Here is a 70543-nt window from a genome sequence, read left to right on the forward strand (position 1 = left end):
AACTAAGGAAATGAGAACAAATATAATTATGCAGTCATATGTGCACTGGAGCCCAAGAACACTGTCTACGTGACCGTTTTTCTCTACCACATTAAGTTATTTTCTCCATAAAATTGCACTATATCCTCTGCACATTTTCCTTTTCTGGAATTACCTAGTAGTTATTAAAGCATGTTTTTTGCTTAAGTTACAGTCAAAAGAAAGAAGTCAAATTCAAATGGCAGCCTGTGGAGAAAAGGGCACTTCCTATGAAGGCTTTTAAGCAAATTAAGTTATACGAAACCAGAATATTGCATATATAAAGCACAGTTAAGGCTGTGTAGCACTCTTTACTGACATAAATATGAATTACATTGAGTTGATACTTTTTGGTAGAATCCCAATATGGAGATTTTCACCTAGCTATGTGAGGTGTACAGATGACTTAATTATTTAGCGCATCCATTTCAAAAGGTTCTCCGAATTCCATTACTCTTGCCAGATACAGCATGCAGCTGGTAGAGACTTGAGCTTATCAAGCAATACAGCGTGTTCTGTGCAACATTATACTTATCAAGTATCAAGGAAAGTTAGTTTACGGATGAATCGCTAGTACTGTATATGTGTCTGTGCCTTAAACAGGTCTGTGCAAGCTTCTGAATGGGACAATAAACAAAAGAGAACAACAGAGCTGAATGGATAACTAAGATGCAAAAGCAAATTTGCATCTATATGGACCCAAAAAGCGTTTTCAAAGAATGTGCCATCTTACAAAAAAGAAAATCAAGTTTCTTAAAAATATATATATATATATATATTACTTCATAGGCATATACTTTCTGGACATTTTTGCTGAATGAAGATTCAGGAAAAGTTTTAGAAATGCAGAAGAATGTGCATTCACTAGCAAAGTTTTAAGTATCAGCAGTGCTGAGGGGAGGTTAGTTGTGGTTGTTTTGTGTTTTTTCTTTGTTTTTTAAATATTATTCTTAGCTTTATGCAAACACAACTCATGGTGTGAGAATGAGGTGTTACTGTCTATAACGCTGCTTGGTCACTTTGTTATTTTAGTATTACAATTTTGGGAAAGAGAGGACAGACTGAGCCTTATGTCTACTGCGTTTACTTTAGCAAAATTCTTTCAGTTTAAAAGGTTTCACACCCAGACCTAATCTTCTCCATTGCATTTCCTTCCCAAATTGATTATTTTCATCTTATAACTGCAATAAAACTCTGTTAAGCATTCTTCTTTACTAACACTTAAACAGGAATCCAAAACATTTCTTATAAATCCTGCCTCACCCTTCACAATTTCTGCTCTCAGCTCTTACCCCACTTGAGTTGGACAGTCATTCCAACTCAGCATTATATTTTTTAATCTGCTGAAATCAGAAGGCAACAGGTCTTACTGTGACTATAATTTCCTTTATAAACATTACAGTGCACATAATATTCACCCTGAAATGGGAAAAGGAATTTAATCCTTGCACATCATGGAAAAAAAATCCTCAAGCAGCAAAGCTGAAACTGAGGCCTGACAAAGCTTTTTTTCTGAGGTTGGCAAGGCTTTCCAAACGTTTGGGCCGAACTCAAAATACTCCAGTTAGCTTTCCCGGTTTCAACTAATTAAACTATCAAAAATATTCATTTGGACATCAATCTAAATTGCACTGTACAGGTTTACAATTGCCATATTTTACTACCATTAAACCAGAGAAGGCCAAAGATAGCAGCATCACCTGACTGAAGCAGAGCAAGCACGGTGAGACTGGGTACATTCAATGGATATATCCATACTGTTAACATTTTAGAAAGGAAACCACTTCACGCTTTCTGCACCCTTAGCGTCTGCAAGCTGTTCTTACAATCAGAGCAATAAGTGCTAGACATGGCAAGTTCCTACTTTGCTCAGTCACTCTGCAGTTCCTATATTAACCTGGTAGGACTGGACGCAAACCAAAAGGGCCTTTTGTCGGGGAGATGCCACGGACAATACAGTCGAACAGAAAGCTGATCTGCTCTCCTTCAGCACAAGAAAGGAAGAAAACACCAGCCCCTGCAAGAAAGAACATAAACGTGTTTTTCACCTTGATACATTAGAAATGTATTTAGTTGAAGCTAATTATACTGCAGCAATCAAAAGAATATAAAGTGCAAGCCATGAAAAGAAATCAATGAAACATATTCAGGAAAAAATAAAAATTAAGTCAGCATATATACTGAGTTAGAAAAATGCACAAATTCAATAGATAACTAATAATTTATGCTAATTTTCTGCAACTCTGGCAGTTAGAGCAATGCCAAAATACAAGCCATATGCTTAACAGCTGTCTGTGTCTTTTATTCTCATTCACCCCTAGAATTTTGTAGATTCAATCTTAGCTATGCAACTGCCACGGTTACTGAAAATGTCTTAAAATGAATCAGGTCAATTCTGCTTTTACCAAACTTTGTCAAAGAACAGCCTTTTATATTCCCCTTGGTTATATTGTTTGATTATAATTTTCCCACTTATTTAAACAGCCTAGACTAAGTCCTATGTAGCTATTACTAAACAGAATGTAACATGACTCCACAGGCTGTCATCAGATCTTTACCCTTAGCTCTATTCTGATATTTTGCTTTCCATTCATTAAGAATAGCCCCAAGCAAAATTAGAATGAGAATCACTAAATAAACAAACAAGTTCTGAGCCACATGATATACAGCTATGTGGACAACACATAAGACTGAAAATGTTCCACGTAACATTTTATTTGAGAATTTTAAGTCCAAGTTCTACTCGCAACAGAAAAGAAGCATAGTTGGCCTTTCTAATGAACTGAACGCATCAGGTACAGTACCTTCCATCCCAAGTAATCAGTGAAATTAGTATACAGACCTCTTAAGAAATACCGTCATTCCACCATTGCAAAGTACACTACACAACCAGAAGACCACATGAATAGTTTTACCTATAGCTCTCCTTAGAGCCCTTAATCTGGGCATAAATTTGAGTTCTGCACATTTCTCTAGCTTTTTCTGAGTTAGATGGCTACTTGTGTCAATTTTACTTAAAGGAGCACCACTGGTATTGACCAGAATGCTTGCATCCCTATCACTTCCCACACATGCACATCTTATCCAACAGGTTTTCCACATTTCACTTGAGTAATGGATCTGCTTGGCAAAAGACTATTGGATTCAAACAAAGGGGAAAAAAAAATGGAGACCTAACATTAAATTAATTATTTTAGAAAAGTTAGATACAGCTGGCAAGTGGTAAACTGATCACTTCAGGAGAAAGCATATCCTTCTGTCATTCTCACTTCATGTCAAATCTAAGTCCCTGCCTGCTTTGTTTAAATCTGTTCCAGACTACGCTGTTTGAATCATCTTCTAATTTGATTCGCCACACCATCACTTTTGTTCCTCTTCAGATCTCACTGATCATCCATATCCCACATTTTCTCACAGCAAATACACATGCAATGGCTTCAATATCAAAAACCATCTAGGAGAGTACAACAGTAAAAGTTTCAGGTAGTGACTCATATAACAGCCACAAAAACGAAGAAAACGAGCTGCTTACCTTTAGAAGGCCTCAGACAGGTAAGGATCTCCAGCAAGAGATACCTTTTGCCTTCACTACCAACCCTTAAATGATATCTGGAAAAGTGTGGCTCTTGGCTCCAACCCTTCTGGTTACTCAGGTATATTGCATGCACCTGAGCTCCCCTGGGTTGGTGCTCAATCACTGTTTCAGGCCATGACTTAGCATTTTCTCTACCCCAAGTAATTTTGAAGCCCTGATAAGGGTGAAGTAAAAGTGCTACTTTACAACCAGCAATCCATATTGTCTGTAGAATATTCATTCTAAAGCTGCTGGAAGGTTTTCTGTGATCTTGAGGTTGAGATATTCTAGCAGGTCAGCAGAGAAGGAGTGAAGTAACACACTTTTATTTCATATATCTGTATTTGGGATGGTGCCATTTCTGCATTCTCCCATTGCAACTACAGGAGTTATTTGTTAGGCAGGTGAAGGAGGATGTGAGCACTCTTTGCTCAGGCAAGTAGCTTTGTTGACATGACTGGGAAAGTTTTGCTTAATTTTATGGAAAATTATTTACTTGATTGAGATCAGCATTTTCTGTTTGATGTGCATGGAGAGCACAGCAGATGTGACCACAGTTATGTGAGCATTGCTAGCTGTGTGTACCACAAAAGAGCAGTGCTGACTGCGGTGGAGACAGGGATTATGGCAGATTACCCTTTTCAGCAGCTGGAGACAGTACAATTGTGACCTTCCAGAGAGAGGTTAAGCAGCTGTTCCTAGGAGCAATCATTTTTATCTGAAGAGTGCCATCAGTCACTGCTATCACTTACACAACCAGACGGAGAGGATGACTTCAAAATAACCTTCCTAATAACCTTTTAACTCTTGATTTGGTGGAATGAAATGAAATATCTCTGTATTAACTGTTATAACAGTTAGGAAGCTCTGTTTTTTTGTTTTTTGTTTTTTGTTTTTTTGTTTGTTTGTTTGTTTGTTTGTTTTCTGTCACCTGTACACCTGTTTGGCAGAATTCACACAGAAAGCAGTTCCTGCCTCTGAAAAATTCAAGAGGTATAAGACGTTATTCTGGTAGAAGAAGGATCTTTCACCTCTTCTTCATTTAAGGGGCATTTTTACTTTTCTAGTGATTGTTTAATCATAGGAGATTAAACATATGGTAACTGCAGATGTAGTGCTGCTACTGTATTTCAATGGCAGTAGACTGATTAAATTCTCTCAGGTTTCATCTGTGTCATGGCTAAAGGTTTCATCTGTGTCATGATGTGCCATGTCTTGAGATGCTAAACTTGACCCTGAAATAGCATCCATCACTCCTTTTTTGTCTTCTTGTGGTTCTTGGGATTGTTATCAAAATTAACAACAGCCAACCTACCACAATTCTAAAACATGAACATGATGGGAGTCTAAAATACTACACTTCTCTGCAACTTGCACATCAAATATCAAATGAGAAGATTGTTTGTTTATTTAGGATTCACTGCTTGGAACCATTTTCTGGGGCATAGCACTGCTGGTATTTTCTTTAAAAGAATTGACAAACAAAAGAAAAGATCCCACTCCACTAAAAAAAAAAGGAACCCCAAAACAAATGAAACAAAACAAAAAACACTGGGAAGCAAAAACTTCACTGCTCCCTCATCTTTTCTTAGATTTTAACATCAAGAATCTATAGGTCTCAGCTGTTTGCTGGCCTTCTTGATACAACGCAACACCTCATTATCTCACCTGTCTGGAGAATGACATGAGCTGTAGGTTGTAGTTACACATGCTGAATAGTCTTCAGTGTTACACTATCAAGAAAGTGTGTTGCTAGTGGTGCTTCGTTTCCCTTTTTAAACACTCTTAGAAAAAACATTTGCCTGGACGGCACTTAACACCTCCTGCTGTAAGCACCCTCAGTCATGAATGGAACTTGTGATTTCATCAATTCCAAATTTCAAGTTGTCTGAATGTCTGAATCACATCAACTGTACACAGCAGGAATTTGTCATATGCACTATTTTTGACCATGAGTAACAGCCATTCATGTCAGCTAACAAATACAACATAAAGCACTTGCATTATGTTCCTGTTTTTACGCTGTCACCCTCTTGCCAGCTTTCCTGAGGTACTGTGATACCATTTTTAGCATTTTACAGGGTTTTACATAACACTTTCCATTTCTGTGTTTGCATCTGAAGCTGGCCAACACTTTTCACTTCTGGCATTCCTTTGAATTCTCAAAGCCTCTTTGGTCCTCCTTATGTGTAGAATCCCAATAGGTTTTTAACTTAAAAATGTTTGATTGATTGTTTTGGTAAACATTCCTCAGGACAGTAATTTTTTAATCCCCATAACAAACAACCATTCTCCACTGACAGCTTCACTTTCCAGAAATGGTGAGGCTACATTTCTTTTTAACCATGTGATGAGATCATCCCTAAAAGAAATAATGCATTAGCCTGTTCAAAATGGCCCTCGTTTCTACAGCTATTTCCTATTTTGAATTCAGGAGGTCATCTAGGGGAATTATGCTCTTTCTTTATATGCATCTCTGGGGAGCAGGAACAATGAGGACAGTCTGTCTGAAAACCATGTTTTTCTAATGCTGCATAACAAAAATCACACCAGTGTGCCACATCAAAGCCAGTGTCTGTGATCTGGCAGCTGAACACAGGCTGTTACCTGCCTTTGGACCCAAGGTATTTGTCCAGTCTTTTGTTAGACCAATTAATCTGTATTTTTTCTTTTCAATTAGCAATTTGTGAAATCAAGCAGTATATCAAATTATAGCCAGTGTGTCTTTTTCATTTTATGTCTTCTTAATCTCATAATCCCTAGGTAACCTAATCTAGTGCATTCAGTGTTTTGCAACCTTGCCTGTGTCAGAGGTGTTGGAATAGCTGATCTTTAAGGTCCCTTGCAACCTAAATCATTGTAGGATTTTATGATTTTATGATTTTTGGTTTTCTTTTTGTTTTCATTTTGTCCAGAACCTTTAATTATTTTAATACAGTGGCCATCAAGCTGGTCAATTCTGATAAATTTGGAATTGAACTTTCACACATGGCAAGAAAGCATTCGATGTCTAAGGTACTTTTTATTTGAAAACCTTTCTTTCATTTTGTTAGAGGTACATTCTTTATATCTGAACAATGTCTCAAGTAAATGACCAGATTTTCAAAAGACATCACATTTTGTTAGCTGAAAATTCATTCCACTGTGCACTCTTCAAAATCCCCTCTAGGCTTTATAAACATTCCCCTTAGTAAATCCCGAACTAACCTCTTGTCCACGTGTGAAGTACCACTATTTGCTCTCCTCCTGCCATCCCTGACCTTCTGTTCTTTCAAACATACTAGGTACAGTGACTCCTCTACAGAGGCAATACTTCTCCTAAAGCACCAAAAAAGTGGTTTGGAATTTTGCTTTTACTCTTCGCAGGGCAAAAGACAAGGGATGCTCACACTCAGTTATTTTCTTTCAACGAAGAGGGGAGAACTGCTATTCTATAAACCAAGTCTGTTTTATAGAACTGAATTTATCTTCTTTATCAGAAACACTTTGACTTTATATCAGTTAATCAAATACTATTTTATCTAGAGAGAGGACATCAGCACAAGATTAACACAACAGCATGACTGTGTGGTGGACTGGGAATTTTTTGAGAGGCTGGAGCTAGAGGTGGGTCTTTCCTGTGGGGTTGCTGCAGACATGACTTTGGATGTTGGCCCTGCAGCCAGGTGTGCAAGAGGCTGGGTTCACTCCCACAAGGAAGGGTCTGGATGGACTGGATGTCTCCACACTTATGGTTTGTCCAGAGATGACAGACAGGTTTGTGGGCTGGTGGTGTGCAGTCAGAGGTGTGATTTGAGCTGTTGCAAAAGTGTACTGGGGGGATGAGATTCCGTCGCCTTCCCTGCTCCAGGCTGAGTTTCCCTGATGAGCACTGAATGTATGTTGGAGTGTCTGTGAATGACTGGTTGCTTTTGGTTCAGAGGGGTGGCCAGGAACCAGACTGGGGTGTTGCAGTCCTGGCACACCTGCTGTGGTTTTTGGATTTGGCTTTTTTTGGAAGAACTTTTTTTATTTTATATTTCATTTTATTTTATATTATTTTATAGTAATTTTTATGATTATTTTTTTATTAATTTTTGTCTGTGTTGCTGTGCTCTCCGGGACTGTTGTACAAAGGAAGCTACCAGGCTGTGTGGTGTGTGGTCTGGCAATAGAAGTCGTTGTATCAAGCACCATGTGTCATGTCTACGGAATTTAGCTTGGAACTAAAGGATATGCATTTTGACTGGGCATAGGGGAGTTGCCGTTGCTCCGACAAGTCTGGGAACTATACGGTGCTGGTGCTGCCTGACGTAAAGAAACTGCACCAACATGGTGTGGCAAAAGTTCCGCTTTTATTGTCCCGTACATCTCCTTCTATCTTCTTCCATGGCTACGCCTCTTAGGGTCTGTCCCTAACTTTTCTACCAACCCCGTATCGACACATGTTCTTCTTCTACCTCCTACTATTGGCTATGCTTAGTCAAGCCTAACCATTAGTTACTGTGTAAGCTTGGTCATTAGTTACTGTGGTTACTGTGCTCATGCCCTAATGCTTTTTCAGCTACTACAGGGAGTTTGGTGGCCTTTGTCTGGTTTTCATGGGTGATCATCATGATTTCAGGCTTTTGTGTCTGGCTGTGTGCCCCGGAAATTTAGGCAAAGCTGGGAAAGCCAGTTGTACTTGCTTGTGCTAGACCTGGGCTTTGGGAGTGTCAGGAGTGTTGGGTGATGTGCGGGAGAGAATGGGCATTTGTATTGCTGTGGTAGGAGTGATCACTGCAGCGGTTGTGGGACTGTTTGCTGACATCTTCCTCCCTCCCTCCCTCCTTCCTTCTCTCTCTCTGTGTAGTCATGCTTAGGCTCCTGTACAGGAGCCATTTGGACAGGGAAGGTAAAGCAGCAAGAAGGCCCCAGACGGCGGCAGTCAGGGTTCCTGAGCAAACCTGCTGCAGGGTCTTCCTCACTGTGACATGGCTGGGTGTCACTGTTGAACAAGTCAGGCCACTGGGGGAGTGCCTCCTCCCCCTGGGGTGACAGGCAATTGCTGTCCCTTGGCCTCACTCTCTCTACATTGCTGCCTAACACCTGCAAGTCACATTACAGAACAATATAGTGCCGCAGAGGTTTTATTGAACTGCTAGACACAACAGCAAATAATTTGGGAAATGAGACACCCCCCCATGCCAATATGGGACAGAAGTTTCTGCATTCACTCGACAGTGAAAGCAGAAGTGGCATGGGGAAGATGCATTCTGTTGCCTATGGCTTCTCTTCATTGTCTTGGTCTTCTTCTAGAGGGTGAGGCCACAGGCTGGCTTTGGGGGACAGACTTGCCACGGTGCTTGGGCCCACTTCCCAGAAGGCACTTGAATACACCGCTCTTCTTCACAGACATCTTCAAGTGAGATGGAGAGATGAGCAGTTGGTAGTGCTTCTTGGAAATCTTAGCAGCCATGTCCATGGTCTTGCATGTCACCCACTGCAGCACAGCAGCCAGGTAGACAGGGGCACTGGCTCCAAAGCGTCTCGCAAACATGCCTCTGCGAAGCTGCCTGTCTATGCGGCTCACAGGGAAGAGCAGCCCAGCCCGGGAGGAGCGGGACAAGCGACTCCTTTTGGCCTTCACTTCCTGGGCCATGGAGGGCTCCTCAGAGCACACTGCTTCAGGCTCCCTCTCCTGCTCAAGCATACTGCAGACCTCATCTGTTCTAAGCATGCTGCTTGCTTCCATAGGAATCTCCATGCTTCACAGGCTGATCTTTCTGTGCCCCTTCCTGCCTTTTCTGCCTGCTCTTGATGTATTTGCTGGCCCTTGCTGGTGTTTTCTGTCTGCTCTGCCCCTACCAGCTCGATCCAGAGGTGTCTGTGGTTGGGCAGCCCCACATGCTCAGGCAAGGACCTCTCCACCCCAGCTGAGCTTCTCTGAAGAATGGCTACAGCTCAGGCCTTCTCCGCAGACTGAGATCTTTTGGTCAGCAGCCCAGTGGGAACCAGCTTAATCCTTGTATGACGGGACCAATAGGAAAGGACTTCCTCTGTGACCTCACCTCCCTGCTTGTGACATCAGTCCAGCACTTGCAATGAGCTCAGGGCTGGCCTCTGCATCCAACGCCTCCCATTTTCTCATTGCAGAGGCTTTTCCAGCATATGACTCCACAGAGTTGAAGCTATGAAGCACAGGTCTCTCACCTCCAGCACCTACTCACACTGATTACTGTATACAGCTGCATTAGTGTAACCCAGCCACACCAAGAAGGAAAGTCGTATCAGCCTGATAATTTCTATCACAGAAAGCCAATTGTACAGTTAATGCAGTTGGGCTGCATCAAAAGAGGTGCAAAATAATAGAATCGTTATGATTGGAAAAGGTCACTACAATCATCTAGACCAACCAGATAGAATCACCAAGGTTGTAAAAGGCCTCTAAGATTATCCAGTCCAACCATCCACTTATCACAAGTATTTCCCACTAAACTATGTCCCTCAGCACAACATATAAATATTTCTTGAATTCCTCCTGGGACAGTGACTCCACCACCTCCCTGTGCAGCCCATCATCACCATACCCACTAAACCAAATTCCTCAATGTCACGTCTATGCTTTTCTTCAACACTTCCATGGATAGTGACTCTACCACCTCTCTGGGTGGCTTGTTCTTATACCTCACCTGGAGCTCACAGTTTGAGGGAGGTGGGTCTCTCTCTTTGCCCTACACTCATGAGATGCCCACCTTCAGTACTGGGTTTAGCTCTGAGGCCTACAACATAAGAAGGTCATCAACCTGGTGGAAAAAGTCCAGAGGAAGCCAAGAGGACAGAGCACCTCTCTTATAAAGAGGGACAGAGAGCTGGACTTGTTCAGCTTGGAGAACAGAACATTCCAAAACACCTCCTTGCTGCCCTTCAGTACCTAAAGGGAGCCTACAGAGAAGATAAGGCGGGATGCTTCATCAGGGAGTATAGTGATTGAAAAAGAGTTTTAAGCTAAAAGAAGGTAGATTTAGATTAGATATCAGGAAGAAATTCTCAGTACGATACTTGTAGAGGTTGCTAGAGAGTCTGTGGATGCCCCATCCCTGGGAGCGTTAAAGGCAAAATTGGATTGGGTCCTATGCAACCTGGTCTAGCAGAAGTTGTCCCTTCCATAGTAGTGGGGTTAAAACTTGTTGAACTTGAGAACTGTTCCAATCCAAACCATTCAATGCTGGACTGCAGAATTTACATGATCGCTCTGACTCCATACTTTGAGCCAAAATCCGCCACATGGCATTCATAAGTCCCAAGAATTCTGAGCTATGTAATCAACTCCCCTCAAATTGTCAAGATGGCATCAGATACAGAATCCCATTATGACAGAGGTAGCACTTTTGAATTCAGAATTAGCTTCCAAAAGTCAAATTCCCTCATATTTTCTGTTTTAAGTGTCAGCATAGAGAACGCAGGCTGAAGTTCCCCGTGACAGATTTTTGCAGTTTGTTGATAAATATTTTTAGAGCCCAACAGCTTGTCCCCAAGTTTTGGTGCATGGTGCTACGTCCTGTTAGGATATTGGTTTGTAAAGATTAATGAGACATTTGCTTCTGAACTGGCAGTAATTCAAACAAACAATATTTTTGACATAGAATACCATTTTACTTTCCATTTAGTCCTAAGCAGGTAATAAGTTGAGATTTTAATATTCTAGTCAGGCAGATCTCCTCACCAGGCTTTATCCTTTCCCAGAAGTTCGAATTTATGTTCATAAGGACATTCCGATTCCTTTTATTGTACAGGTCACTAGCATTGGTGTGTAGAAAATTAGCACATTTCTCTCCTCTGGTCCCTAGCTGCCTAGATTAATTTTGTTCTTGACATCTTGATTTTATGCTACCTTAGTTCTTGTTTATTCTTCTATTAATTGAATACCTTCCTAATTATCTTTCCTGTCTGCCCCCATTGAGCAGTGTGCTCAGGTGGAGTCACAGCGGGCAGCGCAGGGGCAGGGGGCGGCCGCTGCTCAGCCCCCTCAGCCCCTCCCCGTACGAGATCCTCCCCCTGGCAAAAGTCACGCAAGGAAGGATACAGCGACAGGCCCGCATTCCCGAGAAGCGGGCCGCATGAGACTTCCGCATGCCGTCGTCCCGGCGTATGTGATAAGGAGCAAACTTCTTTGTTCTTATCTGGTGGTTCCCAGGGAGGGGCACAGGGCTCCGGCGCCATCTTGGAGTCTGCAGGAACAGAACAACCTCCCCTGCCCGACCCCCCTGTACATCCCACTGTACACCCCCCTGTACTCTCATCTGAGTCTCCGAATCCTAACAAAACGCGCGCAGCCAGAGCGATCTGTCTCTCATCTCGAGCCGCTTTAAGGGCTCTTCCCCCAAAATCAACCCCCATGTTTTAAGATCAGCTGCCTTCTGCGTAGTCATGGTATGCCGAGACAAAGTTGTTGTTACAAGATCCCATTTGTCGGGTTCATAGATCTCCATTAAGGAGGTCAGTAACCCTTCTTTCTGAAGCAGCGTTAAAACAGCTGCAATCTCCTTCTTTGAAGGCACATATTTATCACGGAACTTTTTACAAAGTTGAAGCAATACCTTAATCACGGATTCTTTCCATCGCGGCACCTGGGACATTCCGCTCCCCCGCCGCCTTCCCCGGTCCCTCGCACCCACGAGAACTGGAGGCTCACTGTCGGATCCTAAGCCCCAGAGGGTGGCCAGCCCCCGCCAGGCTCCTCCACCGCTTCACCACGGAGGGCTCCTGCGTCCGTGTCGCAGCCTGTCAGCAAGCAGCCAGCACCGACACTCGTGCCTGAACCTCACACGGGGCACCATTTGTCGGCGCTCCGACAAGTCTGGGAACTATACGGTGCTGGTGCTGCCTGACGTAAAGAAACTGCACCAACATGGTGTGGCAAAAGTTCCGCTTTTATTGTCCCGTACATCTCCTTCTATCTTCTTCCATGGCTACGCCTCTTAGGGTCTGTCCCTAACTTTTCTACCAACCCCGTATCGCCACATGTTCTTCTTCTACCTCCTACTATTGGCTATGCTTAGTCAAGCCTAACCATTAGTTACTGTGTAAGCTTGGTCATTAGTTACTGTGGTTACTGTGCTCATGCCCTAATGCTTTTTCAGCTACTACAGGGAGTTTGGTGGCCTTTGTCTGGTTTTCATGGGTGATCATCATGATTTCAGGCTTTTGTGTCTGGCTGTGTGCCCCGGTAATTTAGGCAAAGCTGGGAAAGCCAGTTGTACTTGGTTGTGCTAGACCTGGGCTTTGGGAGTGTCAGGAGTGTTGGGTGATGTGCGGGAGAGAATGGGCATTTGTATTGCTGTGGTAGGAGTGATCACTGCAGTGGTTGTGGGACTGTTTGCTGACATCTTCCTCCCTCCCTCCCTCCTTCCTTCTCTCTCTCTGTGTAGTCATGCTTAGGCTCCTGTACAGGAGCCATTTGGACAGGGAAGGTAAAGCAGCAAGAAGGCCCCAGACGGCGGCAGTCAGGGTTCCTGAGCAAACCTGCTGCAGGGTCTTCCTCACTGTGACATGGCTGGGTGTCACTGTTGAACAAGTCAGGCCACTGGGGGAGTGCCTCCTCCCCCTGGGGTGACAGGCAATTGCTGTCCCTTGGCCTCACTCTCCCTACATTGCTGCCTAACACCTGCAAGTCACATTACAGAACAATATAGTGCCGCAGAGGTTTTTATTGAACTGCTAGACACAACAGCAAATAATTTGGGAAATGAGACACCCCCCCATGCCAATATGGGACAGAAGTTTCTGCATTCACTCGACAGTGAAAGCAGAAGTGGCATGGGGAAGATGCATTCTGTTGCCTGTGACTTCTCTTCATTGTCTTGGTCTTCTTTTAGAGGGTGAGGCCTCAGGCTGGCTTTCGGGGACAGACTTGCCACGGTGCTTGGGCCCACTTCCCAGAAGGCGCTTGAATACACCGCTCTTCTTCACAGACATCTTCAAGTGAGATGGAGAGATGAGCAGTTGGTAGTGCTTCTTGGAAATCTTAGCAGCCATGTCCATGGTCTTGCATGTCACCCACTGCAGCACAGCAGCCAGGTAGACAGGGGCACTGGCTCCAAAGCGTCTCGCAAACATGCCTCTGCGAAGCTGCCTGTCTATGCGGCTCACAGGGAAGAGCAGCCCAGCCCGGGAGGAGCGGGACAAGCGACTCTTTTTGGCCTTCACTTCCTGGGCCATGGAGGGCTCCTCAGAGCACACTGCTTCAGGCTCCCTCTCCTGCTCAAGCATACTGCAGACCTCATCTGTTCTAAGCATGCTGCTTGCTTCCATAGGAATCTCCATGCTTCACAGGCTGATCTTTCTGTGCCCCTTCCTGCCTTTTCTGCCTGCTCTTGATGTATTTGCTGGCCCTTGCTGGTGTTTTCTGTCTGCTCTGCCCCTACCAGCTCGATCCAGAGGTGTCTGTGGTTGGGCAGCCCCACATGCTCAGGCAAGGACCTCTCCACCCCAGCTGAGCTTCTCTGAAGAATGGCTACAGCTCAGGCCTTCTCCGCAGACTGAGATCTTTTGGTCAGCAGCCCAGTGGGAACCAGCTTAATCCTTGTATGACGGGACCAATAGGAAAGGACTTCCTCTGTGACCTCACCTCCCTGCTTGTGACATCAGTCCAGCACTTGCAATGAGCTCAGGGCTGGCCTCTGCATCCAACGCCTCCCATTTTCTCATTGCAGAGGCTTTTCCAGCATATGACTCCACAGAGTTGAAGCTATGAAGCACAGGTCTCTCACCTCCAGCACCTACTCACACTGATTACTGTATACAGCTGCATTAGTGTAACCCAGCCACACCAAGAAGGAAAGTCGTATCAGCCTGATAATTTCTATCACAGAAAGCCAATTGTACAGTTAATGCAGTTGGGCTGCATCAAAAGAGGTGCAAAATAATAGAATCGTTATGATTGGAAAAGGTCACTACAATCATCTAGACCAACCAGATAGAATCACCAAGGTTGTAAAAGGCCTCTAAGATTATCCAGTCCAACCATCCACTTATCACAAGTATTTCCCACTAAACTATGTCCCTCAGCACAACATATAAATATTTCTTGAATTCCTCCTGGGACAGTGACTCCACCACCTCCCTGTGCAGCCCATCATCACCATACCCACTAAACCAAATTCCTCAATGTCACGTCTATGCTTTTCTTCAACACTTCCATGGATAGTGACTCTACCACCTCTCTGGGTGGCTTGTTCTTATACCTCACCTGGAGCTCACAGTTTGAGGGAGGTGGGTCTCTCTCTTTGCCCTACACTCATGAGATGCCCACCTTCAGTACTGGGTTTAGCTCTGAGGCCTACAACATAAGAAGGTCATCAACCTGGTGGAAAAAGTCCAGAGGAAGCCAAGAGGACAGAGCACCTCTCTTATAAAGAGGGACAGAGAGCTGGACTTGTTCAGCTTGGAGAACAGAACATTCCAAAACACCTCCTTGCTGCCCTTCAGTACCTAAAGGGAGCCTACAGAGAAGATAAGGCGGGATGCTTCATCAGGGAGTATAGTGATTGAAAAAGAGTTTTAAGCTAAAAGAAGGTAGATTTAGATTAGATATCAGGAAGAAATTCTCAGTACGATACTTGTAGAGGTTGCTAGAGAGTCTGTGGATGCCCCATCCCTGGGAGCGTTAAAGGCAAAATTGGATTGGGTCCTATGCAACCTGGTCTAGCAGAAGTTGTCCCTTCCATAGTAGTGGGGTTAAAACTTGTTGAACTTGAGAACTGTTCCAATCCAAACCATTCAATGCTGGACTGCAGAATTTACATGATCGCTCTGACTCCATACTTTGAGCCAAAATCCGCCACATGGCATTCATAAGTCCCAAGAATTCTGAGCTATGTAATCAACTCCCCTCAAATTGTCAAGATGGCATCAGATACAGAATCCCATTATGACAGAGGTAGCACTTTTGAATTCAGAATTAGCTTCCAAAAGTCAAATTCCCTCATATTTTCTGTTTTAAGTGTCAGCATAGAGAACGCAGGCTGAAGTTCCCCGTGACAGATTTTTGCAGTTTGTTGATAAATATTTTTAGAGCCCAACAGCTTGTCCCCAAGTTTTGGTGCATGGTGCTACGTCCTGTTAGGATATTGGTTTGTAAAGATTAATGAGACATTTGCTTCTGAACTGGCAGTAATTCAAACAAACAATATTTTTGACATAGAATACCATTTTACTTTCCATTTAGTCCTAAGCAGGTAATAAGTTGAGATTTTAATATTCTAGTCAGGCAGATCTCCTCACCAGGCTTTATCCTTTCCCAGAAGTTCGAATTTATGTTCATAAGGACATTCCGATTCCTTTTATTGTACAGGTCACTAGCATTGGTGTGTAGAAAATTAGCACATTTCTCTCCTCTGGTCCCTAGCTGCCTAGATTAATTTTGTTCTTGACATCTTGATTTTATGCTACCTTAGTTCTTGTTTATTCTTCTATTAATTGAATACCTTCCTAATTATCTTTCCTGTCTGCCCCCATTGAGCAGTGTGCTCAGGTGGAGTCACAGCGGGCAGCGCAGGGGCAGGGGGCGGCCGCTGCTCAGCCCCCTCAGCCCCTCCCCGTACGAGATCCTCCCCCTGGCAAAAGTCACGCAAGGAAGGATACAGCGACAGGCCCGCATTCCCGAGAAGCGGGCCGCATGAGACTTCCGCATGCCGTCGTCCCGGCGTATGTGATAAGGAGCAAACTTCTTTGTTCTTATCTGGTGGTTCCCAGGGAGGGGCACAGGGCTCCGGCGCCATCTTGGAGTCTGCAGGAACAGAACAACCTCCCCTGCCCGACCCCCCTGTACATCCCACTGTACACCCCCCTGTACTCTCATCTGAGTCTCCGAATCCTAACAAAACGCGCGCAGCCAGAGCGATCTGTCTCTCATCTCGAGCTGCTTTAAGGGCTCTTCCCCCAAAATCAACCCCCATGTTTTAAGATCAGCTGCCTTCTGCGTAGTCATGGTATGCCGAGACAAAGTTGTTGTTACAAGATCCCATTTGTCGGGTTCATAGATCTCCATTAAGGAGGTCAGTAACCCTTCTTTCTGAAGCAGCGTTAAAACAGCTGCAATCTCCTTCTTTGAAGGCGCATATTTATCACGGAACTTTTTACAAAGTTGAAGCAATACCTTAATCACGGATTCCATCGCGGCACCTGGGACATTCCGCTCCCCCGCCGCCTTCCCCGGTCCCTCGCACCCACGAGAACTGGAGGCTCACTGTCGGATCCTAAGCCCCAGAGGGTGGCCAGCCCCCGCCAGGCTCCTCCACCGCTTCACCACGGAGGGCTCCTGCGTCCGTGTCGCAGCCTGTCAGCAAGCAGCCAGCACCGACACTCGTGCCTGAACCTCACACGGGGCACCATTTGTCGGCGCTCCGACAAGTCTGGGAACTATACGGTGCTGGTGCTGCCTGACGTAAAGAAACTGCACCAACATGGTGTGGCAAAAGTTCCGCTTTTATTGTCCCGTACATCTCCTTCTATCTTCTTCCATGGCTACGCCTCTTAGGGTCTGTCCCTAACTTTTCTACCAACCCCGTATCGCCACATGTTCTTCTTCTACCTCCTACTATTGGCTATGCTTAGTCAAGCCTAACCATTAGTTACTGTGTAAGCTTGGTCATTAGTTACTGTGGTTACTGTGCTCATGCCCTAATGCTTTTTCAGCTACTACAGGGAGTTTGGTGGCCTTTGTCTGGTTTTCATGGGTGATCATCATGATTTCAGGCTTTTGTGTCTGGCTGTGTGCCCCGGTAATTTAGGCAAAGCTGGGAAAGCCAGTTGTACTTGGTTGTGCTAGACCTGGGCTTTGGGAGTGTCAGGAGTGTTGGGTGATGTGCGGGAGAGAATGGGCATTTGTATTGCTGTGGTAGGAGTGATCACTGCAGTGGTTGTGGGACTGTTTGCTGACGTCTTCCTCCCTCCCTCCCTCCTTCCTTCTCTCTCTCTGTGTAGTCATGCTTAGGCTCCTGTACAGGAGCCATTTGGACAGGGAAGGTAAAGCAGCAAGAAGGCCCCAGACGGCGGCAGTCAGGGTTCCTGAGCAAACCTGCTGCAGGGTCTTCCTCACTGTGACATGGCTGGGTGTCACTGTTGAACAAGTCAGGCCACTGGGGGAGTGCCTCCTCCCCCTGGGGTGACAGGCAATTGCTGTCCCTTGGCCTCACTCTCCCTACATTGCTGCCTAACACCTGCAAGTCACATTACAGAACAATATAGTGCCGCAGAGGTTTTTATTGAACTGCTAGACACAACAGCAAATAATTTGGGAAATGAGACACCCCCCCATGCCAATATGGGACAGAAGTTTCTGCATTCACTCGACAGTGAAAGCAGAAGTGGCATGGGGAAGATGCATTCTGTTGCCTGTGACTTCTCTTCATTGTCTTGGTCTTCTTTTAGAGGGTGAGGCCTCAGGCTGGCTTTCGGGGACAGACTTGCCACGGTGCTTGGGCCCACTTCCCAGAAGGCGCTTGAATACACCGCTCTTCTTCACAGACATCTTCAAGTGAGATGGAGAGATGAGCAGTTGGTAGTGCTTCTTGGAAATCTTAGCAGCCATGTCCATGGTCTTGCATGTCACCCACTGCAGCACAGCAGCCAGGTAGACAGGGGCACTGGCTCCAAAGCGTCTCGCAAACATGCCTCTGCGAAGCTGCCTGTCTATGCGGCTCACAGGGAAGAGCAGCCCAGCCCGGGAGGAGCGGGACAAGCGACTCTTTTTGGCCTTCACTTCCTGGGCCATGGAGGGCTCCTCAGAGCACACTGCTTCAGGCTCCCTCTCCTGCTCAAGCATACTGCAGACCTCATCTGTTCTAAGCATGCTGCTTGCTTCCATAGGAATCTCCATGCTTCACAGGCTGATCTTTCTGTGCCCCTTCCTGCCTTTTCTGCCTGCTCTTGATGTATTTGCTGGCCCTTGCTGGTGTTTTCTGTCTGCTCTGCCCCTACCAGCTCGATCCAGAGGTGTCTGTGGTTGGGCAGCCCCACATGCTCAGGCAAGGACCTCTCCACCCCAGCTGAGCTTCTCTGAAGAATGGCTACAGCTCAGGCCTTCTCCGCAGACTGAGATCTTTTGGTCACCAGCCCAGTGGGTACCAGCTTAATCCTTGTATGACGGGACCAATAGGAAAGGACTTCCTCTGTGACCTCACCTCCCTGCTTGTGACATCAGTCCAGCACTTGCAATGAGCTCAGGGCTGGCCTCTGCATCCAACGCCTCCCATTTTCTCATTGCAGAGGCTTTTCCAGCATATGACTCCACAGAGTTGAAGCTATGAAGCACAGGTCTCTCACCTCCAGCACCTACTCACACTGATTACTGTATACAGCTGCATTAGTGTAACCCAGCCACACCAAGAAGGAAAGTCGTATCAGCCTGATAATTTCTATCACAGAAAGCCAATTGTACAGTTAATGCAGTTGGGCTGCATCAAAAGAGGTGCAAAATAATAGAATCGTTATGATTGGAAAAGGTCACTACAATCATCTAGACCAACCAGATAGAATCACCAAGGTTGTAAAAGGCCTCTAAGATTATCCAGTCCAACCATCCACTTATCACAAGTATTTCCCACTAAACTATGTCTCTCAGCACAACATATAAATATTTCTTGAATTCCTCCTGGGACAGTGACTCCACCACCTCCCTGTGCAGCCCATCATCACCATACCCACTAAACCAAATTCCTCAATGTCACGTCTATGCTTTTCTTCAACACTTCCATGGATAGTGACTCTACCACCTCTCTGGGTGGCTTGTTCTTATACCTCACCTGGAGCTCACAGTTTGAGGGAGGTGGGTCTCTCTCTTTGCCCTACACTCATGAGATGCCCACCTTCAGTACTGGGTTTAGCTCTGAGGCCTACAACATAAGAAGGTCATCAACCTGGTGGAAAAAGTCCAGAGGAAGCCAAGAGGACAGAGCACCTCTCTTATAAAGAGGGACAGAGAGCTGGACTTGTTCAGCTTGGAGAACAGAACATTCCAAAACACCTCCTTGCTGCCCTTCAGTACCTAAAGGGAGCCTACAGAGAAGATAAGGCGGGATGCTTCATCAGGGAGTATAGTGATTGAAAAAGAGTTTTAAGCTAAAAGAAGGTAGATTTAGATTAGATATCAGGAAGAAATTCTCAGTACGATACTTGTAGAGGTTGCTAGAGAGTCTGTGGATGCCCCATCCCTGGGAGCGTTAAAGGCAAAATTGGATTGGGTCCTATGCAACCTGGTCTAGCAGAAGTTGTCCCTTCCATAGTAGTGGGGTTAAAACTTGTTGAACTTGAGAACTGTTCCAATCCAAACCATTCAATGCTGGACTGCAGAATTTACATGATCGCTCTGACCCCATACTTTGAGCCAAAATCCGCCACATGGCATTCATAAGTCCCAAGAATTCTGAGCTATGTAATCAACTCCCCTCAAATTGTCAAGATGGCATCAGATACAGAATCCCATTATGACAGAGGTAGCACTTTTGAATTCAGAATTAGCTTCCAAAAGTCAAATTCCCTCATATTTTCTATGTTTTAAGTGTCAGCATAGAGAACGCAGGCTGAAGTTCCCCGTGACAGATTTTTGCAGTTTGTTGATAAATATTTTTAGAGCCCAACAGCTTGTCCCCAAGTTTTGGTGCATGGTGCTATGTCCTGTTAGGATATTGGTTTGTAAAGATTAATGAGACATTTGCTTCTGAACTGGCAGTAATTCAAACAAACAATATTTTTGACATAGAATACCATTTTACTTTCCATTTAGTCCTAAGCAGGTAATAAGTTGAGATTTTAATATTCTAGTCAGGCAGATCTCCTCACCAGGCTTTATCCTTTCCCAGAAGTTCGAATTTATGTTCATAAGGACATTCCGATTCCTTTTATTGTACAGGTCACTAGCATTGGTGTGTAGAAAATTAGCACACTTCTCTCCTCTGGTCCCTAGCTGCCTAGATTAATTTTGTTCTTGACATCTTGATTTTATGCTACCTTAGTTCTTGTTTATTCTTCTATTAATTGAATACCTTCCTAATTATCTTTCCTGTCTGCCCCCATTGAGCAATGTGCTCAGGTGGAGTCACAGCGGGCAGCGCAGGGGCAGGGGGCGGCCGCTGCTCAGCCCCCTCAGCCCCTCCCCGTACGAGATCCTCCCCCTGGCAAAAGTCACGCAAGGAAGGATACAGCGACAGGCCCGCATTCCCGAGAAGCGGGCCGCATGAGACTTCCGCATGCCGTCGTCCCGGCGTATGTGATAAGGAGCAAACTTCTTTGTTCTTATCTGGTGGTTCCCAGGGAGGGGCACAGGGCTCCGGCGCCATCTTGGAGTCTGCAGGAACAGAACAACCTCCCCTGCCCGACCCCCCTGTACATCCCACTGTACACCCCCCTGTACTCTCATCTGAGTCTCCGAATCCTAACAAAACGCGCGCAGCCAGAGCGATCTGTCTCTCATCTCGAGCCGCTTTAAGGGCTCTTCCCCCAAAATCAACCCCCATGTTTTAAGATCAGCTGCCTTCTGCGTAGTCATGGTATGCCGAGACAAAGTTGTTGTTACAAGATCCCATTTGTCGGGTTCATAGATCTCCATTAAGGAGGTCAGTAACCCTTCTTTCTGAAGCAGCGTTAAAACAGCTGCAATCTCCTTCTTTGAAGGCGCATATTTATCACGGAACTTTTTACAAAGTTGAAGCAATACCTTAATCACGGATTCCATCGCGGCACCTGGGACATTCCGCTCCCCCGCCGCCTTCCCCGGTCCCTCGCACCCACGAGAACTGGAGGCTCACTGTCGGATCCTAAGCCCCAGAGGGTGGCCAGCCCCCGCCAGGCTCCTCCACCGCTTCACCACGGAGGGCTCCTGCGTCCGTGTCGCAGCCTGTCAGCAAGCAGCCAGCACCGACACTCGTGCCTGAACCTCACACGGGGCACCATTTGTCGGCGCTCCGACAAGTCTGGGAACTATACGGTGCTGGTGCTGCCTGACGTAAAGAAACTGCACCAACATGGTGTGGCAAAAGTTCCGCTTTTATTGTCCCGTACATCTCCTTCTATCTTCTTCCATGGCTACGCCTCTTAGGGTCTGTCCCTAACTTTTCTACCAACCCCGTATCGCCACATGTTCTTCTTCTACCTCCTACTATTGGCTATGCTTAGTCAAGCCTAACCATTAGTTACTGTGTAAGCTTGGTCATTAGTTACTGTGGTTACTGTGCTCATGCCCTAATGCTTTTTCAGCTACTACAGGGAGTTTGGTGGCCTTTGTCTGGTTTTCATGGGTGATCATCATGATTTCAGGCTTTTGTGTTTGGCTGTGTGCCCCGGTAATTTAGGCAAAGCTGGGAAAGCCAGTTGTACTTGGTTGTGCTAGACCTGGGCTTTGGGAGTGTCAGGAGTGTTGGGTGATGTGCGGGAGAGAATGGGCATTTGTATTGCTGTGGTAGGAGTGATCACTGCAGCGGTTGTGGGACTGTTTGCTGACGTCTTCCTCCCTCCCTCTCTCTCTCCCTTCCCCCTTCCTTCTCTCTCTCTCTGTAGTCATGCTTAGGCTCCTGTACAGGAGCCATTTGGACAGGAAAGGTAAAGCAGCAAGAAGGCCCCAGACGGCGGCAGTCAGGGTTCCTGAGCAAACCTGCTGCAGGGTCTTCCTCACTGTGACATGGCTGGGTGTCACTGTTGAACAAGTCAGGCCACTGAGGGAGTGCCTCCTCCCCCTGGGGTGACAGGCAATTGCTGTCCCTTGGCCTCACTCTCCCTACATTGCTGCCTAACACCTGCAAGTCACATTACAGAACAATATAGTGCCGCAGAGGTTTTTATTGAACTGCTAGACACAACAGCAAATAATTTGGGAAATGAGACACCCCCCCATGCCAATATGGGACAGAAGTTTCTGCATTCACTCGACAGTGAAAGCAGAAGTGGCATGGGGAAGATGCATTCTGTTGCCTGTGGCTTCTCTTCATTGTCTTGGTCTTCTTTTAGAGGGTGAGGCCTCAGGCTGGCTTTCGGGGACAGACTTGCCACGGTGCTTGGGCCCACTTCTAACAAGGCGCTTGAATACACCGCTCTTCTTCACAGACATCTTCAAGTGAGATGGAGAGATGAGCAGTTGGTTGTGCTTCTTGGAAATCTTAGCAGCCATGTCCATGGTCTTGCATGTCACCCACTGCAGCACAGCAGCCAGGTAGACAGGGGCACTGGCTCCAAAGCGTCTCGCAAACATGCCTCTGCGAAGCTGCCTGTCTATGCGGCTCACAGGGAAGAGCAGCCCAGCCCGGGAGGAGCGGGACAAGCGACTCCTTTTGGCCTTCACTTCCTGGGCCATGGAGGGCTCCTCAGAGCACACTGCTTCAGGCTCCCTCTCCTGCTCAAGCACACTGCAGACCTCATCTGTTCTAAGCATGCTGCTTGCTTCCATAGGAATCTCCATGCTTCACAGGCTGATCTTTCTGTGCCCCTTCCTGCCTTTTCTGCCTGCTCTTGATGTATTTGCTGGCCCTTGCTGGTGTTTTCTGTCTGCTCTGCCCCTACCAGCTCGATCCAGAGGTGTCTGTGGTTGGGCAGCCCCACATGCTCAGGCAAGGACCTCTCCACCCCAGCTGAGCTTCTCTGAAGAATGGCTACAGCTCAGGCCTTCTCCGCAGACTGAGATCTTTTGGTCACCAGCCCAGTGGGAACCAGCTTAATCCTTGTATGACGGGACCAATAGGAAAGGACTTCCTCTGTGACCTCACCTCCCTGCTTGTGACATCAGTCCAGCACTTGCAATGAGCTCAGGGCTGGCCTCTGCATCCAACGCCTCCCATTTTCTCATTGCAGAGGCTTTTCCAGCATATGACTCCACAGAGTTGAAGCTATGAAGCACAGGTCTCTCACCTCCAGCACCTACTCACACTGATTACTGTATACAGCTGCATTAGTGTAACCCAGCCACACCAAGAAGGAAAGTCGTATCAGCCTGATAATTTCTATCACAGAAAGCCAATTGTACAGTTAATGCAGTTGGGCTGCATCAAAAGAGGTGCAAAATAATAGAATCGTTATGATTGGAAAAGGTCACTACAATCATCTAGACCAACCAGATAGAATCACCAAGGTTGTAAAAGGCCTCTAAGATTATCCAGTCCAACCATCCACTTATCACAAGTATTTCCCACTAAACTATGTCCCTCAGCACAACGTATAAATATTTCTTGAATTCCTCCTGGGACAGTGACTCCACCACCTCCCTGTGCAGCCCATCATCACCATACCCACTTCCAGTGTCTCGGGCACGGACTCAGATGCAAACGATCCAAATCATTTATTACAGATTTTAACATCCCTTATATACTTTCACAAGTTCTCTCTTGTAACTTTCCCACCCACCTTTACATATCAACAATGTAACTTCCCAAAACAGTCCTTAACGGTGGATACAGGCGATGATCCAATCAGGGCTGTGAATCTTCCCAAGCCATGCACTCTTCCTCCAATTAGGGCCTGCCATCACACAGCTGACTTGAACTTGTTTTCCTCTTCTTCTGGAAGTGTCCTTGATTCTCAGCCCTCCTTTCTCATGCTGTTTATCCTGTTCCACAGCTGCAGCTCTAAATATACTTTTTGTATTCCCACAATTCCCCCTTTTTTATTTATTAGCAAACTATTAACATACTACAAATGAATAACACTCTGTAACAGTATTTCTGAATGCATTTAGGCTATCACAATTTAATCAAGGCTTCAATTAATAAGACGCTGATTGTAAGGAAAGAGACAAGGTTATCATATCGTAAGGACAAGAAATATTCTTAAACGTAATAAGAAGTGAACAAACACACCTTTCTCCCATGGCTTTAGGTTCCTGCAACCTGGAAAAGAATCCCTGAGGGACCCATTCTTTGTGTACCAGTAACTGATTGGAAGATATAAAGTTGCATGTCAAATGGAATCAACATCAGTGGGTAGGCCTGCTAGAGTATCACTAGGGGTATTGCTTTCCTTTGCCAGCTAACATCCTAACTTGGTGATTGTGGCTGAAGCTTGAGTGGTGCTGTTTCAGGGTATCCTGGATCTGAGAGACAAGACATCTCAAGAGCAGAAGCAAGCAAATTGTGTATTCAGAGCAACAGATGGTTAGGGTTTTAGCCAACATACACACACTTACACACATGCAGACATTCATTTTAGATAAGCAAGAAGCAGAAACTCCCTAAGCAAACACATTATTAGCTATTGACCCTTGAGAAATGGCAAACCACCAGAAAGAAGAGAGAAAAGGAACATGCCAGCGGTGAACGCGATAGGCAGTGCCAGCAGGGCGTCCCCTGCTTCAAGGTGCACTTTTCCTCTCCCATCCACCACAGAATCTCCCCTGCTCCTACTCTCCTCAGGGTCTGCAGAGTTTTTTCCATTTGTACACCGAATCCACGTGGGCAGTGCATGATGCGGAGCCCAAGTGGAACACCTGCTTGCAAAACAGAATAAACTATCAAGGTTATCTCTCTTAGCATATGCCTTTGTCTCAAATGATGCATGGTTATAAAAAACTATTTTGATTAGCGAATTGAAAAAGAGTTGATCATTCTAAAACACAAAATCATCCCTTTGCCTAGGATTCTTTTCCAGATTTTTGTCTTTGCAAATTAGAAAAAAGGCTAATTGATGGGCTAATAACATCATAACCGCACATTAAAAGTGCTATTTCCATAAACTCCAGCGTTGGCAACATCAAATCCTGTCTTATTCACACTTGATCTACTACTAAAACAGAAAAAGCACACAACAACCTAGACAATGCCTAATAATTCTTCACACTCGATCTACCACTAAAATAGAAGAAGCACATAATCCCAGTAATCAGAAAGGCTGGATGCTATTTTCTGCCTTGAGATGAGGCCTAACATATCGTGCTGGAACCCATGTAGGACCAGTCCCTGTGGAAACACAAGCATATCCACGACCCCAAGTTATCAGTGGTAAGGGACCTTCCCAATGCCCTGTGGCCATATTCCAAACGTTAACCATTGGCCGTTCCTTGAGCATTGGGGAGGCCCCAAAATGATGGTCCACACGAGTTCTATCTGTGTGATCACGATTCAAAAAATTCAGCACAAGCAAAGCTTTACATAATCTTTCTTATGGTGTATCTCCCGTATTCCCCCTTTTTTGTTTATTAAGAATGGATTTCAGTGTTTGATGAGCACGCTCAATGATAGCTTGTCCGGTGGGAGAATGAGGAATGCCTGTAATATGTTTAATGCCCCATTCTTGGAGGAAAGTTCGAGTGGCCTTAGAAGTGTACGCAGGCCCATTATCTGTTTTTATAGTATGTGGGATTCCCATAGCAGCATAGGCAGATAACCAGTGTTTACAGGCATCGCGACTGCGTTCATCTGTATGTGCTGTGGCAAATATGTATGAAGAATGAGTATCTATTGTTACATGGACAAATTTTAGACGGCCAAATTCGGGAACATGAGTAACATCTGTCTGCCACAGTTGAAGAGGCGCTGTGCCACGGGGATTTGTCCCAATTTGAGGCAAAGGGGCAATTGCCTGGCAGTCTGGGCATGTTAGAATAACATTACGGGCCTGATCTGCTGTTAGTTGAAATTGTTTTTGTAAAGCTCTCCTATTCTGATGAAAAAATTGATGAGGGAGTCGCGCTTGCTGGAACAATTGAGGTGTAGCAAAGGCGACAGTGGCTTGATCAGCCTTACGGTTGCCCTCAGCTATAGGACCAGGCAATGTAGTGTGTGATCAAATATGCATAATAAAATAAAGGAGCGTACGGTGAGAGACATAATGTAAAACTCGCTTGAGCTGCGCAAACAAAGCAGGGTTGTTAACTTCCTTAAGAAAAGATCCTTCAATCTGCTGAATGATACCTGTAACGTACAAAGAATCAGTTATTATATTAAGCTTTTGATTTGAAAAAAGTTGAAAAGCTCGGGCTACGGCAGCGAGTTCTACAACTTGAGGTGATCCATTAACAATATGTACATCTGACTGCCACTGTGTAGCAGTCGCGCGCCAGAGAACCACTGCTCGATGTGTCTTGCCGGAGCCATCTGTAAATACAGTAACAGCATTAGGTATTGGAACATGTGAAAGTAAAATATTAGGACAAAGGGACAGATCACTCAAATTATGCAGTAACTGATGTTTGGGGGGATGGGTGGAGATCTGTCCTCTATAGCCTGCCATAGCAGTTTGTAAAGTGAGTGACTGTGCAAGCAACCAATCTAAATCTTTTTTAGTAGCAGGTATGTAGATGCAATCAGGGTCAAGAGCTCGTAAAATTTGTAAACGATGACGACCTCGCTGTATTAGCATTGCAAACATCTCTACCCGTGATGTAATGGTTTTTGAAAAGGTATGTGGTAAGAATATCCATTCCAGGATAATGAGAGGATCTTTTCTTGAGGTATCCCACTGACATAACAGGCTATATGGCTGATACGTATTTGATATTATTACAAGAGATACTGGTAGTGATAAACAAACACGATGGCAATATCGATGTTGCAGTGATGTTATTACAGAGTCTAAGCACTGTAACGCTTGTGATGTTAACTGTCTTTTAGAGGTTAAATCCGGGTCTCCTTTGAGTAGCTGGAACAGAGGGTGCAACTCTTGAGTAGTAATACCCAAAAGCGGTCGTAACCAGTTGATGGTTCCTAACAACTTTTGCAGATCATTCAATGTCTGTACGTGAGGTATTATTTTGAGGATTTGTGGCTGAATGGTGTGAGATGTAATTTTCCATCCTAAATATATCCATGGAGAACTCAGTTGCACCTTTTCTTCTGCTATTTGTAAGCCAACAGATTGAACTGCCTGCCTTACAAGCACTAAAGTGTCCTTTAGACTCTCTTCTCGTTCTGCTGCTATTAATATATCGTCCATGTAATGATAAATAAGGACGTGGGGTCTAGCTTTTCGTACTGGTTGTAATGCATTTGCTACAGTCAGTTGACATATCGTTGGACTATTAAGCATTCCTTGTGGTAACACAGTCCAGTGATAGCGCTGAGCAGGGCTTTGTTGGTTGATGGAGGGCACTGAGAAAGCAAATCGTGGTGCGTCTTTTGGATGAAGCGAAATGGTAAAAAAACAGTCTTTTAAGTCAATGACTGCTATAGGCCAATTCGATGGTAACATTGAAGGTGAAGGGAGACCAGGCTGCAATGCCCCCATGGGCTCAATTACCGCATTGACAGCACGCAGGTCCTGTAGAAGCCCCCATTTTCCACTCTTCTTGAGGATAACAGACACTGGAGTATTCCAAGGGCTGGTGGTAGGCACTATGTGACCAGCAGCCAGTTGTTCTTGAACTAGCTCATGTAAATGCAGCAACTTTTCCTTTGTTAAGGGCCATTGATCTACCCAGATTGGTTGTTCTGTTTTCCAAACTAGGGGTATAGGTTGCTGCCAATCAATGGCCCTTATTGAAAATTTGTTTGCAAAATCATGCTCCATTGACTTAAAAGATCACGACCCCACAGAGTATAGGGAACTGGCAAGATGTAAGGAGCAGTGTGAGCAATGCGACCATCAGGCCCTTCAAAAGATAAAATTCGGGCACTTTGTTTGGGCTGCTGTAAGCCCCCAACTCCTACAATAGCAGAACTAAGGTATTTTAGCGGCCATTCAGAGGGACAGTCACTTGACTTAATGATGGTAACATCAGCTCCGGTATCCACTAGGCCTAATAACTGCCTGCCATTTACTAGACATGATAATAATGGTTTGTTTTCTGATACTTGTGTAGTCCATAGCACAGCAGGCTTGTCCGTGCTTCCAAATCCCCCAATTCGATCCCCAATACCAGGTTTAGTCATAGAATGAAAAGGGATTAATTGTGCTATTTTTTGGCCTTTGGGGATAAAGCATGGGGGGGAGGGTGTCCATGCCATTATCTTAATTTCCCCAGTGTGATCAGCATCTATAACTCCTGGTAAAACAAAAAGTCCCATCCGTGTAACAGAAGAACGTCCTATCAGAAGGGCACTGCGCCCGTCCCCAAGGGGGTAAGGGGCCCCCTTGGGGACGGGCGCAAATCCACTCCTGCGCTGCCAGCAGTGGCTGGTCTGAGTGCACTGGCCAGGCAGCGGCCGGCCAATTTGGGACCGTATTTACTGTCATAGCGCGCGGTCTCGTGCTCTTCTTCCCGTTTCCCGGGAGATAGCAGGGCCGTGCAGCAACAGGGGGCTTAGATCGGCAGTCTCTCGCCCAGTGTAGCCCCTTCCCGCACCGGGGACAGGGTCGAGTAGGAAGAGCAGAAGCATTTTTATCTGCTTTTTTAGGCTTTTTACAGTCCCTTTGTACATGACCAGGTTCCCCACAGTTGTAGCACTTTATTTTTTGAGCTGTCCCTGCACTAAGTCAGGCTGCCAGGGTGTCTGCTAGCGATGCCATTTTATAGCTTTCTGTCCCTACATCTTGACAGGCCTTATTCATGTCAGTAATGGATGGATCTGCATTCTTTAAGGATTGTAGGACCTTTCTACAGTCTGCATTTGCATTTTCTATTGCTAATTGCTTAAGCAAAGCCTCCTGGGCAGCTTGATTTTCTACTTGTCTCTCTAGCGTATTTTGTAAACGGTCAAGAAATTTTATGTAGGGCTCGGCAGCCTCCTGCCTAATTGATGTAAATGATGTGTTAGATGAATTAGTGTCAGGTATCTGACGGATAGCACGCAACACCAAAGTCTTAACTTGTTCAAAGCATTGCCTGTCCATCTGTGCCTGAGCCTGAGGTATTGCCCAGACACCCTCCCCCATGAGTTCCTCTATGCCAATGTGATTAAGGTTATTCAGATTATTCATAGTCTGGATGGTAGCCAGTTCCCGATACTCTGTCATAAACACGGTGTATTGCATGGGAGACAGAATTGTTCGTAACAAAATTTTCCAGTCGTGAGGGGTCATAACGTAACTGTCACCAATTGCAGTCAAAAGATGATATGTAAAGGGAGACTGAATTCCATAATCTCTCACTGACTTCCTTAGTTCCTTCACTGCCTCGTAAGGCAGGGAGTCCCACTGGGGGGGCTGATTTGCATGATACAACACAGGAAAGGCTTGCAACGTATCAGCATCACCCCGTAATATTGCTTCTTTTCTGCACTGCTCTAAAGCACCATAGTATGCTGTAGAAAAATGTTTGTTTCCCACTCCCTTCAAATTATCATCAGGGGGGAAAATGTTCGATTTGTCGTCTGTATCTACTGAACCAGGATCTGAAAGATCCTCTGGTTCTGGTTCGTCCTCATTTTTTACCAAGTTACAGGCAGGCTGCGGAGCAGCAGCAGTAAACGACGTAACCGGAGCTGAAGGCGGCAGAGTAGCGGCGACCATCGGGGGCGGAGCGGAGGGCTGGAGCGGCGCGACGAGCGACGAGGGCGGAACATAGGGCGGGAGCGCGGCGAGCGTCGGAGGCGGAGCGGAGGGCGGAGCGGAGATGAACGACGGACGCGTGGGGGAGGGCGGGAGCGCGGGGGGAGATTGCGATTTCTCTTCTACCCGGTCGCGGGGGGGGGTCGGAGCCGCGGATCGGGTCCGGGCAGGGGCTGCTTCCCGAATCGGAAGGCAGAGGCGGGGGTGGGAAGGAGGGCGACAGAGAATAGCCGGAAGAACTTCTTCCTTGTCGAATCTGTTTAAGCCCTTCCATTATTTGGTGCCAAGCAGGTAGAAGTTTGGCAGCCGTTCTGTCTTTAGTAACAGAAGCCTCCCAGAGTTTTGTGCCAATTTTGTCCCAGAGTTCTCCATCAAGAGAGAACCCAGTTTTTGGAAATTCGGGGACATTTTTGCTTATCCAGTTAAGAAAAGTAGCTAGTTCCGAATTAGATACAGGCTGACCCTGGAAGTTTAAAACTAACCGTAGTACTTTGAGATTTACTTGTTGCTTCTTCGTTAGTGAACTCCCCATAGTTCCCGACTGCTCACCTTCTGTCCTGCAGAATGGTGCGGGCGCGCGCGAAACAATCTCTCTGAAGTTCAGTCGGGCGACACTCCCGGACCGGGCTCGCTCAGCCACGGCTTGATTTGCACAACGCGTGGGCGCCATTTGCCGTGTCTCGGGCACGGACTCAGATGCGAACGATCCAAATCATTTATTACAGATTTTAACATCCCTTATATACTTTCACAAGTTCTCTCTTGTAACGTTCCCACCCGCCTTTACATATCAACAATGTAACTTCCCAAAACAGTCCTTAACAGTGCATACAGGCGATGATCCAATCAGGGCTGAGAATCTTCCCAAGCCATGCACTCTTCCTCCAACTAGGGCCTGCCATCACACAGCTGACTTGAACTTGTTTTCCTCTTCTTCTGGAAGTGTCCTTGGTTCTCAGCCCTCCTTTCTCATGCTGTTTATCCTGTTCCACAGCTGCAGCTATGAATATACTTTTTGTATTCCCACACACACTAAACCAAACTCCTCAATGTCACGTCTATGCTTTTCTTCAACACTTCCATGGATAGTGACTCTACCACTTCTCTGGGTGGCTTGTTCTTATACCTCACCTGGAGCTCACAGTTTGAGGGAAGTGGGTCTCTCTCTTTGCCCTACACTCATGAGATGCCCACCTTCAGTACTGGGTTTAGCTCTGAGGCCTACAACATAAGAAGGTCATCAACCTGGTGGAAAAAGTCCAGAGGAAGCCAAGAGGACAGAGCACCTCTCTTATAAAGAGGGACAGAGAGCTGGACTTGTTCAGCTTGGAGAACAGAACATTCCAAAACACCTCCTTGCTGCCCTTCAGTACCTAAAGGGAGCCTACAGAGAAGATAAGGAGGGATGCTTCATCAGGGAGCATAATGATTGAACAAGAGTTTTAAGCTAAAAGAAGGTAGATTTAGATTAGATATCAGGAAGAAATTCTCAGTACGATACTTGTAGAGGTTGCTAGAGAGTCTGTGGATGCCCCATCCCTGGGAGCGTTAAAGGCAAAATTGGATTGGGTCCTATGCAACCTGGTCTAGCAGAAGTTGTCCCTTCCATAGTAGTGGGGTTAAAACTTGTTGACTTGAGAAATTTTCCAATCCAAACCATTCAATGCTGGACTGCAGAATTTACATGAGCGCTCTGACTCCATACTTTGAGCCAAAATCCGCCACATGGCATTCATAAGTCCCAAGAATTCTGAGCTATGTAATCAACTCCCCTCAAATTGTCAAGATGGCATCAGATACAGAATCCCATTATGACAGAGGTAGCACTTTTGAATTCAGAATTAGCTTCCAAAAGTCAAATTCCCTCATATTTTCTATGTTTTAAGTGTCAGCATAGAGAACGCAGGCTGAAGTTCCCCGTGACAGATTTTTGCAGTTTGTTGATAAATATTTTTAGAGCCCAACAGCTTGTCCCCAAGTTGTGGTGTATGGTGCTACGTCCTGTTAGGATATTGGTTTGTAAAGATTAATGAGACATTTGCTTCCAAGCTGGCAGTAATTCAAACAAACAATATTTTTTGACATAGAATACCATTTTACTTTCCATTTAGTCCTAAGCAGGTAATAAGTTGAGATTTTAATATTCTAGTCAGGCAGATCTCCTCACCAGGCTTTATCCTTTCCCAGAAGTTCGAATTTATGTTCATAAGGACATTCCGATTCCTTTTATTGTACAGGTCACTAGCATTGGTGTGTAGAAAATTAGCACATTTCTCTCCTCTGGTCCCTAGGTGCCTAGATTAATTTTGTTCTTGACATCTTGATTTTATGCTACCTTAGTTCTTGTTTATTCTTCTATTAATTGAATACCTTCCTAATTATCTTTCCTGTCTGCCCCCATTGAGCAATGTGCTCAGGTGGAGTCACAGCGGGCAGCGCAGGGGCAGGGGGCGGCCGCTGCTCAGCCCCCTCAGCCCCTCCCCGTACGAGATCCTCCCCCTGGCAAAAGTCACACAAGGAAGGATACAGCGACAGGCCCGCATTCCCGAGAAGCGGGCCGCATGAGACTTCCGCATGCCGTCGTCCCGGCGTATGTGATAAGGAGCAAACTTCTTTGTTCTTATCTGGTGGTTCCCAGGGAGGGGCACAGGGCTCCGGCGCCATCTTGGAGTCTGCAGGAACAGAACAACCTCCCCTGCCCGACCCCCCTGTACATCCCACTGTACACCCCCCTGTACTCTCATCTGAGTCTCCGAATCCTAACAAAACGCGCGCAGCCAGAGCGATCTGTCTCTCATCTCGAGCCGCTTTAAGGGCTCTTCCCCCAAAATCAACCCCCATGTTTTAAGATCAGCTGCCTTCTGCGTAGTCATGGTATGCCGAGACAAAGTTGTTGTTAAAAGATCCCATTTGTCGGGTTCATAGATCTCCATTAAGGAGGTCAGTAACCCTTCTTTCTGAAGCAGCGTTAAAACAGCTGCAATCTCCTTCTTTGAAGGCGCATATTTATCACGGAACTTTTTACAAAGTTGAAGCAATACCTTAATCACGGATTCTTTCCATCGCGGCACCTGGGACATTCCGCTCCCCCGCCGCCTTCCCCGGTCCCTCGCACCCACGAGAACTGGAGGCTCACTGTCGGATCCTAAGCCCCAGAGGGTGGCCAGCCCCCACCAGGCTCCTCCACTGCTTCACCACGGAGGGCTCCTGCGTCCGTGTCGCAGCCTGTCAGCAAGCAGCCAGCACCGACACGCGTGCCTGAACCTCACACGGGGCACCATTTGTCGGCGCTCCGACAAGTCTGGGAACTATACGGTGCTGGTGCTGCCTGACGTAAAGAAACTGCACCAACATGGTGTGGCAAAAGTTCCGCTATTATTGTCCCGTACATCTGCTTCTATCTTCTTCCATGGCTACGCCTCTTAGGTCTGTCCCTAACTTTTCTACCAACCCCGTATCGACACATGTTCTTCTTCTACCTCCTACTATTGGCTATGCTTAGTCAAGCCTAACCACGAGTTACTGTGTAAGCTTGGTCATTAGTTACTGTGGTTACTGTGCTCATGCCCTAATGCTTTTTCAGCTACTACAGGGAGTTTGGTGGCCTCTGTCTGGTTTTCATGGGTGATCATCATGATTTCAGGCTTTTGTGTCTGGCTGTGTGCCCCGGAAATTTAGGCAAAGCTGGGAAAGCCAGTTGTACTTGGTTGTGCTAGACCTGGGCTTTGGGAGTTTCAGGAGTGTTGGGTGATGTGCGGGAGAGAATGGGCATTTGTATTGCTGTGGTAGGAGTGATCACTGCAGCGGTTGTGGGACTGTTTGCTGACGTCTTCCTCCCTCCCTCTCTCTCTCCCTCCCCCCTTCCTTCTCTCTCTCTCTGTAGTCATGCTTAGGCTCCTGTACAGGAGCCATTTGGACAGGAAAGGTAAAGCAGCAAGAAGGCCCCAGACGGCGGCAGTCAGGGTTCCTGAGCAAACCTGCTGCAGGGTCTTCCTCACTGTGACATGGCTGGGTGTCACTGTTGAACAAGTCAGGCCACTGAGGGAGTGCCTCCTCCCCCTGGGGTGACAGGCAATTGCTGTCCCTTGGCCTCACTCTCCCTACATTGCTGCCTAACACCTGCAAGTCACATTACAGAACAATATAGTGCCGCAGAGGTTTTTATTGAACTGCTAGACACAACAGCAAATAATTTGGGAAATGAGACACCCCCCCATGCCAATATGGGACAGAAGTTTCTGCATTCACTCGACAGTGAAAGCAGAAGTGGCATGGGGAAGATGCATTCTGTTGCCTGTGGCTTCTCTTCATTGTCTTGGTCTTCTTTTAGAGGGTGAGGCCTCAGGCTGGCTTTCGGGGACAGACTTGCCACGGTGCTTGGGCCCACTTCCCAGTAGGCGCTTGAATACACCGCTCTTCTTCACAGACATCTTCAAGTGAGATGGAGAGATGAGCAGCTTGTTGTGCTTCTTGGAAATCTTAGCAGCCATGTCCATGGTCTTGCATGTCACCCACTGCAGCACAGCAGCCAGGTAGACAGGGGCACTGGCTCCAAAGCGTCTCGCAAACATGCCTCTGCGAAGCTGCCTGTCTATGCGGCTCACAGGGAAGAGCAGCCCAGCCCGGGAGGAGCGGGACAAGCGACTCCTTTTGGCCTTCACTTCCTGGGCCATGGAGGGCTCCTCAGAGCACATTGCTTCAAGCTCCCTCTCCTGCTCAAGCATACTGCAGACCTCATCTGTTCTAAGCATGCTGCTTGCTTCCATAGGAATCTCCATGCTTCACAGGCTGATCTTTCTGTGCCCCTTCCTGCCTTTTCTGCCTGCTCTTGATGTATTTGCTGGCCCTTGCTGGTGTTTTCTGTCTGCTCTGCCCCTACCAGCTCGATCCAGAGGTGTCTGTGGTTGGGCAGCCCCACATGCTCAGGCAAGGACCTCTCCGCCCCAGCTGAGCTTCTCTGAAGAATGGCTACAGCTCAGGCCTTCTCCGCAGACTGAGATGTTTTGGTCACCAGCCCAGTGGGAACCAGCTTAATCCTTGTATGACGGGACCAATAGGAAAGGACTTCCTCTGTGACCTCACCTCCCTGCTTGTGACATCAGTCCAGCACTTGCAATGAGCTCAGGGCTGGCCTCTGCATCCAACGCCTCCCATTTTCTCATTGCAGAGGCTTTTCCAGCATATGACTCCACAGAGTTGAAGCTATGAAGCACAGGTCTCTCACCTCCAGCACCTACTCACACTGATTACTGTATACAGCTGCATTAGTGTAACCCAGCCACACCAAGAAGGAAAGTCGTATCAGCCTGATAATTTCTATCACAGAAAGCCAATTGTACAGTTAATGCAGTTGGGCTGCATCAAAAGAGGTGCAAAATAATAGAATCGTTATGATTGGAAAAGGTCACTACAATCATCTAGACCAACCAGATAGAATCACCAAGGTTGTAAAAGGCCTCTAAGATTATCCAGTCCAACCATCCACTTATCACAAGTATTTCCCACTAAACTATGTCTCTCAGCACAACGTATAAATATTTCTTGAATTCCTCCTGGGACAGTGACTCCACCACCTCCCTGTGCAGCCCATCATCACCATACCCACTAAACCAAATTCCTCAATGTCACGTCTATGCTTTTCTTCAACACTTCCATGGATAGTGACTCTACCACTTCTCTGGGTGGCTTGTTCTTATACCTCACCTGGAGCTCACAGTTTGAGGGAGGTGGGTCTCTCTCTTTGCCCTACACTCATGAGATGCCCACTTTCAGTAATGGGTTTAGCTCTGAGGCCTACAACATAAGAAGGTCATCAACCTGGTGGAAAAAGTCCAGAGGAAGCCAAGAAGACAGAGCACCTCTCTTATAAAGAGGGACAGAGAGCTGGACTTGTTCAGCTTGGAGAACAGAACATTCCAAAACACCTCCTTGCTGCCCTTCAGTACCTAAAGGGAGCCTACAGAGAAGATAAGGCAGGATGCTTCATCAGGGAGTATAGTGATTGAAAAAGAGTTTTAAGCTAAAAGAAGGTAGATTTAGATTAGATATCAGGAAGAAATTCTCAGTACGATACTTGTAGAGGTTGCTAGAGAGTCTGTGGATGCCCCATCCCTGGGAGCGTTAAAGGCAAAATTGGATTGGGTCCTATGCAACCTGGTCTAGCAGAAGTTGTCCCTTCCATAGTAGTGGGGTTAAAACTTGTTGAACTTGAGAACTGTTCCAATCCAAACCATTCTATGCTGGACTGCAGAATTTACATGAGCGCTCTGACTCCATACTTTGAGCCAAAATCCACCACACGGCATTCATAAGTCCCAAGAATTCTGAGCTATTGTCACAGTGTTATCCGTGACAGTAACCCAAGGGAAACCGAGAAGGAGAGAGGAGAGAAAAAGAAACTGCGTCAGTGCGCCCGAGCAGGGCCGCGCTCCGGGAGGGGGGTGGGGGGGGGTGGTGGAAACAGTAACTTTACTAAATATAATAAAATTGAACATTTGAGAGATAAAATTTCCAAACCAAAAGCTGTGCGCTTACGTTAAGGAGGAAACTGCAGGGGAAGCACACGTGCTGAACCTCCACAGCAGCCCAGAGGAAGGCGCCCAGGCAGAGCACCGCCCGGGATGCAGTGCGGAGCTCTGCCCCTCTGCTGCTCCCACAGCATTAACTCCTTCACTGTTGCATGATTCTCTGATGTGGAATACCGGCATCAAAACCACAAAACCACAACATTCCACCCCTTATTCCACATCATCACATCATTCTTAACGCACATCTATACATAACCAAAACAGTAATAACGTAAGTTACATAGAAACATATATATATACATACATATACATGTAATTACAGACTGCATTCCCCCAATATCGAATTCCCTTGTTGGACACACTGGACGTCCCCATTTTTATCCATTACCCACCAGGTGCACCCAGGTCCCTGCGCAAAAACTGTTCCACGGAGGGGTCTGCCCTTTCCAGAGGCTGGAAGGACCCACACTGTTTTTCCCAACATGCTCCTTACATGTACCACAGGGACTTTATCTCCCTCTATGGTCTGTAGGGAGCTGGACTGTGTAGGACCCTCTCGGTTGACTGATCACCTAGTGTTGACCAACCAGGTGGCTTCTGCTAGATGCTTCTCCCAGTGCTTGAATGTCCCGCTACCCATTGCTCTCAACGTGGTTTTTAACAACCCATTGTTGCACTCAATCTTACCAGCAGCTGGTGCATGGTAGAGGATATGGTAGATCCATTCAATGCCGTGTTCTTTGGCCCAGATATCCACAAGAGAATTTTTGAAATGAGTTCCATTATCGGACTCAATTCTCTCTGGAGTGCCATGTCGCCAAAGGACTTGTTTCTCTAGCCCTAAAATGGTGTTTCGGGCAGTAGCATGGGGTACTGCGTATGTCTCAAGCCACCCAGTGGTCGCCTCCACCATGGTGAGCACATAACGCTTACCATTGCGAGTTCGTGGCAAGGTGATATAATCAACCTGCCACTCCTCCCCATATTTATACTTTTCCCATCGCCCTTCCTGCCAGAGAGGTTTCATCCTCTTGGCCTATTTAATTATGGCACATGTGTCACAGTCATGGATAAGCTGTGCAACGGCATCCATAGTTAAGTCCACCCCTCGGTCTGTAGCCCACTTATAGGTTGCATCCCTTCCTTGATGGCCCGAGGTCTCATGGGCCCACCGAGCTAAAAATAGCTCTCCTTTGTTCTGCCAGTCCAAGTCTATCTGAGACACCTCAATTTTGGCAGCTCGATTTACCTGATGGTTATTTTTCTGCTCTTCAGTAGCTCGATTCTTGGGCACATGAGCATCTACATGGCGCACCTTTTTGCTCGGGCAGCAATGTCTTTCCACAGTTCAGCAGCCCAAATAGGTTTACCCTTCCGTTGCCAGTTGTCCTGTTCCCACTGCTGCAACCACCCCCATAAAGCATTTGCCACCATCCAAGAGTCAGTATAAAGATATAGCATGGGCCACCTCTCCCGTTCAGCCACATCTAAGGCCAGCTGGACAGCCTTTACCTCCGCAAATTGGCTTGACTCTCCTTCTCCTTTGGTGGCCTCTGCAACTCGTCGTGTGGGGCTCCACATAGCAGCCTTCCATCTGCGATGCTTCCCAACAATACGACACGATCCATCAGTGAAGAGGGCATACGTCTTTTCATTCTCTAGTAGTGCGTTATATGGTGGGGCCTCTTTAGCACGTGGTATCTCCTCTGATGGGGATGTTCCAAATTTCTTGCCTTCAGGCCAGTCCATGATCACCTCCAGGATTCCTGGACGGTTGAGTTTCCCCATCCGAGCTCGCTGTGTAATCAGTGCAATCCACTTACTCCAGATGGCATCGGTAGCATGATGGGTGGGGGGAACCTTTCCTCTGAACATCCAATTCAGCACTGGCAGTCCAGGTGCCAGGAGGAGCTGTGTCTCAGTACCAATTACTTCAGAGGCAGCCCGAACCCCCTCGTATGCTGCCAAAATCTCCTTCTCAGTTGGAGTGTAGCACTCCTCTGAACCCCTGTACGCTCTGCTCCAAAATCCAAGGGGTCGGCCTCAGGTCTCCCCAGAGGCTCTTTGCCACAGACTCCAAGTGGGACCTTTCTCTCCAGCAGCAGCGTAGAGGATGTTTTTCACGTCCTGTCCCAACCGTACTGGCCCCAGGGCCACAGCACGGGCTATCTCCTGCTTAATTTGCTCAAAGGCCTGCTGCTGTTCAGGACCCCACGCAAAATTATTCTTTTTTCGAGTCACTTGATAGAGGGGGCTTACTATGAGGCTGTAGTTTGGGATGTGCATCCTCCAAAAACCTACTACACCCAGAAAAGACTGCGTCTCTTTCTTGCTAGTGGGTGGTGACATACTGGTGATTTTGTCAATCACATCTCCTGGAATGTGACGACGTCCATCTTGCCATTTTACTCCCAGGAACTGAATTTCTTGGGCAGGTCCCTTCACTTTGTTCCGTTTAACAGTAAAACCAGCACCCAGAAGAATTTGGATTATTCGCTCTCCTTTTTTAAAAACTTCCTCTGCTATATCACCCCACACAACAATATCATCAATGTACTGGAGGTGCTCAGGTGCCCCACCCTGTTCCAGCGTGGTTTGAATCAGCCCATGGCAAATGGTTGGGCTGTGTTTCCACCCCTGGGGCAAACGGTTCCAGGTGTACTGAACACCCCTCCAGGTGAAAGCAAACTGTGGTCTGCACTCTGTGGCCAAAGGAATAGAAAAGAATGCATTGGCAATGTCAATGGTGGCATACCACTTGGCTGCCTTTGACTCCAGTTCATATTGCAGCTCCAACATATCTGGCACAGCTGCACTCAGTGGGGGTGTGACTTCATTCAGGCCACGGTAATCAGCCGTCAGCCTCCATTCTCCACTGGCTTTACACACGGGCCATATGGGGCTGTTAAAAGGTGAGTGAGTTTTGCTGATCACTCCCTGGCTCTCTAGCTGACGGATCAAGTTATGAATGGGGAGCAAGGAATCCCTGTTGGTGCGGTACTGCCGTCTGTGGACTGTTTTTGTAGCAATTGGTACCTGCTGCTCTTTCACTTTCAGTACCCCCACAACAGACGGATCTTCTGACAGGCCAGGTAAAATAGACAGCTGCTGAATGTTGTCTGCATCTACAGCAGCTATTCCAAAAGCCCATCGGTATCCCTTGGGATCCTTGAAATGTCCCCTTCTGAGATAGTCAATACCGAGTATGCATGGAGCCCCCTGTCCAGTCACTATGGGATGCTTCTGCCAGGTTTTACCGGTGAGGCTTATTTCTGCCTCCAACACAGACAGTTCCTGAGAACCCCCAGTCACTCCAGAAATATGAATCAACTCTGTCCCTTTATAACTCGAGGGCATTAGAGTGCACTGTGCACCAGTGTCCACCAGTGCCTTATATCTTTGTGGCTCTAATGTGCCAGGCCATCTAATCCACACAGTCCAATACACTCTATTATCCCTTTCCCTCCCCTGGCTGAGGGCAGGGCCCCTCTATTGGTTACCTGCAGTGACGGGAGCAATTTCGTTGGTGGCTGATCTCTGCTGTAGTTCTCTCACCCGTGCTCGCAGTGCAGGAGTGGGTTTTTTATGCCACTTCCTCATGTCCTCTCCATTTTCTCGTAAGAAGCTCCACATGGCCACACGTTACATGATGTTACTGCTGTCATTTGCTCGTGCAGAGAGGCGGTTGCCTTTGGTGGCCGAGACTTTCATCAGTTTGATCAATTGCTTCATCAGATTCTTTGGGTCATGCTCGTCTTCATCAGGTGTTTCCAATACTGACACAGGTTCATCCCTATTCATCAGTAATGACTGTTAGTCCAGTATAGTTTTCTTTATCTCACCTACTTCTTCTGCTACTTCAGCTGCAATGGAAGCACTTGATGGTGGAAACTGTTGTTCAAAGTTTTGGAGTGTAATAGTCAATTCATAAGCTGGGAGTCTTCTGTCTTGAGCCTCGAATCTATGGAACATTGCTACCAGTGTAATTGCGTACCTCTCTGGTGCTGTTTTTGAGAGCTTACGATACACATCAGGTGTACACCTTACTCTATCAGGATCACGGTCCTGGTGTGGATTGTTAGGGACGAAATTGGGATCATACAGCATCTCTACTACGGCTGTTTCTCTCAAAAATTGGATGCCTTTCTCCACGGTGTTCCATCTTTCCACCTTAGGCTCCAGATCATCTTTGTAAGGATATCTATCCTTTACAGCCACTAGTACTCGTTCCCAGAGGGTAGTGACTCCATTCAGACATCTGCCAATTCCTCTGTCGATAGCTGGGTCTCGAGCAATGCTTCCCAGTTGGCGGGCTTCGCTGCCATCTAGGGACACGCTGCTGGCACCGTTGTCCCAACACCGCAGCAACCAGGTGACAATAGATTCACCCGAGCGCCGTACAAACTCCTTTCTTGAACCTTGGATTTCAGTCATCTTTAGGGGCCGACGAATAGTGTTAACAGTGACTCCATCATCATCGCTGTCTTCTCCATGTCTCTCACTTTTCTTAGTGGCCTTTCTAGGTGGTGGTGGTGGTGGTGCTGATGAGGGCCCCTCGCCTGGATCTTCCTTTTTTTCTCTGCTTCTTCTTCTTTCCGTTCTAGGCGCGAGGACGGCCGTGTCCATTTCTGGCCTTCCACAGGGGCAACCGACACTGATGCCAGTGCTTCCTGTGATTGGTCAGGTCTAACTTCGAGGTTTTCATTTTTGCTTTGGAGCTTGGTTTGGAAACCATTTCTCTCCAGAATATCAATTATAGCTCGATAAGCACAAGCCAGACCCCAAACAATACATTCCTTCTCAGATCGTCCTGAGTCACATGACTCCTTACCCAAACATTCACTTAATTTCTCAGGATCCCACAGGTGCTCAAGATCAAAACTGCATAACACCGGGGGTCCCCACGCTTCTAATTTCTTTCCTAATTTTTTCCACCTTCCCTGCCATTCAACACTCTCTTGTTTTGAGGAAGGCTTCCTCCACATGATATAAATTGCCAAGAGAGCATTCAGAAAAATAGATAACAGTTATCCTGAATATAGGTAAAGACCTGAAAAGAGTAACTGGAAACCATTCCAAATGCCGCATAATCTGTCATGTTAGCCAGATTGTTTAGGCAGGAGGTATGTAACCCCCTCAGCACACTAGAGTAGCTGTACGCGTACATTACTCTGGTGCTGAACATGAGGAGCTTAAAAAGACGCCAGCATGCTATAAGGTACATGAAAAACCTTAGTCCACTTAGAACCAGATTTACAATGGAGTACAAATACTGCACTGCCCGCATTCTCCACCAATAATTGTCACGGTGTTATCCGTGACAGTGACCAAAGAGAAACCGAGAAGCGAGAGAGTAGAGAAAAAGAAACTGCGTCAGTGGCCGCGCGGCCGCCCGAGCAGAGCAGCGCTCCGGGAGGGGGAGGGGGAAACAGCGGGAAGAGATGGGTCTACAAGAAAACAACGGCACGATTGAGAAGGAACGGTAACTTTACTAAATCTAATAAAATTGAACAATTGAGAGAGAGCTGTGAGCTTACGTTAAGGAGGAAACTGCAGGGGAAGCATACGTGCTGAACCACCACGGCAGCCCAGAGGAACGCGCCCAGGCAGAGCGCCGCCTGGCATGCAGTGCGGAGCTCCGCCCCTCTGCTGCTCCCGCAGCATTAATTCCTTCACTGCTGCATGATGGTCTGATGTGGAATACCGGCGTCAAAACCACAAAACCACAACAGCTATGTAATCAACTCCCCTCAAATTGTCAAGATGGCATCAGATACAGAATCCCATTATGACAGAGGTAGCACTTTTGAATTCAGAATTAGCTTCCAAAAGTCAAATTCCCTCATATTTTCTATGTTTTAAGTGTCAGCATAGAGAACGCAGGCTGAAGTTCCCCGTGACAGATTTTTGCAGTTTGTTGATAAATATTTTTAGAGCCCAACAGCTTGTCCCCAAGTTGTGGTGTATGGTGCTACGTCCTGTTAGGATATTGGTTTGTAAAGATTAATGAGACATTTGCTTCCAAGCTGGCAGTAATTCAAACAAACAATATTTTTTGACATAGAATACCATTTTACTTTCCATTTAGTCCTAAGCAGGTAATAAGTTGAGATTTTAATATTCTAGTCAGGCAGATCTCCTCACCAGGCTTTATCCTTTCCCAGAAGTTCGAATTTATGTTCATAAGGACATTCCGATTCCTTTTATTGTACAGGTCACTAGCATTGGTGTGTAGAAAATTAGCACATTTCTCTCCTCTGGTCCCTAGGTGCCTAGATTAATTTTGTTCTTGACATCTTGATTTTATGCTACCTTAGTTCTTGTTTATTCTTCTATTAATTGAATACCTTCCTAATTATCTTTCCTGTCTGCCCCCATTGAGCAATGTGCTCAGGTGGAGTCACAGCGGGCAGCGCAGGGGCAGGGGGCGGCCGCTGCTCAGCCCCCTCAGCCCCTCCCCGTACGAGATCCTCCCCCTGGCAAAAGTCACACAAGGAAGGATACAGCGACAGGCCCGCATTCCCGAGAAGCGGGCCGCATGAGACTTCCGCATGCCGTCGTCCCGGCGTATGTGATAAGGAGCAAACTTCTTTGTTCTTATCTGGTGGTTCCCAGGGAGGGGCACAGGGCTCCGGCGCCATCTTGGAGTCTGCAGGAACAGAACAACCTCCCCTGCCCGACCCCCCTGTACATCCCACTGTACACCCCCCTGTACTCTCATCTGAGTCTCCGAATCCTAACAAAACGCGCGCAGCCAGAGCGATCTGTCTCTCATCTCGAGCCGCTTTAAGGGCTCTTCCCCCAAAATCAACCCCCATGTTTTAAGATCAGCTGCCTTCTGCGTAGTCATGGTATGCCGAGACAAAGTTGTTGTTAAAAGATCCCATTTGTCGGGTTCATAGATCTCCATTAAGGAGGTCAGTAACCCTTCTTTCTGAAGCAGCGTTAAAACAGCTGCAATCTCCTTCTTTGAAGGCGCATATTTATCACGGAACTTTTTACAAAGTTGAAGCAATACCTTAATCACGGATTCTTTCCATCGCGGCACCTGGGACATTCCGCTCCCCCGCCGCCTTCCCCGGTCCCTCGCACCCACGAGAACTGGAGGCTCACTGTCGGATCCTAAGCCCCAGAGGGTGGCCAGCCCCCACCAGGCTCCTCCACTGCTTCACCACGGAGGGCTCCTGCGTCCGTGTCGCAGCCTGTCAGCAAGCAGCCAGCACCGACACGCGTGCCTGAACCTCACACGGGGCACCATTTGTCGGCGCTCCGACAAGTCTGGGAACTATACGGTGCTGGTGCTGCCTGACGTAAAGAAACTGCACCAACATGGTGTGGCAAAAGTTCCGCTATTATTGTCCCGTACATCTGCTTCTATCTTCTTCCATGGCTACGCCTCTTAGGTCTGTCCCTAACTTTTCTACCAACCCCGTATCGACACATGTTCTTCTTCTACCTCCTACTATTGGCTATGCTTAGTCAAGCCTAACCACGAGTTACTGTGTAAGCTTGGTCATTAGTTACTGTGGTTACTGTGCTCATGCCCTAATGCTTTTTCAGCTACTACAGGGAGTTTGGTGGCCTCTGTCTGGTTTTCATGGGTGATCATCATGATTTCAGGCTTTTGTGTCTGGCTGTGTGCCCCGGAAATTTAGGCAAAGCTGGGAAAGCCAGTTGTACTTGGTTGTGCTAGACCTGGGCTTTGGGAGTTTCAGGAGTGTTGGGTGATGTGCGGGAGAGAATGGGCATTTGTATTGCTGTGGTAGGAGTGATCACTGCAGCGGTTGTGGGACTGTTTGCTGACGTCTTCCTCCCTCCCTCTCTCTCTCCCTCCCCCCTTCCTTCTCTCTCTCTCTGTAGTCATGCTTAGGCTCCTGTACAGGAGCCATTTGGACAGGAAAGGTAAAGCAGCAAGAAGGCCCCAGACGGCGGCAGTCAGGGTTCCTGAGCAAACCTGCTGCAGGGTCTTCCTCACTGTGACATGGCTGGGTGTCACTGTTGAACAAGTCAGGCCACTGAGGGAGTGCCTCCTCCCCCTGGGGTGACAGGCAATTGCTGTCCCTTGGCCTCACTCTCCCTACATTGCTGCCTAACACCTGCAAGTCACATTACAGAACAATATAGTGCCGCAGAGGTTTTTATTGAACTGCTAGACACAACAGCAAATAATTTGGGAAATGAGACACCCCCCCATGCCAATATGGGACAGAAGTTTCTGCATTCACTCGACAGTGAAAGCAGAAGTGGCATGGGGAAGATGCATTCTGTTGCCTGTGGCTTCTCTTCATTGTCTTGGTCTTCTTTTAGAGGGTGAGGCCTCAGGCTGGCTTTCGGGGACAGACTTGCCACGGTGCTTGGGCCCACTTCCCAGTAGGCGCTTGAATACACCGCTCTTCTTCACAGACATCTTCAAGTGAGATGGAGAGATGAGCAGCTTGTTGTGCTTCTTGGAAATCTTAGCAGCCATGTCCATGGTCTTGCATGTCACCCACTGCAGCACAGCAGCCAGGTAGACAGGGGCACTGGCTCCAAAGCGTCTCGCAAACATGCCTCTGCGAAGCTGCCTGTCTATGCGGCTCACAGGGAAGAGCAGCCCAGCCCGGGAGGAGCGGGACAAGCGACTCCTTTTGGCCTTCACTTCCTGGGCCATGGAGGGCTCCTCAGAGCACATTGCTTCAAGCTCCCTCTCCTGCTCAAGCATACTGCAGACCTCATCTGTTCTAAGCATGCTGCTTGCTTCCATAGGAATCTCCATGCTTCACAGGCTGATCTTTCTGTGCCCCTTCCTGCCTTTTCTGCCTGCTCTTGATGTATTTGCTGGCCCTTGCTGGTGTTTTCTGTCTGCTCTGCCCCTACCAGCTCGATCCAGAGGTGTCTGTGGTTGGGCAGCCCCACATGCTCAGGCAAGGACCTCTCCGCCCCAGCTGAGCTTCTCTGAAGAATGGCTACAGCTCAGGCCTTCTCCGCAGACTGAGATGTTTTGGTCACCAGCCCAGTGGGAACCAGCTTAATCCTTGTATGACGGGACCAATAGGAAAGGACTTCCTCTGTGACCTCACCTCCCTGCTTGTGACATCAGTCCAGCACTTGCAATGAGCTCAGGGCTGGCCTCTGCATCCAACGCCTCCCATTTTCTCATTGCAGAGGCTTTTCCAGCATATGACTCCACAGAGTTGAAGCTATGAAGCACAGGTCTCTCACCTCCAGCACCTACTCACACTGATTACTGTATACAGCTGCATTAGTGTAACCCAGCCACACCAAGAAGGAAAGTCGTATCAGCCTGATAATTTCTATCACAGAAAGCCAATTGTACAGTTAATGCAGTTGGGCTGCATCAAAAGAGGTGCAAAATAATAGAATCGTTATGATTGGAAAAGGTCACTACAATCATCTAGACCAACCAGATAGAATCACCAAGGTTGTAAAAGGCCTCTAAGATTATCCAGTCCAACCATCCACTTATCACAAGTATTTCCCACTAAACTATGTCTCTCAGCACAACGTATAAATATTTCTTGAATTCCTCCTGGGACAGTGACTCCACCACCTCCCTGTGCAGCCCATCATCACCATACCCACTAAACCAAATTCCTCAATGTCACGTCTATGCTTTTCTTCAACACTTCCATGGATAGTGACTCTACCACTTCTCTGGGTGGCTTGTTCTTATACCTCACCTGGAGCTCACAGTTTGAGGGAGGTGGGTCTCTCTCTTTGCCCTACACTCATGAGATGCCCACTTTCAGTAATGGGTTTAGCTCTGAGGCCTACAACATAAGAAGGTCATCAACCTGGTGGAAAAAGTCCAGAGGAAGCCAAGAAGACAGAGCACCTCTCTTATAAAGAGGGACAGAGAGCTGGACTTGTTCAGCTTGGAGAACAGAACATTCCAAAACACCTCCTTGCTGCCCTTCAGTACCTAAAGGGAGCCTACAGAGAAGATAAGGCAGGATGCTTCATCAGGGAGTATAGTGATTGAAAAAGAGTTTTAAGCTAAAAGAAGGTAGATTTAGATTAGATATCAGGAAGAAATTCTCAGTACGATACTTGTAGAGGTTGCTAGAGAGTCTGTGGATGCCCCATCCCTGGGAGCGTTAAAGGCAAAATTGGATTGGGTCCTATGCAACCTGGTCTAGCAGAAGTTGTCCCTTCCATAGTAGTGGGGTTAAAACTTGTTGAACTTGAGAACTGTTCCAATCCAAACCATTCTATGCTGGACTGCAGAATTTACATGAGCGCTCTGACTCCATACTTTGAGCCAAAATCCACCACACGGCATTCATAAGTCCCAAGAATTCTGAGCTATTGTCACAGTGTTATCCGTGACAGTAACCCAAGGGAAACCGAGAAGGAGAGAGGAGAGAAAAAGAAACTGCGTCAGTGCGCCCGAGCAGGGCCGCGCTCCGGGAGGGGGGTGGGGGGGGGTGGTGGAAACAGTAACTTTACTAAATATAATAAAATTGAACATTTGAGAGATAAAATTTCCAAACCAAAAGCTGTGCGCTTACGTTAAGGAGGAAACTGCAGGGGAAGCACACGTGCTGAACCTCCACAGCAGCCCAGAGGAAGGCGCCCAGGCAGAGCACCGCCCGGGATGCAGTGCGGAGCTCTGCCCCTCTGCTGCTCCCACAGCATTAACTCCTTCACTGTTGCATGATTCTCTGATGTGGAATACCGGCATCAAAACCACAAAACCACAACATTCCACCCCTTATTCCACATCATCACATCATTCTTAACGCACATCTATACATAACCAAAACAGTAATAACGTAAGTTACATAGAAACATATATATATACATACATATACATGTAATTACAGACTGCATTCCCCCAATATCGAATTCCCTTGTTGGACACACTGGACGTCCCCATTTTTATCCATTACCCACCAGGTGCACCCAGGTCCCTGCGCAAAAACTGTTCCACGGAGGGGTCTGCCCTTTCCAGAGGCTGGAAGGACCCACACTGTTTTTCCCAACATGCTCCTTACATGTACCACAGGGACTTTATCTCCCTCTATGGTCTGTAGGGAGCTGGACTGTGTAGGACCCTCTCGGTTGACTGATCACCTAGTGTTGACCAACCAGGTGGCTTCTGCTAGATGCTTCTCCCAGTGCTTGAATGTCCCGCTACCCATTGCTCTCAACGTGGTTTTTAACAACCCATTGTTGCACTCAATCTTACCAGCAGCTGGTGCATGGTAGAGGATATGGTAGATCCATTCAATGCCGTGTTCTTTGGCCCAGATATCCACAAGAGAATTTTTGAAATGAGTTCCATTATCGGACTCAATTCTCTCTGGAGTGCCATGTCGCCAAAGGACTTGTTTCTCTAGCCCTAAAATGGTGTTTCGGGCAGTAGCATGGGGTACTGCGTATGTCTCAAGCCACCCAGTGGTCGCCTCCACCATGGTGAGCACATAACGCTTACCATTGCGAGTTCGTGGCAAGGTGATATAATCAACCTGCCACTCCTCCCCATATTTATACTTTTCCCATCGCCCTTCCTGCCAGAGAGGTTTCATCCTCTTGGCCTATTTAATTATGGCACATGTGTCACAGTCATGGATAAGCTGTGCAACGGCATCCATAGTTAAGTCCACCCCTCGGTCTGTAGCCCACTTATAGGTTGCATCCCTTCCTTGATGGCCCGAGGTCTCATGGGCCCACCGAGCTAAAAATAGCTCTCCTTTGTTCTGCCAGTCCAAGTCTATCTGAGACACCTCAATTTTGGCAGCTCGATTTACCTGATGGTTATTTTTCTGCTCTTCAGTAGCTCGATTCTTGGGCACATGAGCATCTACATGGCGCACCTTTTTGCTCGGGCAGCAATGTCTTTCCACAGTTCAGCAGCCCAAATAGGTTTACCCTTCCGTTGCCAGTTGTCCTGTTCCCACTGCTGCAACCACCCCCATAAAGCATTTGCCACCATCCAAGAGTCAGTATAAAGATATAGCATGGGCCACCTCTCCCGTTCAGCCACATCTAAGGCCAGCTGGACAGCCTTTACCTCCGCAAATTGGCTTGACTCTCCTTCTCCTTTGGTGGCCTCTGCAACTCGTCGTGTGGGGCTCCACATAGCAGCCTTCCATCTGCGATGCTTCCCAACAATACGACACGATCCATCAGTGAAGAGGGCATACGTCTTTTCATTCTCTAGTAGTGCGTTATATGGTGGGGCCTCTTTAGCACGTGGTATCTCCTCTGATGGGGATGTTCCAAATTTCTTGCCTTCAGGCCAGTCCATGATCACCTCCAGGATTCCTGGACGGTTGAGTTTCCCCATCCGAGCTCGCTGTGTAATCAGTGCAATCCACTTACTCCAGATGGCATCGGTAGCATGATGGGTGGGGGGAACCTTTCCTCTGAACATCCAATTCAGCACTGGCAGTCCAGGTGCCAGGAGGAGCTGTGTCTCAGTACCAATTACTTCAGAGGCAGCCCAAACCCCCTCGTATGCTGCCAAAATCTCCTTCTCAGTTGGAGTGTAGCACTCCTCTGAACCCCTGTACGCTCTGCTCCAAAATCCAAGGGGTCGGCCTCAGGTCTCCCCAGAGGCTCTTTGCCACAGACTCCAAGTGGGACCTTTCTCTCCAGCAGCAGCGTAGAGGATGTTTTTCACGTCCTGTCCCAACCGTACTGGCCCCAGGGCCACAGCACGGGCTATCTCCTGCTTAGTTTGCTCAAAGGCCTGCTGCTGTTCAGGACCCCACGCAAAATTATTCTTTTTTCGAGTCACTTGATAGAGGGGGCTTACTATGAGGCTGTAGTTTGGGATGTGCATCCTCCAAAAACCTACTACACCCAGAAAAGACTGCGTCTCTTTCTTGCTAGTGGGTGGTGACATACTGGTGATTTTGTCAATCACATCTCCTGGAATGTGACGACGTCCATCTTGCCATTTTACTCCCAGGAACTGAATTTCTTGGGCAGGTCCCTTCACTTTGTTCCGTTTAACAGTAAAACCAGCACCCAGAAGAATTTGGATTATTCGCTCTCCTTTTTTAAAAACTTCCTCTGCTATATCACCCCACACAACAATATCATCAATGTACTGGAGGTGCTCAGGTGCCCCACCCTGTTCCAGCGTGGTTTGAATCAGCCCATGGCAAATGGTTGGGCTGTGTTTCCACCCCTGGGGCAAACGGTTCCAGGTGTACTGAACACCCCTCCAGGTGAAAGCAAACTGTGGTCTGCACTCTGTGGCCAAAGGAATAGAAAAGAATGCATTGGCAATGTCAATGGTGGCATACCACTTGGCTGCCTTTGACTCCAGTTCATATTGCAGCTCCAACATATCTGGCACAGCTGCACTCAGTGGGGGTGTGACTTCATTCAGGCCACGGTAATCAGCCGTCAGCCTCCATTCTCCACTGGCTTTACACACGGGCCATATGGGGCTGTTAAAAGGTGAGTGAGTTTTGCTGATCACTCCCTGGCTCTCTAGCTGACGGATCAAGTTATGAATGGGGAGCAAGGAATCCCTGTTGGTGCGGTACTGCCGTCTGTGGACTGTTTTTGTAGCAATTGGTACCTGCTGCTCTTTCACTTTCAGTACCCCCACAACAGACGGATCTTCTGACAGGCCAGGTAAAATAGACAGCTGCTGAATGTTGTCTGCATCTACAGCAGCTATTCCAAAAGCCCATCGGTATCCCTTGGGATCCTTGAAATGTCCCCTTCTGAGATAGTCAATACCGAGTATGCATGGAGCCCCCTGTCCAGTCACTATGGGATGCTTCTGCCAGGTTTTACCGGTGAGGCTTATTTCTGCCTCCAACACAGACAGTTCCTGAGAACCCCCAGTCACTCCAGAAATATGAATCAACTCTGTCCCTTTATAACTCGAGGGCATTAGAGTGCACTGTGCACCAGTGTCCACCAGTGCCTTATATCTTTGTGGCTCTAATGTGCCAGGCCATCTAATCCACACAGTCCAATACACTCTATTATCCCTTTCCCTCCCCTGGCTGAGGGCAGGGCCCCTCTATTGGTTACCTGCAGTGACGGGAGCAATTTCGTTGGTGGCTGATCTCTGCTGTAGTTCTCTCACCCGTGCTCGCAGTGCAGGAGTGGGTTTTTTATGCCACTTCCTCATGTCCTCTCCATTTTCTCGTAAGAAGCTCCACATGGCCACACGTTACATGATGTTACTGCTGTCATTTGCTCGTGCAGAGAGGCGGTTGCCTTTGGTGGCCGAGACTTTCATCAGTTTGATCAATTGCTTCATCAGATTCTTTGGGTCATGCTCGTCTTCATCAGGTGTTTCCAATACTGACACAGGTTCATCCCTATTCATCAGTAATGACTGTTAGTCCAGTATAGTTTTCTTTATCTCACCTACTTCTTCTGCTACTTCAGCTGCAATGGAAGCACTTGATGGTGGAAACTGTTGTTCAAAGTTTTGGAGTGTAATAGTCAATTCATAAGCTGGGAGTCTTCTGTCTTGAGCCTCGAATCTATGGAACATTGCTACCAGTGTAATTGCGTACCTCTCTGGTGCTGTTTTTGAGAGCTTACGATACACATCAGGTGTACACCTTACTCTATCAGGATCACGGTCCTGGTGTGGATTGTTAGGGACGAAATTGGGATCATACAGCATCTCTACTACGGCTGTTTCTCTCAAAAATTGGATGCCTTTCTCCACGGTGTTCCATCTTTCCACCTTAGGCTCCAGATCATCTTTGTAAGGATATCTATCCTTTACAGTCACTAGTACTCGTTCCCAGAGGGTAGTGACTCCATTCAGACATCTGCCAATTCCTCTGTCGATAGCTGGGTCTCGAGCAATGCTTCCCAGTTGGCGGGCTTCGCTGCCATCTAGGGACACGCTGCTGGCACCGTTGTCCCAACACCGCAGCAACCAGGTGACAATAGATTCACCCGAGCGCCGTACAAACTCCTTTCTTGAACCTTGGATTTCAGTCATCTTTAGGGGCCGACGAATAGTGTTAACAGTGACTCCATCATCATCGCTGTCTTCTCCATGTCTCTCACTTTTCTTAGTGGCCTTTCTAGGTGGTGGTGGTGGTGGTGCTGATGAGGCCCCCTCGCCTGGATCTTCCTTTTTTTTCTCTGCTTCTTCTTCTTTCCGTTCTAGGCGCGAGGACGGCCGTGTCCATTTCTGGCCTTCCACAGGGGCAACCGACACTGATGCCAGTGCTTCCTGTGATTGGTCAGGTCTAACTTCGAGGTTTTCATTTTTGCTTTGGAGCTTGGTTTGGAAACCATTTCTCTCCAGAATATCAATTATAGCTCGATAAGCACAAGCCAGACCCCAAACAATACATTCCTTCTCAGATCGTCCTGAGTCACATGACTCCTTACCCAAACATTCACTTAATTTCTCAGGATCCCACAGGTGCTCAAGATCAAAACTGCATAACACCGGGGGTCCCCACGCTTCTAATTTCTTTCCTAATTTTTTCCACCTTCCCTGCCATTCAACACTCTCTTGTTTTGAGGAAGGCTTCCTCCACATGATATAAATTGCCAAGAGAGCATTCAGAAAAATAGATAACAGTTATCCTGAATATAGGTAAAGACCTGAAAAGAGTAACTGGAAACCATTCCAAATGCCGCATAATCTGTCATGTTAGCCAGATTGTTTAGGCAGGAGGTATGTAACCCCCTCAGCACACTAGAGTAGCTGTACGCGTACATTACTCTGGTGCTGAACATGAGGAGCTTAAAAAGACGCCAGCATGCTATAAGGTACATGAAAAACCTTAGTCCACTTAGAACCAGATTTACAATGGAGTACAAATACTGCACTGCCCGCATTCTCCACCAATAATTGTCACGGTGTTATCCGTGACAGTGACCAAAGAGAAACCGAGAAGCGAGAGAGTAGAGAAAAAGAAACTGCGTCAGTGGCCGCGCGGCCGCCCGAGCAGAGCAGCGCTCCGGGAGGGGGAGGGGGAAACAGCGGGAAGAGATGGGTCTACAAGAAAACAACGGCACGATTGAGAAGGAACGGTAACTTTACTAAATCTAATAAAATTGAACAATTGAGAGAGAGCTGTGAGCTTACGTTAAGGAGGAAACTGCAGGGGAAGCATACGTGCTGAACCACCACGGCAGCCCAGAGGAACGCGCCCAGGCAGAGCGCCGCCTGGCATGCAGTGCGGAGCTCCGCCCCTCTGCTGCTCCCGCAGCATTAATTCCTTCACTGCTGCATGATGGTCTGATGTGGAATACCGGCATCAAAACCACAAAACCACAACAGCTATGTAATCAACTCCCCTCAAATTGTCAAGATGGCATCAGATACAGAATCCCATTATGACAGAGGTAGCACTTTTGAATTCAGAATTAGCTTCCAAAAGTCAAATTCCCTCATATTTTCTATGTTTTAAGTGTCAGCATAGAGAACGCAGGCTGAAGTTCCCCGTGACAGATTTTTGCAGTTTGTTGATAAATATTTTTAGAGCCCAACAGCTTGTCCCCAAGTTGTGGTGTATGGTGCTACGTCCTGTTAGGATATTGGTTTGTAAAGATTAATGAGACATTTGCTTCCAAGCTGGCAGTAATTCAAACAAACAATATTTTTTGACATAGAATACCATTTTACTTTCCATTTAGTCCTAAGCAGGTAATAAGTTGAGATTTTAATATTCTAGTCAGGCAGATCTCCTCACCAGGCTTTATCCTTTCCCAGAAGTTCGAATTTATGTTCATAAGGACATTCCGATTCCTTTTATTGTACAGGTCACTAGCATTGGTGTGTAGAAAATTAGCACATTTCTCTCCTCTGGTCCCTAGCTGCCTAGATTAATTTTGTTCTTGACATCTTGATTTTATGCTACCTTAGTTCTTGTTTATTCTTCTATTAATTGAATACCTTCCTAATTATCTTTCCTGTCTGCCCCCATTGAGCAATGTGCTCAGGTGGAGTCACAGCGGGCAGCGCAGGGGCAGGGGGCGGCCGCTGCTCAGCCCCCTCAGCCCCTCCCCGTACGAGATCCTCCCCCTGGCAAAAGTCACGCAAGGAAGGATACAGCGACAGGCCCGCATTCCCGAGAAGCGGGCCGCATGAGACTTCCGCATGCCGTCGTCCCGGCGTATGTGATAAGGAGCAAACTTCTTTGTTCTTATCTGGTGGTTCCCAGGGAGGGGCACAGGGCTCCGGCGCCATCTTGGAGTCTGCAGGAACAGAACAACCTCCCCTGCCCGACCCCCCTGTACATCCCACTGTACACCCCCCTGTACTCTCATCTGAGTCTCCGAATCCTAACAAAACGCGCGCAGCCAGAGCGATCTGTCTCTCATCTCGAGCCGCTTTAAGGGCTCTTCCCCCAAAATCAACCCCCATGTTTTAAGATCAGCTGCCTTCTGCGTAGTCATGGTATGCCGAGACAAAGTTGTTGTTAAAAGATCCCATTTGTCGGGTTCATAGATCTCCATTAAGGAGGTCAGTAACCCTTCTTTCTGAAGCAGCGTTAAAACAGCTGCAATCTCCTTCTTTGAAGGCGCATATTTATCACGGAACTTTTTACAAAGTTGAAGCAATACCTTAATCACGGATTCTTTCCATCGCGGCACCTGGGACATTCCGCTCCCCCGCCGCCTTCCCCGATCCCTCGCACCCACGAGAACTGGAGGCTCACTGTCGGATCCTAAGCCCCAGAGGGTGGCCAGCCCCCACCAGGCTCCTCCACTGCTTCACCACGGAGGGCTCCTGCGTCCGTGTCGCAGCCTGTCAGCAAGCAGCCAGCACCGACACGCGTGCCTGAACCTCACACGGGGCGCCATTTGTCGGCGCTCCGACAAGCCTGGGAACTATACGGTGCTGGTGCTGCCTGACGTAAAGAAACTGCACCAACATGGTGTGGCAAAAGTTCCGCTTTTATTGTCCCGTACATCTGCTTCTATCTTCTTCCATGGCTACGCCTCTTAGGTCTGTCCCTAACTTTTCTACCAACCCCGTATCGACACATGTTCTTCTTCTACCTCCTACTATTGGCTATGCTTAGTCAAGCCTAACCACGAGTTACTGTGTAAGCTTGGTCATTAGTTACTGTGGTTACTGTGCTCATGCCCTAATGCTTTTTCAGCTACTACAGGGAGTTTGGTGGCCTCTGTCTGGTTTTCATGGGTGATCATCATGATTTCAGGCTTTTGTGTCTGGCTGTGTGCCCCGGAAATTTAGGCAAAGCTGGGAAAGCCAGTTGTACTTGGTTGTGCTAGACCTGGGCTTTGGGAGTTTCAGGAGTGTTGGGTGATGTGCGGGAGAGAATGGGCATTTGTATTGCTGTGGTAGGAGTGATCACTGCAGCGGTTGTGGGACTGTTTGCTGACGTCTTCCTCCCTCCCTCCCTCTCTCCCTCCCCCCTTCCTTCTCTCTCTCTCTGTAGTCATGCTTAGGCTCCTGTACAGGAGCCATTTGGACAGGGAAGGTAAAGCAGCAAGAAGGCCCCAGACGGCGGCAGTCAGGGTTCCTGAGCAAACCTGCTGCAGGGTCTTCCTCACTGTGACATGGCTGGGTGTCACTGTTGAACAAGTCAGGCCACTGAGGGAGTGCCTCCTCCCCCTGGGGTGACAGGCAATTGCTGTCCCTTGGCCTCACTCTCCCTACATTGCTGCCTAACACCTGCAAGTCACATTACAGAACAATATAGTGCCGCAGAGGTTTTTATTGAACTGCTAGACACAACAGCAAATAATGTGGGAAATGAGACACCCCCCCATGCCAATATGGGACAGAAGTTTCTGCATTCACTCGACAGTGAAAGCAGAAGTGGCATGGGGAAGATGCATTCTGTTGCCTGTGGCTTCTCTTCATTGTCTTGGTCTTCTTTTAGAGGGTGAGGCCTCAGGCTGGCTTTCGGGGACAGACTTGCCACGGTGCTTGGGCCCACTTCCCAGAAGGCGCTTGAATACACCGCTCTTCTTCACAGACATCTTCAAGTGAGATGGAGAGATGAGCAGCTTGTTGTGCTTCTTGGAAATCTTAGCAGCCATGTCCATGGTCTTGCATGTCACCCACTGCAGCACAGCAGCCAGGTAGACAGGGGCACTGGCTCCAAAGCGTCTCGCAAACATGCCTCTGCGAAGCTGCCTGTCTATGCGGCTCACAGGGAAGAGCAGCCCAGCCCGGGAGGAGCGGGACAAGCGACTCCTTTTGGCCTTCACTTCCTGGGCCATGGAGGGCTCCTCAGAGCACATTGCTTCAAGCTCCCTCTCCTGCTCAAGCATACTGCAGACCTCATCTGTTCTAAGCATGCTGCTTGCTTCCATAGGAATCTCCATGCTTCACAGGCTGATCTTTCTGTGCCCCTTCCTGCCTTTTCTGCCTGCTCTTGATGTATTTGCTGGCCCTTGCTGGTGTTTTCTGTCTGCTCTGCCCCTACCAGCTCGATCCAGAGGTGTCTGTGGTTGGGCAGCCCCACATGCTCAGGCAAGGACCTCTCCGCCCCAGCTGAGCTTCTCTGAAGAATGGCTACAGCTCAGGCCTTCTCCGCAGACTGAGATCTTTTGGTCAGCAGCCCAGTGGGAACCAGGTTAATCCTTGTATGATGGGACCAATAGGAAAGGACTTCCTCTGTGACCTCACCTACCTGCTTGTGACATCAGTCCAGCACTTGCAATGAGCTCAGGGCTGGCCTCTGCATCCAACGCCTCCCATTTTCTCATTGCAGAGGCTTTTCCAGCATATGACTCCACAGAGTTGAAGCTATGAAGCACAGGTCTCTCACCTCCAGCACCTACTCACACTGATTACTGTATACAGCTGCATTAGTGTAACCCAGCCACACCAAGAAGGAAAGTCGTATCAGCCTGATAATTTCTATCACAGAAAGCCAATTGTACAGTTAATGCAGTTGGGCTGCATCAAAAGAGGTGCAAAATAATAGAATCGTTATGATTGGAAAAGGTCACTACAATCATCTAGACCAACCAGATAGAATCACCAAGGTTGTAAAAGGCCTCTAAGATTATCCAGTCCAACCATCCACTTATCACAAGTATTTCCCACTAAACTATGTCTCTCAGCACAACGTATAAATATTTCTTGAATTCCTCCTGGGACAGTGACTCCACCACCTCCCTGTGCAGCCCATCATCACCATACCCACTAAACCAAATTCCTCAATGTCACGTCTATGCTTTTCTTCAACACTTCCATGGATAGTGACTCTACCACTTCTCTGGGTGGCTTGTTCTTATACCTCACCTGGAGCTCACAGTTTGAGGGAGGTGGGTCTCTCTCTTTGCCCTACACTCATGAGATGCCCACTTTCAGTAATGGGTTTAGCTCTGAGGCCTACAACATAAGAAGGTCATCAACCTGGTGGAAAAAGTCCAGAGGAAGCCAAGAAGACAGAGCACCTCTCTTATAAAGAGGGACAGAGAGCTGGACTTGTTCAGCTTGGAGAACAGAACATTCCAAAACACCTCCTTGCTGCCCTTCAGTACCTAAAGGGAGCCTACAGAGAAGATAAGGCAGGATGCTTCATCAGGGAGTATAGTGATTGAAAAAGAGTTTTAAGCTAAAAGAAGGTAGATTTAGATTAGATATCAGGAAGAAATTCTCAGTACGATACTTGTAGAGGTTGCTAGAGAGTCTGTGGATGCCCCATCCCTGGGAGCGTTAAAGGCAAAATTGGATTGGGTCCTATGCAACCTGGTCTAGCAGAAGTTGTCCCTTCCATAGTAGTGGGGTTAAAACTTGTTGAACTTGAGAACTGTTCCAATCCAAACCATTCTATGCTGGACTGCAGAATTTACATGAGCGCTCTGACTCCATACTTTGAGCCAAAATCCACCACACGGCATTCATAAGTCCCAAGAATTCTGAGCTATTGTCACAGTGTTATCCGTGACAGTAACCCAAGGGAAACCGAGAAGGAGAGAGGAGAGAAAAAGAAACTGCGTCAGTGCGCCCGAGCAGGGCCGCGCTCCGGGAGGAGGTGGGGGGGGGTGGTGGAAACAGTAACTTTACTAAATATAATAAAATTGAACATTTGAGAGATAAAATTTCCAAACCAAAAGCTGTGCGCTTACGTTAAGGAGGAAACTGCAGGGGAAGCACACGTGCTGAACCTCCACAGCAGCCCAGAGGAAGGCGCCCAGGCAGAGCACCGCCCGGGATGCAGTGCGGAGCTCTGCCCCTCTGCTGCTCCCACAGCATTAACTCCTTCACTGTTGCATGATGCTCTGATGTGCAATACCGGCATCAAAACCACAAAACCACAACATTCCACCCCTTATTCCACATCATCACATCATTCTTAACGCACATCTATACATAACCAAAACAGTAATAACGTAAGTTACATAGAAACATATATATATACATACATATGCATGTAATTACAGACTGCATTCCCCCAATATCGAATTCCCTTGTTGGACACACTGGACGTCCCCATTTTTATCCATTACCCACCAGGTGCACCCAGGTCCCTGCGCAAAAACTGTTCCACGGAGGGGTCTGCCCTTTCCAGAGGCTGGAAGGACCCACACTGTTTTTCCCAACATGCTCCTTACATGTACCACAGGGACTTTATCTCCCTCTATGGTCTGTAGGGAGCTGGACTGTGTAGGACCCTCTCGGTTGACTGATCACCTAGTGTTGACCAACCAGGTGGCTTCTGCTAGATGCTTCTCCCAGTGCTTGAATGTCCCGCTACCCATTGCTCTCAACGTGGTTTTTAACAACCCATTGTTGCACTCAATCTTACCAGCAGCTGGTGCATGGTAGAGGATATGGTAGATCCATTCAATGCCGTGTTCTTTGGCCCAGATATCCACAAGAGAATTTTTGAAATGAGTTCCATTATCGGACTCAATTCTCTCTGGAGTGCCATGTCGCCAAAGGACTTGTTTCTCTAGCCCTAAAATGGTGTTTCGGGCAGTAGCATGGGGTACTGCGTATGTCTCAAGCCACCCAGTGGTCGCCTCCACCATGGTGAGCACATAACGCTTACCATCGCGAGTTCGTGGCAAGGTGATATAATCAACCTGCCACTCCTCCCCATATTTATACTTTTCCCATCGCCCTTCCTGCCAGAGAGGTTTCATCCTCTTGGCCTATTTAATTATGGCACATGTGTCACAGTCATGGATAAGCTGTGCAACGGCATCCATAGTTAAGTCCACCCCTCGGTCTGTAGCCCACTTATAGGTTGCATCCCTTCCTTGATGGCCCGAGGTCTCATGGGCCCACCGAGCTAAAAATAGCTCTCCTTTGTTCTGCCAGTCCAAGTCTATCTGAGACACCTCAATTTTGGCAGCTCGATTTACCTGATGGTTATTTTTCTGCTCTTCAGTAGCTCGATTCTTGGGCACATGAGCATCTACATGGCGCACCTTTTTGCTCGGGCAGCAATGTCTTTCCACAGTTCAGCAGCCCAAATAGGTTTACCCTTCCGTTGCCAGTTGTCCTGTTCCCACTGCTGCAACCACCCCCATAAAGCATTTGCCACCATCCAAGAGTCAGTATAAAGATATAGCATGGGCCACCTCTCCCGTTCAGCCACATCTAAGGCCAGCTGGACAGCCTTTACCTCCGCAAATTGGCTTGACTCTCCTTCTCCTTTGGTGGCCTCTGCAACTCGTCGTGTGGGGCTCCACATAGCAGCCTTCCATCTGCGATGCTTCCCAACAATACGACACGATCCATCAGTGAAGAGGGCATACGTCTTTTCATTCTCTAGTAGTGCGTTATATGGTGGGGCCTCTTTAGCACGTGGTATCTCCTCTGATGGGGATGTTCCAAATTTCTTGCCTTCAGGCCAGTCCATGATCACCTCCAGGATTCCTGGACGGTTGAGTTTCCCCATCCGAGCTCGCTGTGTAATCAGTGCAATCCACTTACTCCAGATGGCATCGGTAGCATGATGGGTGGGGGGAACCTTTCCTCTGAACATCCAATTCAGCACTGGCAGTCCAGGTGCCAGGAGGAGCTGTGTCTCAGTACCAATTACTTCAGAGGCAGCCCAAACCCCCTCGTATGCTGCCAAAATCTCCTTCTCAGTTGGAGTGTAGCACTCCTCTGAACCCCTGTACGCTCTGCTCCAAAATCCAAGGGGTCGGCCTCAGGTCTCCCCAGAGGCTCTTTGCCACAGACTCCAAGTGGGACCTTTCTCTCCAGCAGCAGCGTAGAGGATGTTTTTCACGTCCTGTCCCAACCGTACTGGCCCCAGGGCCACAGCACGGGCTATCTCCTGCTTAGTTTGCTCAAAGGCCTGCTGCTGTTCAGGACCCCACGCAAAATTATTCTTTTTTCGAGTCACTTGATAGAGGGGGCTTACTATGAGGCTGTAGTTTGGGATGTGCATCCTCCAAAAACCTACTACACCCAGAAAAGACTGCGTCTCTTTCTTGCTAGTGGGTGGTGACATACTGGTGATTTTGTCAATCACATCTCCTGGAATGTGACGACGTCCATCTTGCCATTTTACTCCCAGGAACTGAATTTCTTGGGCAGGTCCCTTCACTTTGTTCCGTTTAACAGTAAAACCAGCACCCAGAAGAATTTGGATTATTCGCTCTCCTTTTTTAAAAACTTCCTCTGCTATATCACCCCACACAACAATATCATCAATGTACTGGAGGTGCTCAGGTGCCCCACCCTGTTCCAGCGTGGTTTGAATCAGCCCATGGCAAATGGTTGGGCTGTGTTTCCACCCCTGGGGCAAACGGTTCCAGGTGTACTGAACACCCCTCCAGGTGAAAGCAAACTGTGGTCTGCACTCTGTGGCCAAAGGAATAGAAAAGAATGCATTGGCAATGTCAATGGTGGCATACCACTTGGCTGCCTTTGACTCCAGTTCATATTGCAGCTCCAACATATCTGGCACAGCTGCACTCAGTGGGGGTGTGACTTCATTCAGGCCACGGTAATCAACCGTCAGCCTCCATTCTCCACTGGCTTTACACACGGGCCATATGGGGCTGTTAAAAGGTGAGTGAGTTTTGCTGATCACTCCCTGGCTCTCTAGCTGACGGATCAAGTTATGAATGGGGAGCAAGGAATCCCTGTTGGTGCGGTACTGCCGTCTGTGGACTGTTTTTGTAGCAATTGGTACCTGCTGCTCTTTCACTTTCAGTACCCCCACAACAGACGGATCTTCTGACAGGCCAGGTAAAATAGACAGCTGCTGAATGTTGTCTGCATCTACAGCAGCTATTCCAAAAGCCCATCGGTATCCCTTGGGATCCTTGAAATGTCCCCTTCTGAGATAGTCAATACCGAGTATGCATGGAGCCCCCTGTCCAGTCACTATGGGATGCTTCTGCCAGGTTTTACCGGTGAGGCTTATTTCTGCCTCCAACACAGACAGTTCCTGAGAACCCCCAGTCACTCCAGAAATATGAATCAACTCTGTCCCTTTATAACTCGAGGGCATTAGAGTGCACTGTGCACCAGTGTCCACCAGTGCCTTATATCTTTGTGGCTCTAATGTGCCAGGCCATCTAATCCACACAGTCCAATACACTCTATTATCCCTTTCCCTCCCCTGGCTGAGGGCAGGGCCCCTCTATTGGTTACCTGCAGTGACGGGAGCAATTTCGTTGGTGGCTGATCTCTGCTGTAGTTCTCTCACCCGTGCTCGCAGTGCAGGAGTGGGTTTTTTATGCCACTTCCTCATGTCCTCTCCATTTTCTCGTAAGAAGCTCCACATGGCCACACGTTACATGATGTTACTGCTGTCATTTGCTCGTGCAGAGAGGCGGTTGCCTTTGGTGGCCGAGACTTTCATCAGTTTGATCAATTGCTTCATCAGATTCTTTGGGTCATGCTCGTCTTCATCAGGTGTTTCCAATACTGACACAGGTTCATCCCTATTCATCAGTAATGACTGTTAGTCCAGTATAGTTTTCTTTATCTCACCTACTTCTTCTGCTACTTCAGCTGCAATGGAAGCACTTGATGGTGGAAACTGTTGTTCAAAGTTTTGGAGTGTAATAGTCAATTCATAAGCTGGGAGTCTTCTGTCTTGAGCCTCGAATCTATGGAACATTGCTACCAGTGTAATTGCGTACCTCTCTGGTGCTGTTTTTGAGAGCTTACGATACACATCAGGTGTACACCTTACTCTATCAGGATCACGGTCCTGGTGTGGATTGTTAGGGACGAAATTGGGATCATACAGCATCTCTACTACGGCTGTTTCTCTCAAAAATTGGATGCCTTTCTCCACGGTGTTCCATCTTTCCACCTTAGGCTCCAGATCATCTTTGTAAGGATATCTATCCTTTACAGCCACTAGTACTCGTTCCCAGAGGGTAGTGACTCCATTCAGACATCTGCCAATTCCTCTGTCGATAGCTGGGTCTCGAGCAATGCTTCCCAGTTGGCGGGCTTCGCTGCCATCTAGGGACACGCTGCTGGCACCGTTGTCCCAACACCGCAGCAACCAGGTGACAATAGATTCACCCGAGCGCCGTACAAACTCCTTTCTTGAACCTTGGATTTCAGTCATCTTTAGGGGCTGACGAATAGTGTTAACAGTGACTCCATCATCATCGCTGTCTTCTCCATGTCTCTCACTTTTCTTAGTGGCCTTTCTAGGTGGTGGTGGTGGTGGTGCTGATGAGGGCCCCTCGCCTGGATCTTCCTTTTTTTCTCTGCTTCTTCTTCTTTCCGTTCTAGGCGCGAGGACGGCCGTGTCCATTTCTGGCCTTCCACAGGGGCAACCGACACTGATGCCAGTGCTTCCTGTGATTGGTCAGGTCTAACTTCGAGGTTTTCATTTTTGCTTTGGAGCTTGGTTTGGAAACCATTTCTCTCCAGAATATCAATTATAGCTCGATAAGCACAAGCCAGACCCCAAACAATACATTCCTTCTCAGATCGTCCTGAGTCACATGACTCCTTACCCAAACATTCACTTAATTTCTCAGGATCCCACAGGTGCTCAAGATCAAAACTGCATAACACCGGGGGTCCCCACGCTTCTAATTTCTTTCCTAATTTTTTCCACCTTCCCTGCCATTCAACACTCTCTTGTTTTGAGGAAGGCTTCCTCCACATGATATAAATTGCCAAGAGAGCATTCAGAAAAATAGATAACAGTTATCCTGAATATAGGTAAAGACCTGAAAAGAGTAACTGGAAACCATTCCAAATGCCGCATAATCTGTCATGTTAGCCAGATTGTTTAGGCAGGAGGTATGTAACCCCCTCAGCACACTAGAGTAGCTGTACGCGTACATTACTCTGGTGCTGAACATGAGGAGCTTAAAAAGACGCCAGCATGCTATAAGGTACATGAAAAACCTTAGTCCACTTAGAACCAGATTTACAATGGAGTACAAATACTGCACTGCCCGCATTCTCCACCAATAATTGTCACGGTGTTATCCGTGACAGTGACCAAAGAGAAACCGAGAAGCGAGAGAGTAGAGAAAAAGAAACTGCGTCAGTGGCCGCGCGGCCGCCCGAGCAGAGCAGCGCTCCGGGAGGGGGAGGGGGAAACAGCGGGAAGAGATGGGTCTACAAGAAAACAACGGCACGATTGAGAAGGAACGGTAACTTTACTAAATCTAATAAAATTGAACAATTGAGAGAGAGCTGTGAGCTTACGTTAAGGAGGAAACTGCAGGGGAAGCATACGTGCTGAACCACCACGGCAGCCCAGAGGAACGCGCCCAGGCAGAGCGCCGCCTGGCATGCAGTGCGGAGCTCCGCCCCTCTGCTGCTCCCGCAGCATTAATTCCTTCACTGCTGCATGATGGTCTGATGTGGAATACCGGCGTCAAAACCACAAAACCACAACAGCTATGTAATCAACTCCCCTCAAATTGTCAAGATGGCATCAGATACAGAATCCCATTATGACAGAGGTAGCACTTTTGAATTCAGAATTAGCTTCCAAAAGTCAAATTCCCTCATATTTTCTATGTTTTAAGTGTCAGCATAGAGAACGCAGGCTGAAGTTCCCCGTGACAGATTTTTGCAGTTTGTTGATAAATATTTTTAGAGCCCAACAGCTTGTCCCCAAGTTGTGGTGTATGGTGCTACGTCCTGTTAGGATATTGGTTTGTAAAGATTAATGAGACATTTGCTTCCAAGCTGGCAGTAATTCAAACAAACAATATTTTTTGACATAGAATACCATTTTACTTTCCATTTAGTCCTAAGCAGGTAATAAGTTGAGATTTTAATATTCTAGTCAGGCAGATCTCCTCACCAGGCTTTATCCTTTCCCAGAAGTTCGAATTTATGTTCATAAGGACATTCCGATTCCTTTTATTGTACAGGTCACTAGCATTGGTGTGTAGAAAATTAGCACATTTCTCTCCTCTGGTCCCTAGGTGCCTAGATTAATTTTGTTCTTGACATCTTGATTTTATGCTACCTTAGTTCTTGTTTATTCTTCTATTAATTGAATACCTTCCTAATTATCTTTCCTGTCTGCCCCCATTGAGCAATGTGCTCAGGTGGAGTCACAGCGGGCAGCGCAGGGGCAGGGGGCGGCCGCTGCTCAGCCCCCTCAGCCCCTCCCCGTACGAGATCCTCCCCCTGGCAAAAGTCACGCAAGGAAGGATACAGCGACAGGCCCGCATTCCCGAGAAGCGGGCCGCATGAGACTTCCGCATGCCGTCGTCCCGGCGTATGTGATAAGGAGCAAACTTCTTTGTTCTTATCTGGTGGTTCCCAGGGAGGGGCACAGGGCTCCGGCGCCATCTTGGAGTCTGCAGGAACAGAACAACCTCCCCTGCCCGACCCCCCTGTACATCCCACTGTACACCCCCCTGTACTCTCATCTGAGTCTCCGAATCCTAACAAAACGCGCGCAGCCAGAGCGATCTGTCTCTCATCTCGAGCCGCTTTAAGGGCTCTTCCCCCAAAATCAACCCCCATGTTTTAAGATCAGCTGCCTTCTGCGTAGTCATGGTATGCCGAGACAAAGTTGTTGTTACAAGATCCCATTTGTCGGGTTCATAGATCTCCATTAAGGAGGTCAGTAACCCTTCTTTCTGAAGCAGCGTTAAAACAGCTGCAATCTCCTTCTTTGAAGGCGCATATTTATCACGGAACTTTTTACAAAGTTGAAGCAATACCTTAATCACGGATTCCATCGCGGCACCTGGGACATTCCGCTCCCCCGCCGCCTTCCCCGGTCCCTCGCACCCACGAGAACTGGAGGCTCACTGTCGGATCCTAAGCCCCAGAGGGTGGCCAGCCCCCACCAGGCTCCTCCACTGCTTCACCACGGAGGGCTCCTGCGTCCGTGTCGCAGCCTGTCAGCAAGCAGCCAGCACCGACACGCGTGCCTGAACCTCACACGGGGCACCATTTGTCGGCGCTCCGACAAGTCTGGGAACTATACGGTGCTGGTGCTGCCTGACGTAAAGAAACTGCACCAACATGGTGTGGCAAAAGTTCCGCTTTTATTGTCCCGTACATCTGCTTCTATCTTCTTCCATGGCTACGCCTCTTAGGTCTGTCCCTAACTTTTCTACCAACCCCGTATCGACACATGTTCTTCTTCTACCTCCTACTATTGGCTATGCTTAGTCAAGCCTAACCACGAGTTACTGTGTAAGCTTGGTCATTAGTTACTGTGGTTACTGTGCTCATGCCCTAATGCTTTTTCAGCTACTACAGGGAGTTTGGTGGCCTCTGTCTGGTTTTCATGGGTGATCATCATGATTTCAGGCTTTTGTGTCTGGCTGTGTGCCCCGGAAATTTAGGCAAAGCTGGGAAAGCCAGTTGTACTTGGTTGTGCTAGACCTGGGCTTTGGGAGTTTCAGGAGTGTTGGGTGATGTGCGGGAGAGAATGGGCATTTGTATTGCTGTGGTAGGAGTGATCACTGCAGCGGTTGTGGGACTGTTTGCTGACGTCTTCCTCCCTCCCTCCCTCTCTCCCTCCCCCCTTCCTTCTCTCTCTCTCTGTAGTCATGCTTAGGCTCCTGTACAGGAGCCATTTGGACAGGGAAGGTAAAGCAGCAAGAAGGCCCCAGACGGCGGCAGTCAGGGTTCCTGAGCAAACCTGCTGCAGGGTCTTCCTCACTGTGACATGGCTGGGTGTCACTGTTGAACAAGTCAGGCCACTGGGGGAGTGCCTCCTCCCCCTGGGGTGACAGGCAATTGCTGTCCCTTGGCCTCACTCTCCCTACATTGCTGCCTAACACCTGCAAGTCACATTACAGAACAATATAGTGCCGCAGAGGTTTTTATTGAACTGCTAGACACAACAGCAAATAATGTGGGAAATGAGACACCCCCCCATGCCAATATGGGACAGAAGTTTCTGCATTCACTCAACAGTGAAAGCAGAAGTGGCATGGGGAAGATGCATTCTGTTGCCTGTGGCTTCTCTTCATTGTCTTGGTTTTCTTTTAAGAGGGTGAGGCCACAGGCTGGCTTTGGGGGACAGACTTGCCACGGTGCTTGGGCCCACTTCCCAGAAGGCGCTTGAATACACCGCTCTTCTTCACAGACACCTTCAAGTGAGATGGAGAGATGAGCAGCTGGTTGCGCTTCTTGGAAATCTTAGCAGCCATGTCCATGGTCTTGCATGTCACCCACTGCAGCACAGCAGCCAGGTAGACAGGGGCACTGGCTCCAAAGCGTCTCGCAAACATGCCTCTGCGAAGCTGCCTGTCTATGCGGCTCACAGGGAAGAGCAGCCCAGCCCGGGAGGAGCGGGACAAGCGACTCCTTTTGGCCTTCACTTCCTCGGCCATGGAGGGCTCCTCAGAGCACACTGCTTCAGGCTCCCTCTCCTGCTCAAGCACAGTGCAGACCTCATCTGTTCCAAGCATGCTGCTTGCTTCCATAGGACTCTCCATGCTTCACAGGCTGATCTTCCTGTGCCCCTTCCTGCCTTTTCTGCCTGCTCTTGATGTATTTGCTGGCCCTTGCTGGTGTTTTCTGTCTGCTCTGCCCCTACCAGCTCGGTCCAGAGGTGTCTGTGGTTGGGCAGCCCCACGTGCTCAGGCAAGGACCTCTCCACCCCAGCTGAGCTTCTCTGAAGAATGGCTACAGCTCAGGCCTTCTCCGCAGACTGAGATCTTTTGGTCACCAGCCCAGTGGGAACCAAGGCAACCCTTGTATGATGGGACCAATAGGAAAGGACTTCCTCTGTGACCTCACCTACCTGCTTGTGACATCAGTCCAGCACTTGCAATGAGCTCAGGGCTGGCCGCTGCATCCAACACCTCCCATTTTCTCATTGCAGAGGCTTTTCCAGCATATGACTCCACAAGGCCAAGTTACAGTGCTGCCAGTTAAGGAGAATCCCAACCTCTCCTCTTTCCCTGTTTTTTTTTTTGTTTGTTTTTGTTTTTTTTCTAATTATCCATTGTCCACTCTCACACAAATCAAGGGATTTAGGGAAGTATTCATGGCAGCCTTATGAAATACAAAGTCTGTTCTTGTCAAAAAAAGGTGTTAGCTGGATTTGCTTTTTGTCCTTTCCGGTTGCCTATAGCAGAAGACCATGAATTGAGGCCTACGATATGCATAATCTTCTCTTGACCAACAGAAACTTCATAATTTAATAAATGTTTAGATGGCAGTATCTTAAACTTACATTGGATTTTATTTCCTAGGTTTCCTTAGCATGCTGAAAAATAGGAATCTACTTCTACAAGTAATAGTCAACATTCTTAAGGTCATGCAGTCCAAAGAGCTCAGGTGAAAGACTAAATATAGTAGGAGTTTTCTTATGTGACAACAGAACTTGAAAAGATGTTCTTGAATTGCCATAAAATTCTTCTGTCTATTAAGGTTTCCACTACTTTATAGCTGTTGGGAAGATAAAAGTCTGAAACTTAGCTTTTGTCCCAGCTCTCATAGAACTGAGTTTGTCAAAAAGCAGCTTCAGAATAAATAAAAAGCACCACAGGGAGACAGCAGAAAGGCAGTGCTGCTTCTCTGAAAAAAGATGAAAGCTGGGACGTGTCCACCTTCTCTGGGAAAACGATATCCCATCCAGTCTGGGGCATAACAGTTGAGACCTCCTCTTCTAGTAATCATTCTGGAAAACAAAAAAACACACAAAAAGGCATAACTCTGTTGATGCCCTGAGTGATGATTCGGGGGAAAAACTTTGCCACATGTGAACATCCACTACCACTGGGTGGCCTAGCAAGCAGAAGGTGGCAGCAGGTACCACTGATGGCATCCTTGGACAGCCCATTTTCTTTTGAGATTTCCAGTGGTTGGTTTGCACTGCAGACAGTTGTAAGCAGGATACATGGAAGAAGAAAATGCTTATTTTAAAAATTCAATTCCTTCTCCCTCACAGAAACATTTCAGGGCTGGGAACACTAACACTCTGACCCCCAAGATAGTAACTTCTACTTGTCGATTACAATTTTTTTTTAATTATTATTATTTTTAAGCATCACAATCTTCTTGCAGCAAAAGAGCAGTTGTTCAAGTTTTCATTTGTTCAGTTCTCCCACAAACTGGATGATATAGGCAATGCCCATCAGAACCCCTTCATTCAGGATAGGCAAAATATCTGTGTCCCGCAGATCTTTCTCTGTAAGCACTTCTGCCTATCTGCTCCAAGAACAATGCTGAAAATAAAACCATGAAGTCTGTTTTCACTCTAATCCATCTACGTTTTTTGAGGTATCTAAAGGCACATTGTGGCCCCCCTTTGCTGAATCCTTAGCTAAAGCTACCAAGGCTAAGCAGTGAGTAGCTCTTCTTTCACAGGTGAAACTCATAGTAAGTGCAGTGCTTACCAGGTCCTTCATTTCACGTGAAAGTGCCATCTATAAAACATCCAACCAGATTTACTAAATATCCTTCTGTTAGTGAGTGAGGCTCCATCAACTCACTCAGAACAGTTCTTTGCTGCTCACTTGACTCCTTACCTCATGCTCCAGGCCAGAAAGCATTTTCCACTGGATGATCTGATATTGTGCAATTTCCAAAAAAGCCCTGCAGGGAAACAGAGATATCTGATGTCCCCTGCCTGCACTCCAATGTAAATTTACATTTTACAAACCATAGCAACTCATAATCCCTCAGTGTCCTTTGTAATGCCAGGTTGTCTCCCCAGTTTGTGTTAATGTGCACTAGTGAGGAACAGGCAATAGGTATTTGAAAAGCAGATAAGCTCTGAGCACAGCCTTCCAGCTCCATTAGAATATGCTACTAAAAAAAAAAACCTGAATCACTTTGCTGGGCTGCAGTACTGTGTTTTAAGGCAGCTCTTCTTGTTTTTTGTTTGTTTGTTTGTTTGTTTGTTTCTGGCACCAGCAGTGACCCTGGTGGGACAATGAGATTTCTTGTGCATCAGTAACAAAGGCAGGGTGTTTTGCAGGGAGAAAGTTCCAGGTCACTTAAGGTAGCAAGTGTGGCTCATACCGTGTGAAGAGAGCAGGGTAACCCTCAGGTCAGTCATGATGATGCAGCAGAGGGATGGTGACTTTATCACCTCCCTGGGCAGCCTGTTCCAGTGCATTACCACTCTTTCTGAGAAAAAATGTTTCCTAATATCCAACCTGAACCTCTCCTGGCACTTAAGTAGTGGCCTTAAGTAGGCCATCACCTCTTGTCCTTTGACTAGTTACCTGGGAAAAGATGTGAGAGAAATCTCTGTATGAGCAAGACTCTTGGGACCCTTAGAGCCTTTGTTGCCAGGACTATGCCCACTTCTTACATTGGCTCCAAAGGAAAGAATGTGTACGCTGACCACAAGTTCTTCCCTATTAAACCAACCTTATGGTTACCAGCAGTGCTTTAAAGAAGTTTGCACCAAGATGCTCAGAGCAGAACACGCATTGAGGCAGAAGTCCAGGCATCAGTACCATTCTAAACTAATAAAGGGAAGGTGTACAGGAAGACTATGCTATCTGAGCAGGTGTTCTGGTTTAAGGGAGAGGATTAGGGTTACAGTGTCTGCAGTTCATTATCTCCAACTCATTTTTTGGTCTGGTTATTTGAGAGTTACTAAATGCTAAATTACTGGGAGTTGCTAAATGCATCAAATATTCATCCATATAGCTTTTTGCAGTAGTGGAGACAATGCTGCACCTCAAGTAATTGATTTTAAACAGCAGAGCCCTGGTCTTGCAATATGGGACCCAGTATAAAGCCTGGTCCAGGAGGTAGAATTGAAAAGATAGATGTGGATAAAAAAAGGACCTTTCTAGAATTGAACATTGTTGTCTAACTAGAGCTCCTGCAAAGGGAGTTATAGCACTGGAGGCAGAACTCCGGCCTGGGCTTGAAGACCAAGATAAGCACATTGATGGGATTTTATGATCCCCACCTTTCATGATTCAAGTTTTCCAACCCACTGCCCACAACCACCTGGAAATCTAACCATATAACTCTTGGCCAATACATCTGGTAAGCACAGAAACTAATTTTCTCATGACAGAATGAAGATGATAGAGTATGCCAAATAGACAACTGTCATGGTTTTATGATTTTTGTTATCAGAATTCCACATCATAACATCATATAATGCGAATTAAATAGTTAGTACCCCAGTTCCATGGACTGCCAATTTTCCAGCTACCTGGTTCTCAGAAGAGAAGAACTTCACCTTCCAGAGGACTTTTCACTGTTTCATTTCCATTTACTGTTCCGAGGGAAAGATAAAAATTCACAAATCTCAAGACACACCTTTTCCCTTGCTGCTCATCTCTCTGCAGTGTGTGTCCTCCTTTGCCATCTCACCTTCAACATTAGAGTAAGGCCTTTGGTTTTCAGACACTCTCACTCAAGTTTCTTTTGGGGAGAAAATGACAATGATAATTAAAATAGTATCACAATACCTATATACATATAAACCAAATGGAGCTTTCAGGAGTTGCTTTAATTCTGGAATTCAGATTTTTTTTGTTTCTTTTTGCCATATTCAAATATCCTGTTTAAAGCAAAGTAGTACTTTCCTTTATAGATATCCATTAGATAATTAAGGTTATTATCTGAGTAAACTCAATGTGTAGGGCAGCCTTACATGTTTCAGTATCACACAGGTAAGAAAAAAATAAACTAGTCACAAAGGACTTCAAAATCTACCTGTGAAGCCACAGAAATCCTAATTTATGGTGTTCTGGGATAACAGTGCCCTGTCTAAACTGACTGAGGAAATAAAAATGAAGCACAACTGGAAAGCATTTT

At 47.2% G+C, this 70543-nt stretch overlaps 8 protein-coding genes across 8 annotated transcripts; all 8 read right to left on the bottom strand.

Annotated features, from left to right (window-relative positions):
• Window positions 1–8846: 8846 nt before the first annotated feature.
• On the bottom strand, window positions 8847–9317 carry LOC136048504 (histone H2A-beta, sperm-like). The gene has a single exon (XM_065736151.1). It carries the CDS (start codon window positions 9315–9317, stop codon window positions 8847–8849), a length of 471 nt encoding a protein of 156 aa, XP_065592223.1.
• Window positions 9318–13405: 4088 nt separating this feature from the next.
• LOC136048505 (histone H2A-beta, sperm-like) lies at window positions 13406–13876 on the bottom strand. Its single transcript, XM_065736152.1, has one exon. It carries the CDS (start codon window positions 13874–13876, stop codon window positions 13406–13408), a length of 471 nt encoding a protein of 156 aa, XP_065592224.1.
• A 4084-nt stretch (window positions 13877–17960) lies between these two features.
• Window positions 17961–18431, bottom strand: LOC136048506 (histone H2A-beta, sperm-like). The gene has a single exon (XM_065736153.1). The coding sequence runs from the start codon at window positions 18429–18431 to the stop codon at window positions 17961–17963; it is 471 nt and encodes a 156-aa protein (XP_065592225.1).
• Window positions 18432–22529: 4098 nt separating this feature from the next.
• Window positions 22530–23000, bottom strand: LOC136048507 (histone H2A-beta, sperm-like). Its single transcript, XM_065736154.1, has one exon. It carries the CDS (start codon window positions 22998–23000, stop codon window positions 22530–22532), a length of 471 nt encoding a protein of 156 aa, XP_065592226.1.
• Window positions 23001–34260: 11260 nt separating this feature from the next.
• On the bottom strand, window positions 34261–34731 carry LOC136048508 (histone H2A-beta, sperm-like). The gene has a single exon (XM_065736155.1). The coding sequence runs from the start codon at window positions 34729–34731 to the stop codon at window positions 34261–34263; it is 471 nt and encodes a 156-aa protein (XP_065592227.1).
• A 10033-nt stretch (window positions 34732–44764) lies between these two features.
• Window positions 44765–45235, bottom strand: LOC136048509 (histone H2A-beta, sperm-like). The gene has a single exon (XM_065736156.1). It carries the CDS (start codon window positions 45233–45235, stop codon window positions 44765–44767), a length of 471 nt encoding a protein of 156 aa, XP_065592228.1.
• Window positions 45236–55269: 10034 nt separating this feature from the next.
• LOC136048511 (histone H2A-beta, sperm-like) lies at window positions 55270–55740 on the bottom strand. Its single transcript, XM_065736157.1, has one exon. The coding sequence runs from the start codon at window positions 55738–55740 to the stop codon at window positions 55270–55272; it is 471 nt and encodes a 156-aa protein (XP_065592229.1).
• A 10047-nt stretch (window positions 55741–65787) lies between these two features.
• On the bottom strand, window positions 65788–66240 carry LOC136048512 (histone H2A-beta, sperm-like). The gene has a single exon (XM_065736158.1). The coding sequence runs from the start codon at window positions 66238–66240 to the stop codon at window positions 65788–65790; it is 453 nt and encodes a 150-aa protein (XP_065592230.1).
• Between the last annotated feature and the right edge of the window lie 4303 nt (window positions 66241–70543).

Source organism: Cyrtonyx montezumae, unplaced genomic scaffold (assembly GCF_038088225.1).
Source record: "Cyrtonyx montezumae isolate F1298 unplaced genomic scaffold, pur_monq_1.0 scaffold_2, whole genome shotgun sequence".
Classification (NCBI taxonomy): Eukaryota; Metazoa; Chordata; class Aves; order Galliformes; family Odontophoridae; genus Cyrtonyx; species Cyrtonyx montezumae.

Coding starts and splice junctions, on each gene's coding strand:
- LOC136048504 (XM_065736151.1), bottom strand. CDS start 9,317: ATGGAGATTCCTATGGAAGCAAGCAGCATGCTTAGAACAGATGAGGTC.
- LOC136048505 (XM_065736152.1), bottom strand. CDS start 13,876: ATGGAGATTCCTATGGAAGCAAGCAGCATGCTTAGAACAGATGAGGTC.
- LOC136048506 (XM_065736153.1), bottom strand. CDS start 18,431: ATGGAGATTCCTATGGAAGCAAGCAGCATGCTTAGAACAGATGAGGTC.
- LOC136048507 (XM_065736154.1), bottom strand. CDS start 23,000: ATGGAGATTCCTATGGAAGCAAGCAGCATGCTTAGAACAGATGAGGTC.
- LOC136048508 (XM_065736155.1), bottom strand. CDS start 34,731: ATGGAGATTCCTATGGAAGCAAGCAGCATGCTTAGAACAGATGAGGTC.
- LOC136048509 (XM_065736156.1), bottom strand. CDS start 45,235: ATGGAGATTCCTATGGAAGCAAGCAGCATGCTTAGAACAGATGAGGTC.
- LOC136048511 (XM_065736157.1), bottom strand. CDS start 55,740: ATGGAGATTCCTATGGAAGCAAGCAGCATGCTTAGAACAGATGAGGTC.
- LOC136048512 (XM_065736158.1), bottom strand. CDS start 66,240: ATGGAGAGTCCTATGGAAGCAAGCAGCATGCTTGGAACAGATGAGGTC.